This window comes from Pseudorasbora parva, chromosome 22 (assembly GCF_024679245.1).
Source record: "Pseudorasbora parva isolate DD20220531a chromosome 22, ASM2467924v1, whole genome shotgun sequence".
NCBI lineage: Eukaryota > Metazoa > Chordata > Actinopteri > Cypriniformes > Gobionidae > Pseudorasbora > Pseudorasbora parva.
In genome coordinates this window covers 11,632,115-11,704,203 of record NC_090193.1, presented here as the reverse complement: position 1 = coordinate 11,704,203, position 72,089 = coordinate 11,632,115, and the positions used below count along the sequence as shown (strand labels likewise).

General features: G+C 40.0%; 2 long non-coding RNA genes across 3 annotated transcripts; both read right to left on the bottom strand.

Annotated features, from left to right (window-relative positions):
• Nucleotides 1-48,071: 48,071 nt before the first annotated feature.
• LOC137058639 (uncharacterized) lies at nt 48,072-62,590 on the bottom strand. 2 transcript variants are annotated; one of them, XR_010900774.1, is made up of 5 exons: nt 62,549-62,590; nt 61,291-62,135; nt 61,100-61,199; nt 55,576-55,801; nt 48,072-48,399 (listed from the first exon to the last, which is right to left on the bottom strand). It is a non-coding gene; the product is annotated as an uncharacterized lncRNA (long non-coding RNA). The 2 variants fall into 2 exon arrangements; XR_010900773.1 differs by lacking the exon at nt 62,549-62,590 and having other exon boundaries at nt 61,291-62,531.
• A 5,673-nt stretch (nt 62,591-68,263) lies between these two features.
• On the bottom strand, nt 68,264-69,425 carry LOC137058563 (uncharacterized). The gene is made up of 3 exons (XR_010900746.1): nt 69,253-69,425; nt 69,116-69,171; nt 68,264-68,702 (listed from the first exon to the last, which is right to left on the bottom strand). It is a non-coding gene; the product is annotated as an uncharacterized lncRNA (long non-coding RNA).
• Between the last annotated feature and the right edge of the window lie 2,664 nt (nt 69,426-72,089).

Genomic DNA, 72,089 nt, shown 5'->3' with positions numbered 1-72,089 from the left:
CACCATTGATGCGTTCAAGAGTCCCAAGATTAAAAAAAAAAAAAAAAAAATAGCATCCCAACTGTGTGGATTTTAGATAAGAAACGGCAGTCAGTTTATGCTTCAGTAATTTGGTGTTTCACAATGCAAGGACGATGAATTTTGAAGATAATTTTGGTAAATGGTTCTGTTGCTTTTTCCCATCAATATTACATTAATACCACAATAATAATATTGTAGATGTTTAGGTCTGGTTCTTTTCTCAGAGGAACCAGTACCTACACGCGTTAAAGTAATATTTCAACCAACAATAAAACTTCTGTCATCATTTACCCTCATTCCAAACCCTTATCCGATTCTTTCTTCCGTGGAGAACACACGCACCGCGCACGCACGCACACATGCTCCCACGCATGCACGCACGCGCGCACGCATGCACGCACACACACTTTGTAACTTCAAAGATTCAGAACTGAAGCTTTAAAGGTTCAAAAGGGATCCAAAAGCAGGTTACGTATACTTATATTGTGTATAAGTCACTGTTGCTTTGTTTAAGAAAGTAAGACATTTAAGTTGTTAATTCTATACATTTTAACTCAAGAACCAAATTATTTGTGAACAAATCATATATAAATATTTGTTCACACACACACACACGCACGCACGCACGCACATACACACACACCCACACAAACACACACACACACAAACACACACACACACACACACACACACACACACACACACACACACACACACACACACACACATGAATCACGAATAAGTAAAGTAGATGGTAAGAAAAAGTAGACAATGGACAGTGCTAAATCATCAGATGAGCGTTGAACTTTCTTCTGCGTTTAGTTTGATGGCACATAATAAAACACAACTGTAGCTAAGATAGACCCACTAAAATCAAAAAGTGACTTTACAAAGAAAACACAATGACCCTTAAAGAGGTCAGCTACACATAAAATGACATCCCAAGAAAACTGACGAACCAACCAGAAAGGCTTTTGAAACTAATGTCCGCCCATGACTTACACACCTCCTGTTAGAGAAAGCTGGTCAGTCTGTCTCTAAAACTGTATTTACTGGCAGAGACAGCAGGAAAAGCGTAAACGGATGGACCTCAAGACATGGGGAATTAAAGCTTTCAGCTCAATTGGACATGCTAACAGATACATCAGGGTGACCATGCAGCTGTTTCTCAAACACTTTACAGCATCCTGCAGAAACAGAACTAACGCTGAACAAAACATACGGAAATATCAGCCCACACTGAACAGATTAACTGGCAATATGGTGTTTTTGTCTTTTACGAAGAAGAATGTTCCTCCTTCCCAATAGCGAGGGACGATTAAAGTGGGGCATATCTCAAAATCAAAAAGAAAGAAAGAAAAACTTAAACAGGACTATCATAGGGAGGACTGTCCGTTTTAGAAAGTAGCTACCAAATTTATCTGTGTATTCAATGAATGCCACATGTATTGCAATAATTATAAATGTTCCTAATTCACGTATACATCAAACATAAAAGGTAAATGTATAAACTATAAGTATTTTCTTTTTTGGATTTTGCAAAGGACACCGAGCTGTTTTACTTGAGGCAAATATTTGCAGTAGACTTCTAAGTATTTTGAACTCATCTCATTTGAGTTTGAGCAACTAGACTTTACATGTCTTCAACATGCACCCTTAAGTAATTTCAACTAAATTTTCTCCGTAAACACAACTCCGATACTTTGTGTAGCTGAAACGTAATTCAACTAAATGCCAATAAAATTAGATGTAAAAATAGTGAATAAACGTATACAACATGAATTAGTTATATTTCACTATTATGAAATGAGCAGTAGAGACACACTACAATACTGCTAGTTGTGAAAAAAAAATCATTTGAATATATAATATTGAACAAGCAGCAAACATCCTCAAAACAACAACAGTCACACCTGATGTAAACAACCCTGTTATAAAATTACCCTAAAATATGAAATAAGAAAAATGTCTTGCTTTATGTTGCAGTATGGAAAAATACGTCTCCAACATTTGAAAAGGGTTCATTGCATCAGCCACATCAAGCAGTAAATATTTTAAGTAAATGTAACTTAAATAGTATGTTGGGAATTCACGTCTACGAAGCCTTGTCTAAATTACTCAGGATAAGAAGTGCGATATACTATAATTATACAAAATTTGTTTTTGCCACAAATCTAAATTAAGTGAGCTACACAAATTATCCAAGTAAAGTAACAATGTTACACTTACACTTACAGCTTCACTGATTCATTTTCATCAGCTAGTAAATATTTTCCAACGTAAGACATTTGTCTGATGAGAGCAGGAAACGTGTTCTGTTAATATCATTATCTTTTTTTAAAAAGTAATTATTTCTGTGTTTGTATTTTTATTTTAAAAAAGACTAATGAATGAATGAATACATTTTAAACTGTACGTTTTTTTTCAACCACCCCCTTTTCAAATCTATTCTAACTAGTTATTTTTATAGTGATTTCATTAATTACTTTGTTAAATTCATAATTACATTTTAGTTCATAATTAATGAGTTAGTTCATTGTTCACTTTAATACTGTGAAATTAATCTGATTTTTTTAACTGTTGTTGGGCTCACTTTTTTCATGCAAACTTTGTAATTATCAGGGAAGTTATTTATTTTTTTAATGAAATGAATCATTTTGTCTCATGAACACATATGTAGTTTTATGCTCGTTCTCTTGGTTCAGTGTCGCTTTGAGTCCGGGGCCAGTGCTGCTTTGAGAGCTCGTGTCAACTGGCTGGTCTGTTTGCAGGAATAAATTGTAAGCATATGGTGTGCTGACAGAATCACTCAATCTTCTCAGTACATGAAGTGCACATTCATCATTCTGCCGCTTTCATCACACAGGAATTTCTGCTCCATTCTTTCAGGTGAAATTTTGTTTACACACAGACTGCTTTATTTCTGCTACCCATTCAAACTCAGAGAATCAATGCAGAAGTTTTGTTCTGCATTCAACAAAGTTAAGTTATGCGCGGCTATCTGAATGTGTAATTTTTTTATAATCAATATCACTGCTAGTGCCATTTTGCCCTGCAGACCTGAACAAATGTCATTTCCACAACATCTCCTATTGTGGTGAAAATTACATTTTAAATATTTTGTGCAACAAAATGAGAGATTCTTGCAGCTAATTTAGAATTGCTAAATCATATTTAAATAATAATTTAATAGTTTTTGACTATTCATTAAAACAATAATTTAAGTGTAAAATATTATATATAACACATTTCAAGAAAAAGTGGAAATGTTTTATAAAAAAAAAAAAAATCAAAACCTGTGACAAAAAAATAAATAAAAACAATTAAAAACTTAAAGAAACAACCTTGTGAACAAATTCATTTCAAAAGTGCATTTAGAGCAAAAATGTGACTTCTAAATAATTATTGTTTTTTAATCATAGAATCATTTATCACAAAAGGCACATTTTAAAATGTTCTGTGTGCGACGCACAGAGCAACGGTTAGAATGGCACAGTGGTATCATCTGTGTGTGTGTGTGTGTGTGTGTGTGAGAGAGAGAGAGAGAGAGAGAGAGAGAGAGAGAGAGAGAGAGAGAGAGAGAGAGAGAGAGAGAGAGAGAGAGAGAGAGAGAGAGAGAGAGAGAGAGAGAGAGAAATGGAGATGAAAACACTGAGCCTAATTATCCGTTTAATGAATCAGACACATTTAGACTGGCAATAATTTACTAAATATTTCCCATCTTAAAACAATGGTCGCACTCTGAGAGAATGTTTGGGTGAGGACTTGAGTTGGAGCATGTGTGAGAGTGAGTGCGCGGGAGTGTATAGGGTCACACACACACCAATACACACATGTAAGAGCAGTGTTGTAGCACCACCTTTATGCCAGAGATGTGATCTCGGGTCTGTGCTGCTTTGTTCAAAATCTTTTCATTTAATGCTCCTTTTCCCCTAATGTTCTTAAAATGTAAATTACAAAAAAAAAAATAATAATAATATTAATAATGTAAAAAAAGTCCACACTTTATATTAGTTGGCCTTAACTACTATGTATTTACACCAAAAAAAAAAAAAAAATGTACATTGTAATTATTGTATTCATATTGTATTGCAAATCACTTTTGCTAATTAGAGATGGGACACATGTAAAGTTAGGGACACATATGGTGGCGTGGGTAAGTTTTAGGATAGGGTTAGGTGTAAGGGAAGTGTCAACAGTGTAACTATTAATGTAATTACAGCAATTAATTACAGATGTAATTACATGTAGGTAAATTTAAAAATGTAAGTACAATGTAAAATTATGTATGTAGACAATAAGTATGGATTAAATTATTAATTAAGATATCAGTACATGTTAGTTAAAGCCACCAAATATGAAGTGGGGCCGTAAACTTTGATTTTACCAAAAATGTTAACACAGAAAATGACACAATACTATCTTTAAATTTTCTTTTAAAACTGTTTAAAAGATAAACAGAGTACATTTTGTCTAAAATTATTGTTTTAAGCAATCATATTAAGTATATCATATGCTCTACATACAAAGAAAAAATAAAAACGGCCAATAAAAAAGCTATCAAGAAAACTTCTGTATGAGAGTAGTGAAACGACATGGATTGCACATCTTAGTGCAGATAATGTGCTCCATCCATTTCCTCTTCTGAGAACATAGGAATTTATGTCTGTAGTTTCACCCAAAAGCACATCTGTAGTTTTATAGCTGTTGCCTGCTTGCTCTGAGGCATTACTTGAAAACCAGGTGAATGATGTGGTAGAAAAACCTTGTTCAGAAATACTCTCATGTCTAAAGTAAAAAGCTAGGGCAAGGGTACAGAGAAGCTCACTTTTTCAGTCTTTCCCCATATGAATGACAGACGGGACTGTATATCATAAAACATCAAATCTCCCCAAACTTTGATTCAATTCCCTAACATCGGCATTGTCATATTTGAAATTTCTATTCTTAAACGTGCTGAATTTCTGAGCGGGCTGCACCTAAAACAGAAGCTACCTTAATGTGTCCATACTTTACCTCCTCCCAAAAATCAGTGAAAGACAAGCATGTAATATAAATGAAAAATAACGCTATGGTATGAAAGAGGCATTTCATTTTTTCAGCCATAAACGTACAGGAGATTCACGGTGCCCAGCTCAGGTTCTGAATAAAACATAACTCTTGATAATTGGCTGGGGCAATGTTTTCTTTTCCCTCTCTCACTCTCATTGGTAATTTTTTTCCTGAAGCTTTCACCCGTTTCTCCGGCAGATCAAAGTTAGTGTCACATGACTCTAGCGGAGAGCAGCAGAATGACGTCTCTCCCGCTGAACGTTATCCCACAATTCATGATTAAAGCATGTGGGGTGGAAGGCAGAATTCAAGACAGAAATTTTTACATTTTTATACATGACCTGGATTCAGTTGAATGGCGAGGACCGTGGCTTTTGTAGGACGATGTAAATGAATACTAACCTAGCGTTTCAGTCGCCATGTGCATGCACACACAAATTGATGAGTCACCTAAGACTGCAAAAAAAACAAAAAATAAAAAAACCTACGGCTACTCTGAAACTAGTTCCAGACAATGGCCACGTTAAACTCTTATATTTTCATATTAAAGTCATAGTTCGTTCATTATTCTAATACTGATCAAGTTGTATAAGTAACAGGTAAACTGGCTTGTAAAACTAAAGTAACATAAATCAGTTTAAACTTTGTCAAATGTTATCAAAGTCGCCAAATTTACTTACAAATTAGTTCAACTTCCAAATCTACTTCTAAATTAGTACATTTTTACCCTTCTCCACCCCATTACGTTTTATGCATGTTCATTAAAAATAGTTAAAGTATGCATTTAACTAATAATAATAATAATTAAAAACAAAATTGTTGCTTACAATTTTGGTAACATTTTATTTTAAGGTTCAGTTATTAACTATTAATTAGTTGCTTATTAGCATGCATATTACTAGGATATTAGTTACTTATAGAGCACATATTAATGCCTTATTCTGCATGACCTTATTCTACATCTCTTAATCCTACGTAAAAACTTAAATGCTACAAAAACTACCTTACCAACTATTAATTAGCAGTAAATTAGGATTTTATTAAGGCAAAAGTCATAGTTAATATTGAATATGTGTTCCTTATACTAAAGTGTTTGTAGGTGAAATTTATGTTAAACAAATGGAATCTTCTGATTTAGATTATATCATTCTGTCATTTACAATTTATTAACCTGAAAATATTATATCCCAGGAGTGAAAACTTGTGCTCTCTCCTCAGGATGATAATGGTCATGTATGATAGCATTTTCAAGGTCTGCAAATGTATAAGAGGTTAACGTATTAAAACCGGTCTCCCCTACCGAAAACAGTCATATTTTTTGAGAATGATTGTGATCTCATTTTGATGTCTTAAATAATCTATGTGTCAATCCACTCATCATATTTACATATATAGCAACTCTGCTAGGAGCATCTTCACAGTCTCTGCATGCTCTGTTCTGAAACAGACGGTCCGCGGTTCGTAAACAGGCTCTCAGAAATGTTCAGCCGTCTCGTCCCAAGGGTTCTGCAGCAGTGGAGCAGAAGAACTGAACTAGAGAAGACCTCGCTGTTTAGCAAACATTCCTGCTTTGGAGAGCAATTAATAATTTACAACCGTGGACCAACGCAACCTCATTTTATTGTACCACCAAAGACTGGCCATCAGCACGACGCAAGCTTGTACAGTCTTGTCCTTCTCTTGCTCTACACGAATGTATTAATTTGTCATTGATTAAATTAGTCCACCTCAATGGTCCACTTTCCTGTTGAATTGTGAATTAGCCGTACATGTCACGGAACAGATGGTTTGGAGGGTACGTGGATGAGCTACTCTACGTGGATGTCAGTGTTTCCATATGCTTTTGAACACTTGGGAGCGGTTTCCCCAAAGAATCTGAATTTGGGATACAAAGACTGACCGTGCAATCACAGAATCTTGTTTTTCTACACGTGTTCTTTTTCATATGCGCTCTGTGGCAGACTACCCTGCCTAAAGGGGCATTCATAATGAATTTTTGCATTTAAAAACAGCCAGATTAAGTGCAAAAATAACCAAATAGCATAGCGGGAATGCAAGAATGCTTTCTGTGTGAATGACCCTTAAAAACAACCCTTATCTACGCTTAAATCAACTTCACAAGCAACGGAAAAGTAGAAGCAGAGTTTGCATGTCTAACTCAAGTTACTCAAGAAGAAAATGAACCAATAAAGGTGACACACACACATAGTGTGAACGTACTGTGCTGAATTGTGAACAATCTGTGGGCAGTTTGAAAACTCAGACAGGACCACTGGCCTCATTTCTGGACGTCAGACAGCACCATATGGCAGCAGCTCGCGCACGTCTTAGTTGTGATCTAAGTCTGTATTTGTATGCAAGTATAAGAGTGATCAGCGTTAATTAAAAACACTGAAGAAGTGGAGTGGAGACAAGTTCACACGTTGTTCACCATAGAAACAGTCCCACTGGCATTGTTGTTTAATGTACAGCAAGTCCTTGAAACCAACCGACTACCAAGGACAGCAAACTTTATGACTCGCTGTCAGGTGCTGCTTTAAATAGCCTAAAGTTATAGCTGGTTCATTCATGGTAGTTGACTGTTGGCTCAAGTAGTCACAGAAGAAACCTGGGTGATCCTTTTCATATAGGTACATAAAATGTAGATGTTCATGTACTTTTGGACGGGCAGTGGTCTGTGTACGTTTTGATGTCAGAACTCGAGAAATAAACCCTACACTGAATAAAATAGTGCGTTGGATTTACATTATTTAATTGTGTACATCGGTCACACATTAATCAATTGCGTTTTTAAAAACATACGTTGTTCATGTAACTTCAACATCATGGAATGAACACATGAGTACAATTTTAAGTGACTCAATTCAATAGTTTCCAAGTGAATTTTATATGGCTCCCTGACATGATTCAGACATTCAATCTCTTATATTCCTTCATCCGCTTCAATTTCATATACTTAAATGTTACACAACTCATTTATAATACTGAACTAGCTAGTTCACATTTTAGCTAGCAATTAGCATGATAAATGTTAAATGCTAAGAACTAATAGCTCCTTCAGCAAAGCTGTTATGACATTGGTTGTTTTAGTCCAAAGCCTAAGCAAATGCTCCACTCTTAAATTAAATTGTTCTAATAATTCCAACATAATTAAATATTAAACTCTATTAAACACAATCAAGTCTCCCCCTTTCTCGTTTTGCTCAAAAAAAACATTAAAAAAACACTTTTACATATAAAATAACAACATATACTCGTGCTTGATTTAGTCATATGCAAAGCATGCTGGGAACTAACAACCCCCCCCCCCCAGTTCCAGTTAATGCAACTCAAATCATTCATGTAACAACACAAACAAATTCAGTTTGACTTCAATTTGACTTATATTTAAGTGAATTGAACACAATCAAATTAAGTTTGGACAAAATGTATAACAATTGTGTTGCTTTAGCTCATTTTATTTAAGCTTTTTTATGAGGTGATTTTTCATATTTACATCATATCATTTACAGCTTTCTAAAAAGTTGGCGTATCTACAATGAACAGATCTAAACAGACAGGACAAATACAATTTAATTATCTTCATAGTTCAAGATGTATCTGAAACACTGTTGAAGTCACATGTAGGACCATCATTCTATTGATTGATTGATTGATTGATTGATTGATTGTGTGTGTGTGTGTGTGTGTGTGTGTGTGTGTGTGTGTGTGTGTGTGTGTGTGTGTGTGTGTGTGTGTGTGTGTGTGTGTATTCCTAGAATATTTCCTAGAACAACACTTTATGAACACATACCTAAGACTAATAAAAATGAATGCAAAAAAAAAGAATAATAATGACTTCATGATGGGGGATTCCATAACGTGCTAATAATAATAATATTAATACTAATCATTATACGTACTTATGATTATTTTATTTAATGGACCAGTTTACAGGTTTGCAATTATCATGATAAAATGTCTGGATATTTTACTCGTACCTGAGCTGAATCTAAAGCATGCCATCAGCTGCCACCACCAAACTGCAGAAACCACATCCCTCACATGGCTCAAATCACATGAACTCTGGCTGTTCGCGGCACAGGAAGAGCTCACACACTCATCACCTGCTGTTCCTGTTGACTGTCTGTGGAAATAGGACAGGAGATGGCACTTATAGGTTGTATGTCAGCACTGGGCTGTATGTCATGAATTCTGTGGTTTGAAGTCATACATGTGCTCTAGTTACAGCACAAAAACCATCCGTGCCATCTGAAAATGCTTTTCATATATATATCAGGTTGGAGCCTTCATAATCCCTGTTTATTTCCTATAGGAGATCTGCAGGAGCAGTTCGTAAATGCAAGACCTTTAATGCCTTTTTTCTTTTCTTTTTTTCTTTTTTGCATTTATGCAAATGTCACACATGGCACATGGATTTCAACATGCTATATGAAAAGCTTTTTACAATCTGAGATGGCAAAGTGAGTGTAAATCCTTCAATATGAATATTACTGCATGCGATATAAAGCTATTTATATGTTAATTAAGTATAAAACCAATCACTCTGCTCAGCTTTGATATTTGAATGCCACAGACGGCCATGCGTCATCTAAATTTTTTACCAAACCCTTTTGTACTCAAACAAAGTAAAATATTAATCATGTCTCCTTCACAGGGGGAAGGTTTTTTTTTTTTCTCTCTTGTTGTTCTTTTCCTTAGTTTTTTTTTTTTTTTTTTTTTTGTAAAACCATTGGGTAATCAATTGGGTAATCTCCATTGCCCAAGCGGTATCAATTTTATTTTGACTTCTTTCTCCATTTGCCAAGAGCTTCGATCATGTTTAAAGCATCTGCGTTAGAACCCCATGCGCCTAACAGGTTATCTGCCTAATTACAGTGTAGGAGAGGTTGCACGGTTAAAAATTTAAGAAGCTCCATAACCTCTATTTCACCCTGTGTGTGTACAGGACCCCTGAGACTGTGTTCGCTCGCTCCTTCTCCATTAGCTCATGTCTTCATGCCCAGAGGAACTCACCGTGGTGACAGGCAGCCCTGGATTGCTCTAGCTGCAGGGCGGAAGGGGTTGAGCTGCGCTTTCCGCACTACGCGCTCCTGCAGTCTCCAGCTGAACCAATATTAACGAATACTGTAAACCACAGGGCGCAGGGATGGACTCTGTACTTCAAGTGAGTGTCTTAACCTTAACCTTGCATTTTTTTTGCTCAGTTTAACAACGAAATCCGTTTTTTAAGCCTTTATTTTGTAGTTTTGTTCGTGATCTAAATTAACACCATGAAAAACATGAATCTAAACGATCTCCGTTATATATTTCTGAAGGCCACCTAACAAGAATCCTAATAAAAATGATTTCAAAAGTCTTTTTGCAGCAAAAATAGATAGGGCAAAAGAACATGAATATGAGTTTGCAATATAGACACCTCATTAATAAGGCAGTGGACTGTTCTCATACCGGCTTTACTGCTTCATCCGAGACAAATGTGTTGCTTCTAGGGATTAGTTTCAGCGTTATAGACAAGTTACAGATATATCCCTGATTTAAACGCCATTGAGACTGTCATATTCCCAACTTTATCTCAGTGGGTTGGAAATGAAAGATGACCTCTTGTACATACTGAAATCAATCATCCTGACAGACACGGCTCTAATTCTTTATAACCCCATATCAAAACCTCAAAATTATTCCTCTTCTTTTAATGTTGATGAGAAATATTTTCATTTTCATCCAGCTAATCGGACTTTTCATCTGTAGAGAGGGAAAATTATTATGAGTGTCCCAAATCTCACCTCTCTTTCCCTGAAAAAACATACAAGAGTGCCAAGAATTTTAAAAGGTCTTGGTAATGTCTCTAAAACATCACGCTTTTGAATACTTCTTAAGGTCTTCAGATCGTTAAACATTTTCCCACCGAAGAATCATTACTAAAGCATAAACAGCATGAATTAATACACGGGAGAGAAGATAAAGATACATCCTAAGAAGGTTAAAATCACCACTGGAGCAGGTAAGAGACTGAAGTGAAGACTTTTTTTCTTTTGGACTGTAAATACTTTCTCCTATTCCAGCTTGACATGGAGAGAAAACTCTAAGCAAGTCATTTGTAGGTTAATTCACGAAAAGCGTCAACCCTTTGGCTCTGTTGAAATATCGCTCTGTTTGTTTAAAAAGCCTGACCGGCTTGACATAGCAACAGGCTCAACCAATGGCGTGAGTTTGGGGCGGGCGTGTTCAAGAATTTCTGAAAACATTATTTTTGCAATTCTGTAGTGGTGCAAATATTCCACAGTTCAGCTTTAAAGTCAAGGTAAATACACACACATACACACACAAAATGTTTTATGAAATATGTTCATTTTTCTAACCTATTTCCAAGTGAAAAGGGGCAGATTCAAAAGAGTTTAAAGAGGTATCAGGCATACGTGATATTTAGATTAATGTAAGTTGTAAATGTGGTCCATTAAAGAGCACATGTATTGTAGTTCTCAGTTTGATTACTTTTTCTCTTCTAAATTTATAAAAGGACAATCTGCTGGTCCACACAGTAGTGGCATTTGGTACGTTGCTGTGAATGTGGATTTTGGCTGAACAGTATAAAATGAATATGTTCCTCCAGGGCTTTAGAGCAGCCATGGGCACCAAAATGAGAACAAAAGTGGTTTTGGATGTGGGTGAAAGCCTGTCAGCGAGAATGCACTCAAAGAACCGATATCATTCTCCAAATACGCTTAGACAAGGGTGCAACAGGCCATCTGAGGACTCTGCCAGTCAAACCCGGGATGCAACTTCTACAGGAGAGTTTTATTTTCCTGTCACACTCTGCATTCTGAAGAACATGTTTTCAACAGTAAAAGTGTTAGTAACTAGTTATGTGGTGGCCCAAAAAAAATGTAACTGTTCACAAAACTGGAGCCATGTTAAGATTCCATTGTCGTGGCTTTCGAAACGCTTCCAAATCTCCAACAATGTGAGGAAATTTTAATGGATGAACATAAAACTCTCAAAGACGACAAATTCTTTCCCCAAGGTGAGCGATTTCTAATGGTATTCTCAATAATTCAGAATCTCAATAATATCCCAGATTAGAGCCACTCACGATCTGAATAAGAAATATAATTGAATTAATAATAAATGATTGAACAAGACAAAGAAACACTGAATTTCAATGAGAGGCTGTCACTGCAATGACATTTCGTTGCTTCAAAGGAAACTTCTGTTAAAGGGTGACATTCAGAAATGTAAAACATTTAGGGCCAGATTTACTAACAGCATGCACCAGCCCAAACCCTCTTGAAGTTTTTTAAATACAGTCAGGATTTACTAAAGACAGGAAGTGAAAATTTGGCACTGAAAAGGCATAGACAGAGTTATTTTTTCTGCAGCCGACCTTATTGCATATGTATTTGTAGGAGTTTCCATTTTAGAAGCAACATTTATGGGAGGAGAATATTTAAATGAATTATGCAAGGCGATTTACTAAGGTTTGCGCTAGTCAGTTTACTGGTATTTGTGCTATTATTTACACTGGGGGAAAAAAAGTGAGTTGGATTTACTTTATTTAATTGTGTACATTGGCCCCACATGAATCAATTGCGTTTAACAAACATAATTTGTTCATGTAACTTCAACATCATGGAATCAATACATTTTTAGTGACTCAATTAAGTAGTTTCAAAGTGAATTTTAAATGGACCCGTGTCATGATTCAGACATTCAGTATCATATATTCATTCATTCACTTCTATTTTGTATAGTTTAATGTTACACAACTGAATTATAATACTCAACTAGCTAGTTGACAGACTTTTCGCTAGCAATAACACACATTAGCAATTTAAATGCTAAGCATTATTACCTCCTTCAGCAAAGCCAGTATGACTTTATATGTTGTATTAGTCCACAGCCTAAGCCAATTATCCAGTCTTCTCCACTATGGTAACGCACAATAATTTAAATTGTTCTAATAATTCCAATATAATGGAATATTAAACTCTATTAAATCAAGTCTCCCCCTTTCTTATTTTGCTCAAAAATACATAAAAACACTTTTATATATATAAAAAAAAAACATTTACTCGCTCTTGATTTAGTCATATGCAAAGCTTGCTGAGAACAAACACGCCCCGCCCTGTTTCAGTTAATGCAACTCAAATCAATCATGTAACAACACAAACTAATTAAGTTTGACTTCAATTTGATTTATATTTAAGTGGATTGAACACAGTCAAATTAAGTTTAGAAAAATGTATATCAATCGTGTAGTTTTAGCTCATTTTAATTAGGCAATTTGAACAAGCAGTAAAACATTTTGTGTGCGTGTGTGTACAGCACCCAAAAAGCATATCTTAAACCAGACGTAATTTGTGCTGCTCTTTGTAGATTGCTTTGGTCATTATGGAAATTATCCGGCTGTGTCCGTTAGTTAATTTGCACATTGTCAGTAGATCATGTGCTGAACTTTACACTACGCATTTTTTTTTTTTTTTTCATTTTTTTTGGGAATTGCGCACTTATGCTAATTTGCCCTGCTTTGTAAATCTAGCCCAAATCTGTTTTTATAAAAGCTAAATGATTATTTAACAAAAAAAGAAAGCAACATAAAAGAGATGCTAGAAGATCAAGATGCCCCATGGCCCTCTATTTAGGTTATTGATTTTGTAACTCAACTGGTACAGCATGGCGTTTGCAATGCCAAGGTCACAGATTCGATTCTCAGGAATTTCAATGTGATCTAATTAGTATTCTAGAGGAATTATTCCATACAGTGTAGTTCACTGCAGTTTGGAGATTTGTGAATTCTTCGAGGTTTGTAGAATATTCAATCCAAAGAATTAATGAGTTAATATTTTATTTGTATTAAATGGGATTACTAAAATAAAATAAGCACAATGTCTTATTTTTAAAAAAATGTAAAAAAAAAAAACAAAAGCACTTTTAAAAGACTTCTAAAAGACTTCACCTGACTTCTAAAGTTTCCTTTTAAAATGTTGTGTGATTACAAAAGACAGGCCATCGGAATCATTGAGACAGTACACACACACACACACACACACACACACACACACACACACACACACACACACACACACACACACACACACACACACACACAACACAACACAACACAACACAACACAACACAACACAACACAACACAACACAAACACACACTGAGTCAAATAATGCTGTACATGAAATCACAAATCTTGAGGTCAATGAAGAACATAATTCTTAACTGTTGATGACGTACGGTTCGTAGCAGTATGTAGTTGTGTATTTGGCTATTAATACATTCCTGGACTTATTACATCTACCATGTTGGAATTGTCCCTTGAGCCATATGCTCCTTGATCTTTGACAATGTATTAACAACAACCTCGAAATTATTATTTTATTTTTCTGGTGTTATTGAAAAAGTACACTTTAACAATGTAAAAATGCTTAGCACGTGCCACAATCAGATTTATTCTATTTTTAAAGGGTGTATGCATATCTGGACGCAAACTCAGAATCCAGCCATGTGGGATTTCAATTCTAATCTGTCATCTTACACTTACACATAATATTGTTGGTTTAATTAAAGAAAGTAAGTAACCTGGTTGCCTTAAAATTTTGATTTTATTTAGATCAAAAAATTTAGTTGATACAATGAAGGAAATTGGTTTAAGAAATAGAAACTACAAATATTATTGTATCTGAACCACATAAACAAAAATTATGAATCAGTTTCACTGTGTCATCACAAATAAAACATACACAATTACCCAGTATGCTTACAAAATCTTTTAATAATATTTGAAAATAGGTTTATTCTAAAAAAAAAAAAATCATTGTATTAACTCAAATTTTTTATGTCAATGCTTTTATTTTGTACATTTGAGTAATGTAATGTACTGGATGAAATTGATTCAGGCTTTGACGTTTTACTGGGTGAAAGTATGAATCTGCCATGAGGAGAGGGGAGGGCAGGAAGCGGCCGATCACATGAAGCATTACGTGAGGTTGAAGATCCATCATTAATAAAGGAACTGCTGAGGAACATTAAAGCGATCTGCTTTGCTTGCGATCCTGTGACTTAAAGTGAGTTTCGTTGGCGTCTTGCTGTGCAGGCATGTCTGATTACATGAATGGAGGCAGGTAGTTTCCTTTAACATATGTGGCCTGGACTGTAACATTAACCTCCTGCAGCTCAAGCCTGCTGCTCTAGACGGGGCACGGACGGAACGGGGAGAAATGAAACTCTGTCCACATGTTTATAAATAATCAAGAACCTTTCTTTACAACTCATGTTCGTAGGACTTTAGATAAACAAAAGTGCCATTATCTTACGTGTCTCGAAGGGTCTGGTGTCTAATCAAAGACTTCAGGTATTAGTTTGGCATTTAGAAGGTGTTTCTCAAGCAGAATGGCAACTAATGGCATTCGATTATACAGTTATTTTCACATTTTAAATTGGACTGAAAAAAAAAGCCAATCAGTGACATTGCATTCACATATGATTAATGTCCTGTGAACAAAGTTAAATGGCGGTTTAAGCGGATCATGCGTAGCCTCATCTATTTTCTACATCTCATTATTTCTGCCGTGTTGCCAAAGTTTGTGTCGACTCTCTGGTCTGTGCTCCTGTCTTAATCCAGGAATTTATTTAACAAACAATGTGATGTTTAGGATTTATTACTGAGGATTTGTACTGAATTTTGTGCACATTTTGTGTTCTCCTTTTCACCTAACACAAACCCTGGCTTTCACTACTAACCTATTTCTCATCAGAGCATGTCGAGTGAATGAGGCTGGTAAATGATGGTGTAGTGCCCTCTACTGTTACATGTTCAAATTTATTTACTACATGAGTATAACAGGAATCATATCTTTAAAAAGATATGATGTTTATGGTTTTATGAGGGTTTCATTTGCTATATTCCTGCTGCTTCATACTTTCTTGATTTAACTTTTGTATTATTGCAGGCTTCTTCTCTTTCTGTAAATGTGTTTGGTTATATTCTGACTGTCTTGCTGTCTTTTGGTGTTGAGTTTTACCCTGGAGACCATGGCACGCGCTCAAAGAGCAAAGCGGTCTAGAGTTTTGGCCTTTTAACATTCACCATTCAGATAAGCGACTGTCTCTTTGACAGCTTGTTTATATGTCAGCTAAATATAGATCATGCCATGGACCTGCCAGAGGTTAAAGGTAGTAAAGAACGTCAAGAGTCGCAACTGTGCAGGATAAAATACAGACGGATCACTGTTCTCTGTATGCGTGCATTCTTCCATGGCATCTGTCTCCATATGCATATGTAGCATCAGTCTTATGCTGTATTGTAGATTCAAATGCTCATCTGCATGTCATTTTCACAGATTATCATACATTAACATACATTTCTGATTTTCTCCATTGAAAGAGTACAGAGCTGAAATTCTCCATGCTTACATCTCTGTTGTGGGCCTGGGAATCAGGGTGGCAGCTCCGGCTACAAATTGCACCATCACCATTCTCAGAAATCACTGCTAACAGTGGCATTTTGTATTTCATTTATTGTTCGGAATTTTTGTTCAGTTACACTTCTGCTCATAAGTTTAATTTGTGGTATTGCATGATTCTTTTTTAAATTAAAATCCTGGTCAAACATTTGCATATTTATTTATTTATTTATTTATTTATTTATTTATTTATTTATTTATTTATTTATTTATTTATTTATTTATTTATTTATTTATTTATTTATTTATTTATTTATTTATTTATTTATTTATTTATTTATTTATTTATTTATTTAATAAAACATAGTATACTACTATAATAATAATAATAATAATAATAATAATAATAATAATAATAATAATAATAAGGCTGAGCACTGATTATATATATATATATATATATATATATATATATATATATATATATATTATGATTATTATTATTATTATATTAATTTATTTTATAAAAAGCTAAACACAGTTTTAAAACTATACTGAAGACTGAACATTCTGGTTTAAGAATAAAACTATATTTGCATTAAAAATGCATATAATGGAATTAATGTTTAAATGCATTAAATCATTAAAAATCTGTAATATATAGATATAATCATTTTTAAAGACAGTTAAAACTAAGTTTGTATGAGCTGCCATATTGTTACACGTTTTTTGAAATGTATTTATTAAAAAAATTTACAGAGTGTGTGTGTCATTTTTATCCTACAGAAATTATTTTAATATGCTAATTTGGTCAATAAACATTTCTTTTTATCACACTAGAAAACTGTATATTTCTGACATACTGACATAACTAAAACACAGTCACTTTTGATAACAGGTTACTCTTAATTGTAATGCAGAAAGATGCATTTTGATGTCTCTAGATGTCTTTACTGACACTTTTTGATTTGAGTCTTTTCTGAATTAAAATATAATTTGTCTTCAGAAAAAGGTCTTACTTCCCCCAAGCTTTTGAACAGTAGTGTATATAATCCTGAAGAGAGGAAATACAGTCCAGTGGTAAAATAATAAAATATTATTTTAAATATGTTCTTAAAATAGTGCCAAACTGAAAGAAAATGATCTACTATGTAACTACAAGTAATTAGCATGTTATTAGCCAATATTTCTAAGTTAACTGTGTTTTGTTTTCAGAACTCTTTAAATTGTGTAATTGATTTTGGGGATCTAATTTTATGGTGTCTGTCTATCTATTATCCTCAGCCTCTGGGGTAACCAATTTATAGTTTTCTACAGATTCTTTGAAACATACTCAGGAGTTCACCTCATTCTCCCCTGAAGGGTCCTGCAGTGTTGAACCCGTCTTTGAACAGAACAGTTTGCCTGAGGCTCATTTACACTGTATGCTCTGAAATGCATTGAGACTTTATGACATGAATGGTATGAGCTGGTTTTGGCCAACCTCTGCAGTATGTTTAAAACCAATTATGGGCCTCTATGTGTGTCCTTAAAACCGTAAAAGTAGATCAGAAAAAACTACTTCAGCTATGACCTCCGCATGTTTAGGGATATATTGGTAAATACATTTTTTTTAGCTACACTTCTTGTAAGCGAAAATACTTTGACATGAGTTTTTAAACTGAAGTATAATCTATTCGATTGCAGCATTGAATTAAAACGTAGAAATTTGCATAAATCCTTGCAATATCCCTTTAACTAAAACAGTTGCTTAATGACATCATCCAGGACCTTTTTGTTGGATGGTAAATGCACAAAATATTTGATTTCTGTAGTGTATCATGATATTACCTGGCATGCCACAAATTGGTATGATGATCAAAATGTGACACCCTAGCTAACATTCAATCCCTCACTGATTTAATTGGAGCTCATTATTTCCATCCTGCTAATTTTATTGCCATTGTGCAGATTATCAAGTTAATAAAGTTTCATGCTATGCATATTTAAGAAACCAAAATTATAATCATAGAAATGCCTCTTTAAAGCAGAAACAGCAGTTTTTAAATGTTACAGAGTTAAAATCTGAAATTATTAAAAACTTGTAAGCCAATGATTTTTGTTAGTATATGTGACCCTGGACCACAAAACAAGTCGTAAGGGTTTTTTTTTTTTTTTTTTTTTTTGTATATATATATATTTATATATATTTATAAGATTTATACATCATCTGAAAGCTGAATAAATATGCTTTCTGTTGATGTATGGTTTGTTAGGAAAATATACTTGTAATTGGCTGAGATACAACTATTTGAAAATCTGGACTCTAAAGGTGCAAAATAAATACATAAATAAATAAATAAAAAAATTTAAAAAATCTAAATATTGAGAAAATTACCTGTAAAGTTGTCCAAATGAAGTCCTGAGTAATGCATATTACATTTACGGCACAGAATTTACAAAATGTCTTCATGGAACATGATCTTTACTTAATATCCTATTTGAAAATGAGAAATGAGAAAAAATGATAATTTTTGACCCATACAGTGTATTGTTGGCTTTTGCCACAAATGTACCCGTGCGACTTATGACTTGTTTTGTTGTCCAGGGTCACAAATGCCTGTTAGTATATACTGTTACATTTTAAGTATACATGTTTATTTTAAGGTGTATTTGTTACACTGTAATTATATATTTAAGTATTGAGTATTATTAAGTAACCACATGTACCTACTATATGGTAAGGATTAGGGTCTGGTTTGGTTTAGTTGCATGTAATTATGCATAATTTATAGTTATTACTTACAGTAGCTACATGCAATGTGTAACAATGACACTGTAAAATAAAGCTTTACCATATATATTGTAATATATTATATTATACAGATTGTTGTCTAAGTTCTACTTTCAGAAATTCTTAGTGATTAGACCATGTTTTAAAAGTATATTGCAGCATATACAGATTCTTTATTAGGTTTGCAGTAGTTTGGACACCTGGCTTGTTTTCCCTCTGAAACTTTCCAACTCAAGCTACTAACTGCAGCAACACCTGCACAGATATTATATAAAGTCATACACTGCAAGTTTTGAAGTTCAGAATTTCTGTTTTGTTGACGTCTCATGAAAATATGCAATGCAGACGCAAAAGAAATGGACAAAAACAAAGAGGCTTGTTCTGTATATGGACTTTGTATTTGTTTCTGTTCTTTTTTTTAAGCGTTTTACTAGTATGCCTTAATTAAAGGGGCCAGTATGAGAAGTAAGAGCAACTGTGCACATCCAGCTGATGAAATTCTCCTGACATAACTGAATTGGCTAATGATGGTCTGATTCATATGCATGGATAATGTGCTGTATCTGGGTCACCTCATTAGCCTAGTTTTGATCGCTTTAGAATGCAGGATGAATATGCATCCCACCTGTGAGTCTCTATAAACATGAACATTGCACTAAACAACTCTTTCACCTGAGCACAGAGGCTCGAGCTGAAATCACATCTGTCATAATAAGATACTTTAACCCTGAGGAATAAATCTAATGGAGACCCTTAGAAGATAAAACACACCATGAAACTGTGACAAGCTTTCAACAGGCATCTCACGTCACTAAAGTATCACATAGAGACATAGTGTGCCATAACTCACTGACCACATACCAAGAAAAAACTCTGAATATTACCTATCGGCCCGGAAGATCACATATCAAGCGTGTCCTACATGCAGCACTTTGGTTTCCTCAAGTTGCCATTCAAAGTGACAGCTGTGCTTTAATTAATCACGCTGCAGTGATTGATTTAAATAAAAACTACTAACTCATTAGCATACAAAGAGAGGAGTGTACCTTCAGCGAACGACTCTCTTCAGAGAGGTAGGACTGCTTCGCACATGCTACATTAACCCCTGTAAATGATTTGGCTGCAGTGAGGTTGCGATTAATCTTCACAGTTTCTCTGAATCATTAAAGATGGATGGGAATGATCAAAAAACACTTTCACTTTATTTACATATTTCATCATCATCAGTGGCTTGGATTCTAATCAGACGCATCCCTCAGTACCTTTGACTAAACAAATTGATTTCGGTTCAATGAAAGCAAGAAAATCTGACCTGTTGTACAAAGACGTTAACATGGTCAATGTCACATTTGCTTTTTTGACTGGTGAGAATAGTCTTAAATATCTTAAAATATGCTAAATTGTTTTAAAGAATTCATTTTAATTTCCATTTCCATTTCCAAATTTAAAATAACATTTATACCATATTACATTATAATATAATGTAACGTACAGTACAGGCCAAAAGTTTGGACATTACTATCTATAATGTTTTTTAAATACGTTTCTTCTGCTCATGAAGCCTGCATTTATTTGATCAAAACGACAGGAAAAAAATGTAATATTGTGATATATTATTACAATTTAAAAAAATTGGTTTTCAATTTGTTATACTTTAAATTATCATTTATTTCTGTGATGCAATGCTGAATTTTCAAGATCATTCCTCCAGTCTTCATTGTCACATGATCCTTCAGAAATTATTCTAATATGATGATTTGTTTTTGCAAAGTTCGAAACAGTTCTGCTGCTTAATATTTTTTTTCATAACCTGTGACACTTTTTTATAATACTTTGATGAATAAAAAGTAAAATAATAATAATAATAATAATAATAATAATAATAATAATAATAATAATAATAATAATAATAATAATAAAAGAACCAAATGTTTTAAAAATAGAAATCTTTTGTAACAACAATATACACTACTTGTCAGTAATTTGGGGTCAGTCTTTTTTTTCTTTCTTTTTTTTGAAATAAATCAATAATTTTATTCAGCAAGGATGTGTTAAATTGATAAAAAATTGATAGTAAAGGAGATTTATATTATTTGAAAATATGTTTTTATTTTGAATAAATGCAGTTCTTTTAAATCTTTTATTCATGAAATATATTAGGCAGTAGAACTGTTTCCAACACTCAAAATAAATCAGAATATTAGAATGATAATATTCTGAAGGATCATGTGATAGACTGGATGTCACATGTGAACTGAAGACTGGAGTAACGATCTTGAAAATTCAGCTTTGCGTCACATAAATAAATTATAATTATAAAAGTATAATAAATTGAAAAACAAGTATTTTAAATTGTATTATCACAATATAAAAAAAAAAAAAATCTGTATTTTTGATCAAATAAATGCAGGCTTGATGAGTAGAAGAATCTTCTTTCAAAAACAAATAGTAATGTGTCCAAACTTTTGTCCTTTATTGTATGTTATATGTGACTGTGGACCACACAACCAGTCACAAAGGAATTTTATTTTTTATTTTTTTATATTAAGAATTGTACATAATAAGAAAGCTGAATAAATAAGGTTTCTATTGATGTATGGTTAGGATAGGACAATATTAGGACAATCTGGATTCTGAGGGTGCAAAAATTCAGAATATTGAGAAAATCAGCTTTAAAGTTGTTCAAATTACTTCTTTAGTAAGGCATATTACTACTATTAATACATTTTTGAAAATTTACAAAATATTGTTACGGAACAAAATCTTTATTTAATATCCTAATGATTTGTATTAGCATCAAATAGAAATTGATTATTTTGACCAATACAATTTTTTTTTTTTTGTTTAGTTTATTGGTTTATTATAACGTGGACAGTCCTTTAAAAAAAAAAAAAAAGCTAATTTCCAGCTGTAGTCCCCGGCCCATTGTTAATAGGCATACTATGTGTTGTTGGCTATTGTCACAAATATACCCGTGTGACTTATGACTGGTTTTGTGGTCCATGGACACACACACACTCACATATATATATATATATATATATATATATATATATATATATATATATATATATATATATATATATATATATATATATATATATATATATATACACACTTTTTAAGGCACTTTTTTTGTAGTGCCTTCTATCCCCCTTATATTAAGATTAGTTCTATATGTTTTTTTTTTAAACATGAAATTCTTTAACTTTTAAATTTGGTCCCCAACATCTGGACATTCATTATATCTCCAACAAGGACAGAAACCGGACAAGAAATGATGAGTGCATGGGGGTGCACATTTGGGAATGGCACAGTATATTGAATTCAGACTTCCACATAAGCATCCCACCTCAATGTGTTTGTCACAGACAATTGGAAGACAAACTGAACATTATGGGCTCTATTTTAACAATCTGAGCGCATGGTCTGAAGCGCATGGTGCAAAAGAGCGAATGAGTCATGGGTGTGTTTTGGGCGTAATGTGCTATAAACCAATCAGAGTCTCATCTCCCATTCCTACCCTGGCGGATTCGCTAATCGCATGGCTAAAATTGTGAGAAAAAAGACTGAACGCTTCTCCAGAGAGGAATCCTTTTATTTTTAATATTCCCTTAGTGTGTAAAAAGCAAAGTGTACTGTATGTGCGCGTGCACTTGTCTATATAGGAACACATTCATTATATATTAGCGTTATTGACTTTAGACCAGGTTTTTGTTGGTCAATTTTGTTGGTCAAAGTCGTTTTCAGTTGCCTCAAGCAAGCAACATGCCAACAATGCACCTGAACACACCTCATCTTCAGACCAGCACGCCCATTTCCAAACAGATGGACGAAAGGGCATTTCCTATTAAAAATAAATAAACAGGATAAAACTAGCAACAACAACAACAACAACAAAAAAAACTTGCATGCCGCCGCATTGCGCCATTTGTATGATATGGCCCTTTGATACACTTCAGCATATAAACCTGCATTTGACATAAGAGCAGAATCCATAATGCAATACATCTTATTGATATTAAGTGACTTAGACCATGAAGATAGCGTGCAAGACTCCCAGAATGTCTAAACGATAAGTACATATATAAATCGTTTTGTGGATTTTTTACATTTAAAGTTACACTATGTAACTTTTGTCCCTCTTGTGGGTAAAAAGCCCAAACTGAATTCATTTTGCGTAAGAACTTTGTTTTGGTTTCGTTTCTCCTTTGCATGACTGTGTGAATGAATATGGTTCTTTCTCATAACTAAAAAGAGAGATTATCCCACTTGTCATTAAACATTCACTATAGGCTTAAGATATATAACCTGTTTAGGAAAGGATCTCAAGCTGACCAGCTGAAGAAGTTACTGTAGCTATATCCATATAGACACTCTACTTTGAAAATAAATCCAGCACAGTGCTACAACAACCCATAATGAAATGACCCTTCACAAGAGATAATGCTGTACAATGAACTCCGTTAAAGATGCCATATGGCAATTCAATAAAATAACTTACCCATTAAGAAAATTGCCATCTCCGTGACACTTTTACAAATTTGAAATCCCTCCATTCTAGCCATCTCTGAAAGGCCAAGCCAATGTTGACTCTCATTTTATTACGAGCTCTGTCACATTCTCTTTTTGCCAGCAAACTCTCCTCTTTAAAAAAAACAACAACAAAAAAACTGAGTGATTCCACAGAAGTTTGAGATGTAGCTTCTTCCTGTCAACCTTTCTCTTGACAACACACCACACATCAAAGATCAAAGTAGCCAGAGCAACATTTCTCTATTTATAGATATTATGAAACAAGCACGGGTGAGCGACGTTTGACTACACAATTTCCCGTGAAATAACATCCATCTCTGTCTAAAACAAATACACAGTTATGTGTTTAGTAATAATTAATTAGTAAGAATGTAGTAATAGTTATTATCAACATGTACTTAGTAATTACATGTAACACGCAACAATGACACTGTAAAATAATGCATTACATAAACACTTATTCAGATTCACTATGGTGAGCCATTTATTAGACAAAAACACATTTTGGAAAAAGGATTGATGATATGTTGAGTCATTAATTGTATTTAGTTGTATTTAGCCTTTAAAGGGTTAGTTCACCCAAAAATAACATTTAAGTCATTAATGACTCACTCTAATGTCGTTCCACACCCGTAAGACCTCCGTTCATCTTTGGAACACATATTAAGATAATTTATATTTAGTCCGGCAGCATATCCAAGTCTATGCACACTATACTATCCATGTCCAGAAAGGGAATAAAAACATCATCAAAGTAGTTCATATGTGACATTAGTTTGTTGATTACAATCTATTGAAGCATCAAAAATACATTTTGGTCCAAAAATAACAAAAAGGACAACTTTATTCAGCATTGTCTTCGCTTCTGGGTTTGTTTTCAATCCTCAAACAAATATTCGATCAGCAATGAATCAGCTTATTGATTCATGATTCCGATCGCGTGTCAAACTGCCAAACTGCATAAAACACTTGACATTGGCGATCCGAATCATTAATCAATAAACTGATTCATACCGGTTCAAATCTTTATTTGAAGATTGAAAACAAACCTGGAAGAGAAGAAAATGCTGAATAAAGTCGTAGTTTTTGTTATTTTTGGACCAAAATGTATTTTCAATGCTTCAAGAGATTCTAATTAACTAACTGAGGTCACATATTGACTTCTTTGATGATGTTTTATTCCCTTTCTGGACATGGACAGTATAATGTCCATACGCTTGCATATACGCTCTTGGTCTAAATATAACATATCTTAAACTGTGTTACGAAGATGAACAGAGGTCTTACGGGTGTGGAACGACATTAGGGTGAGTCATTAATGACATCCATTTCAATTTTGAGTGAACTAACCCTTTAAGTAACCACAAATATCTATTATGTACAAATGTGTACTAAAGAAAAAAGTTTAATGTTAAGGACTCTTAGGGTGACCGTAAACAAAAATAAGTTATCACCCTTTGCAAGAACTCATGACTCCTCTGAACTAAACTGAGCTGAAGTAAGAGCTAAACTTCCCCCCAAGACAGTTGAGTATGTGAGTCAGCAGAGTTTCATGTGTTGGAAAGATCCTCACTGTAAATCTCTTCATCCCTGAACCAATAGCAGCAGCTGGTCTGAGGGTTCATCTGATCCCATTTAAATCATCTGCCCTGATAAAATCTCATACATTATATACTGTATCCACAAACCCCTGGCAGAACATAGAATTTCATTGTATTTTCTGTTTTATTATAAAATATGAAGTAATCGCAGCTGTCTGAGAGGTATAAACAGTTCTGACTGGATTTCCCCAAATTAAAAATCACTGATATTTGTGAGAATAACCAGATCAAACAAATAAAGTATTTTTGGAGTTTAAAAAGGGCTCATGTCACACCTCTCTACATCTCTCTGCACTGGCTACCACTCCCTTTTTGCATCAAGTTCAAGGCGTTGAAGCTTGCTTACAGATCCGCCACAAGCTCAGCACCTGCATACTTCGGCTTACTCCTACGAGTCTACATCCCCACCAGAAGCCTTTGCTTGGCAAAGGAGCGACCACCACATAGAGGCATGGAAGAACTTTCCAGAAAATTTTCATTCACTGTTCCTTGCTGGTGGAACGATCTTCCCTCCTCCATCCGGAATTCAGAATTACTTACAACATTCAAAAGACAGCTGAAAGCTCATCTCTTCCATAAGCACTTAAAAAAAAAAAAAAAAAAAAAAAATCTCAATTCACCTTTTATGATTTCCGCCTCTTCATGACGGGTCGCTTTTCCTGCATTCCTCAGTTGTAAGTCGCATTGGATAAAAGCATCTGCTAAATTAATAAATGTTAAAGTAAAAAAATAAAAATATAGAAACAATTTTTTTTTTAGATGACAACAATGATATCGTAACTTTAGGCCGTAAATGGCCATCAGATATTCCGTGATCATTTATTCAGAAATAATGTATTAAGTGCATTTTTTCTCACTCTTCTCTTCCTCATTTAATAAATATAGACACCAGACAACGGTAAAATGGTCGGCGCACCGCTGGCAGCCAGGCGAGTCTTTGTTTTCACATTGATGACCGCAAAGTATTCATGAGAGAGTGCATTCAATACCTCTCAGGTTACAATTACATAAGACACAAGACATCCATTATGGCCACTGTCCTGCCTCACCACAAATTATCTCCATACAAGCAGTCTCTAATGGCCTGCTGTCAGAGAGGAGTTTCAAACCATTAAGCAATTTAAAAGGAATCCGAGCAAACAGAGATAAATCACATTCAGTCCTCTAACAGGGCCGTGTGTTCACAATCAGGAGGAATAGGTAGAGCCCAAATGCCTTCAAGACGATAAAGCAGAAAAAGCATGAACCGAAAAGTCATGAAATTAAGATATGCTTACAGCATATCAGACATGTGGATGAATGTCTATATCTACACATACAGTTTAGGCCCAAATGAGCCAAAATAAAAATAGTGTTAACATGATGAAAGTAAGAGCTAAGTTAGTTTTTGCCAGGTGTTGTTAGGAGTTATCTTACATGAGGGTGTCATATAATTGCTGATATATATATATATATATATATATATATATATATATATATATATATATATATATATATATATATATATATATATATATATATATTGAGTGTATGGATTTCTGTAAATTCAACAAAACATTTTTTTTTTTTTTTTGATTTATTTGTTTTATGGAGACATTACATAGGTGTAATGATTTTTATACAGTGAAAACTTTATATTCTACCCCCCTACAACAGCCCTACCCATAGAGCTTCCCATCACAGAAAATGTTGTGCTATTTTAGATTTTAAAAAAATGATAATTCTGTATGATTCATAAGCTTGTTTCCTCATGGGGACCAAATTGGACATGTGGGCCCAGTGGTGTAGGGAATAAGCCGCGCACACACACACACACACACACACACACACACACACACACACACACACACACAGACACACACACACACACACACACACACACACACACACACGCACACTGTTTGAAATATTTAGCTAGAAATCGATTAATAAAATGGCATGTTTTCATGTTAGAAGTGCATATGGAAATAGCAAAGATGTTCATAATATCCACTCAAATCAAAATAGAGAAATTATTGAAATTCACTTAATTGTAGTGTTTTTGTTTTTACCATTTAGTGTTGTGAAAAACAAAACAAAAAACAACAAAAAAAAAGATTTAATATTTAAAACATATACAATATGTATAAAAAATAATCAGAATATGGATTAAAAAAAGTAGTTTTTACCTTGATCTTTAAAAATATTATTTTATGAGTCTAACCAAATACAGTCTGGTTGACTTGGCCATAATAATTAATATTTTTCACTTGAAAGAGCTCAGTTCTTTTTGTGGTACCACATGACTTATCTGCTTTAAAAAAAAATACATTTCTCCTGAAATATCTATAAGTAATAACAATCTTTTAACAATTACACTTCTAGACAAATCCCTACGCAGTGTCCATAAATTCTTTAAACTGGGTTATATTCTCCAGTTGTTGAAGACAATTGCCCTCCCTCTGAGCACTCAACAGTTATTGAATCATGCATTGACAAACATCCAGGGAAATAATCATGTAGTCAGTCTTGATTAAAGATTTTCGTATTGTTTAAATTGTAGCAGCAGGACCGGGTCATTGAATATTTGATTTAGGAATTTGAGATAATACACCATATTAATGCCATACGTGGAATTTCAGAAGGGTACGTCTGAAGTGAGCATGTCCGCACCCCATGAGGCTGGATTTCTTCAATCGGTCGCAAAGTGGATTATCCCCTGCACTCCTAACACAGAGTTTAGAAGTTTCACACATAATTTGTTGTAATAAGCATTAACTCAGTGGTGGCTACAAGGAAGAGAAAAGAAGGAAAACGCAAAGGAAGGAGAGAGAGAGGGGAAAGAATAATGAATAAATTAGACACGCAGCAGGCTTGCCTTTCGCCAGAAAATTCTGTTCTCCTCAAGGAACCGCAGGGACACCAAATCATTTTTCTCGCACCAGCACAGGGGCTGATCAGAAACTACATGCTTGACATGCTAACACTGCTACACCTTATGAGCAAAGGCCTCCACATCGTTCACTGTCAAAAGTGTCACAGTGTTCAGGGTTTCATAATATCTTTGCTTCATTAACTCACAATTTGCTGCTAGTTCCTGTTTTAAAACCAAGCTATGGCAGGAAGTAACTTCATAACGTTACCACAATTCCAAACATGGCAGTGTCAGTAAACTGAAGTAATTACGCTATAGTAACTTTTTAAATAATATATCTGTTTTTTGTTTTTTTATATATATACAATTTACAATATACAATACAGGCAGTTTGGCAGAAAATCAACAGAAAAAAAAAACATGATTTGGTTGACACATTAAACTTTTTTTTTTTTTTTTTTAAACACTAAAAACAAATCAAGCATGGGATTTATTTAACTGTCAAAACCAGTGACAAACAAAGCACTGAACTGTTTTCTCGTAAAATATTACGAAAATAACATTTTGGTGCAAAATACGCGTATTTAACAAATCGTTCCAATTTTTTTAATTTTTTTATTTTTGTTAATTAGCCTAGTTCACGTTAATTAAAATGAACTTCCAAGAGAAACATTTTAGGAGACCCATTTTGTGTCAGGTGTAAAGCTTTAAACTGCTGTGTGTGCAATGCAATGCAAATGCATTGAGTCACCCTTATTTGTAATTGCTTGGAAAAAGCTGCGTTTTTTTCTGTAAAAGCTACAAACTATCTCAGCTAGAGTCATGCAACTAAAAAATGTAGCTAGTGTCACTAATTTGAATTACTTAATCCCCAACACTGAAGCAACAAAGGGTTGTGACCTCTAAAAATGCAACAGATCAACTACTTTTCTGAACCATGTAGCAAAATAATCCACAAATATATATATCTAATGAATATCCGCTTTCTTACCTGCACTGGGGTGCTGTGCATTGTGGCCAAGAGCTGGTTATGTTAGTGTGTTTTTGTCAGTGGGCTAGTTTGCTATGTGGCTTGCTCTGACACACTCTTTAAGGTCCATTGTGAATAGAAGGCCTGTGCATAATAGACACTCCACGATAACAAAGACTGATAATCCCGTCTGCCCAACAGCTCCCATGTTGCGGGCCGACATTTTAAGGGCAGTTAAGTTGCTGTGTGGCGACACTGAATGAACTGTGGGTAGAGAGAGTCACCGAAGAAGCCATTATCTATGGCAAGCAGCGTCAATTCACATCAATTAGGGTCCATCCAAAGTGTTGGTGGTGAGGCTTCAAATTAATAATTAAATAAATAAAGCTGACCGCAAGTGGCTGCTACACAGCCCTTCAGTCATTTGAGTGAGTCCTCTGAGGTTTAGCACACAGAAAGCCAAAAGTGGCGGCCGGAAAAAAAGGCTTTGTTACTCTTTCCTTCCTTTTAGTTCTGTAGATGTGTGCAGATAACTGATCGCTATCACTTTCATCAAGTAACTGGCCAATCTTTTTTTATTTATTATTATTCATACTCATGCAAGCAATCAAGTAATATATATATATATATATATATATATATATATATATATATATATATATATATATATATATATATATATATATAAATTCCAGGGAAATTTACACTTATAAGGTAAAAAATATATATAATAGTTACCAGAAATGCTGGCATACATACACTGTAAAAAATTACCTGGTTGCCTTAAATTAAATTTGTAGTTCACTTAAACTGAATCATTTCATTTTTGAGAATCAACAAACTTAATTAAAATATTATTCAAAAATTTTGTATATGCATATTGGGTAATTGTGTGTGTGTGTGTTTTGTCCCATTTTCATTATTTATCGCAATTTTTATGTGGTTTAGATACAGTAATATTTTGAGTTTCTATTTATTATACCAATTTCCTTCATTTTATCAACTCAACAACAATTTTTAATTTCAATAAACTCAACATTTTAAGGCAACCAGGTTATTTACTTTTTTTTAAGTAGTTTGATGACGCAAAGTTTGAGCACAGCATCTTGGGACATGTGGTCTTCACCTCACAGCCGGTGGAAAATAGGACTCGGGCAGAAATCACGTTCATGGATAGGGTTATTAACATTACTGTAGTGTAAAGCAGAGCAGGACCGAGTGTTGTGGAGCTGAGCACAGCTGCTGGAGCAATTGTTAAACAAATACCCGCCTCGCAAACACCGGGACTTTTATTATGACGGGACGGGACACATGATCCGCTGCACTGATCCGCTCTTCCGGTTATGATTATGAGGTAATGCAGCTTTGTTTATCATATTAGATACATTTAAGTGTGTTGAAAATTATGTTATGACGTTACTCTGTGCGTTCACTTGTTCACACTGCTAAGAGTAAAGTGCTCATGCCAAATAAAACCCGAGATCGAGGGTAGCGCAGATACTTCGCAATTGAAAGAAGACTTCCTCAAACGCTATGCTGAAACGTCCCGGTCCTTAGTTAAAATAGCAATTTTCTCACAATTTACAAATAGTTGGAAACATTTGGGATATTGTAGGTACTCAACTGAACAAAATATATAACACCTGTCACAGGGTGTTTTGGTGTAGGTTTCATGTTTCATGTTTTAGGTTTTCATGTTCACTGTCATGTTGTCATGCACTTCCTGGTTTTGTCATGTGGTCTTTTGTCATGTGATTCCATGCCCTCATGTGTTCCTGCCTCGTGTTCCTGTGTCTTGTTTTCATTGGTTTATGAGTTACTCATTGTTCACAGGTGTCCCTCGTTTTGTCACTTGCCCTTGTGTATTTAAGCCCTCATGTTTGCCATAGTCTTGGTCAGTTATTGTTTGATGTTGTAACCCACGTTTGGTGAGTGTTTGTTTGAAGTCTAAGTCAAGTCAAGTCAAGTCATGTCATGTCATGTCATGTCAAGTCAAGTCAAGTCAAGTCAAGTCAAGTCAAGTCAAGTCAAGTCAAGTCAAGTCAAGTCTATTGTTAATGTTTGGATTTATGTTAAGTGTTCAAATAAACTGCACTTGGGTTCTAAACCTTGCCTCTTCAGTGGATCCGTGTTACAGAATAACTGACCTCCCAAATGAACCCAGCGGTTGCCCTGTTTAGTCTTCGCCAGGGCCACCGATGCCTCGAGGACTATGTGGTGGAATTTTGTGGACTATGTCATGCGGTGGATTTTAATGATGTGGCGCTGAAAGACATTTTTAGATTTGGGTTAAATGAACCTCTGCGCTCCCATCTCCCAGGAGGGAAAATCCACTTGTCCCTAGAGGGATACATTGACCATGCCCTCCTGGTTAGTGGCTCCTCATTTACTGTGGGGACTGTGGAGGAAGAGCCCCCTAGTCCCACAGCAGTCCATGCTCCAGGCCACGTCCATGCTCCAGGCCACGTCCATGCTCTAGGCCATGTCCATGCTCCAGGCCACATCCATGCTCCAGGCCACGTCCATGCTCCAGCCCAAGCCCATGCTCCAGCCCATGAGCCCGCTCCGGCTCCAGCTCCAGCCCAAGCCCATGCTCCAGCCCATGAGCCCGCTCCGGCTCCAGCCCCAGTCCAGGTTCCAGCCCATGAGCCCGCTCCGGCTCCAGCCCCAGTCCAGGCTCCAGCCCATGAGCCCGCTCCGGCTCCAGCCCCAGTCCAGGCTCCAGCCCATGAGCCCGCTCCGGCTCCAGCCCCAGTCCAGGCTCCAGCCCTTGAGCCCGCTCCGACATCAGCCCCAGTCCAGGCTTCAGCCCACGAGCCCGTAGCTTCCCCCAAGAATTTTTTTTTTTGGGGGGGCAAGGGGCACATCGAGGCCACGCCACCGGGGCCCCTTGAACTGCCTCTACCGCCATGGCCCCTTGAACTGCCTGAACCGCCATGGCCCCTTGAACTGCCTGAACCACCATGGCCCCTTGAACTGCCTGAACCGCCATGGCCCCTTGAACTGCCTGAACCACCATAGCCCCTTGAACTGCCTGAACCGCCATGGCCCCTTGAACTGCCTGAACCGCCATGGCCCCTTGAACTGCCTCTACCGCCGTGGCCCCTTGAACTGCCTGAACCGCCATGGCCCCTTGAACTGCCTCTACCGCCATGGCCGTCCACGCCCGAGGGTCCAAGTCTGTCCACGCCCGAGGGTCCAAGTCTGTCCACGCCCGAGGGTCCAAGTCTGTCCACGCCTCACGGTCCGGGTCCGCCCATGCCTCACGGTCCGGGTCCGCCCATGCCTCACGGTCCGGGTCCGCCCACGCCTCACGGTCCGGGTCCGCCCACGCCTCACGGTCCAAGTCCACCCACGCCACAGGGTCCAGGTCCGCCCACGCTCCCAGGCCCATCCCAGCTACGCCAGGGTCCTGGTCCGGTGCCTTGGCATGGGCCTGGTCCACCATCCCTCCCCCAAGTCCGCCCCCCAAGACTTTGTTGATTGTTTGGTTTATTTATGGGCGTCAGGGGCCGCCCATAGAGGGGGGGATCTGTCACAGGGTGTTTTGGTGTAGGTTTCATGTTTCATGTTTCATGTTTTCATGTTTCATGTTTATGTTCACTGTCATGTTGTCATGCACTTCCTGGTTTTGTCATGTGGTCTTTTGTCATGTGATTCCATGCCCTCATGTGTTCCTGCCTCGTGTTCCTGTGTCTTGTTTTCATTGGTTTATGAGTTACTCATTGTTCACAGGTGTCCCTCGTTTTGTCATGTTTTCCATAGTCTTGGTCAGTTATTGTTTGATGTTGTAACCCACGTTTGGTGAGTGTTTGTTTGAAGTCTAAGTCAAGTCAAGTCTATTGTTAATGTTTGGATTTATGTTAAGTGTTCAAATAAACTGCACTTGGGTTCTAAACCTCGCCTCTTCAGTGGATCTGTGTTACAACACCGGCCTAGTGGTTTTTGTATATTTTACTGCAAAAATACTACATAGTGCACCTTTAAACCAAACATATTTGTTTACAGTGTAGGGGAGAGCCACCTAACACTGGGTTAGTTGTGACCAAGCCTGCAGCATTCCTCTCAGAAACTGAAGCCTCCGCGCCTTGATTGCCCCCAGGTGATCGGTCCCAGTATAGCCGCATCTCTGTGTGTTCTAATGGACGAGAGGCAAAATAAACAATCAAGTTACACTTCAAATATTTTTTCCCCAAAGTTAGTTTATGTCATTGTAGGCAGTTATCATCACAGTGATTTCCTTTCAATTGTTTTTTTTTTTTTTTTTTTTTTTAAGTTTAAGTTTTAAGTTTTAAAATAAGTTTAGTTTTAGTTTAATAATTTGATGCTATAAAAACGGGGGTGTGACGTCATGATTGAGTGAAGTTCTCACTGAGGCAATAACATTTTTTTCGGGATTTTTGGAAATAGATTGGAGCTTTAGCTTTAATTTCTAAATTTCCATAACTGTTTATTTCACACCAACATAATTAATTGTTCTGCATCTATGAGAGTGTGGGCAGGCTTTTGATATCGCGGCTGTACTTCCTGCTCTCTACTGTGCAGCTCCGGTCCCGAAATCACTACTGCGCAGACTTCAGTCCCAAGATGCCAGTCCCATGCAAGCCATCTGAAAGCTTCAACTCTGGCAAGCGGAAACGGATGAAGTCATGTTGTCCATATTTTTTTTTTTTTTTTTACATTCTATGGTTGTGACACACATGGTTTAAAACTTTCCACACATGCCAGCATGATGGAAATTAGTGTATTAACTAGTTGTGTCTGTTTATTAAAAAATGTACAAATATGATATTATTTTAATCTTATATTAGTTATTTAAGAGTTGAGATAGCAGACAGTATGATATTACATTAATGAATCAAGAATGAATCATGGATAAACACACTAATGTGAGTTTAAAAAAAAATTTTTTGGTAACACTTTATTTTAGGGTTCAGTTATTAACTATTAACTAGTAGCTTATTAGCATGCATATAAATAGGATATTGACTGTTTATTAGTACTTATAAGGCACATAGTAATGCCTTATTCTGCATGACCTTATTCTAAATTCCTACCCAATACCTAAACTTAAACGCTACAAAAACTACCTTACTAACTATTAATAAGTAGTAAATTAGGAGTTTATTGAGGCAAAAGTCATAGTTAATAGTGAATATGTGTTCCCTAAACTAAAGTGTTACCAAAGTTTTATATGTGATAATGTTGCTTTGTTACAGAGCATTTGATAACTATTGATTGTGTGTATGTGTCTAACTGAACATAACTTAGCACGCTGTCACAAACTGGAGAATTTGAGGTGTTGTCGGTTCATTGTGCTGTGATTCATGATCAGACTCCCGGGAGTATGTGTTTTCCATACGGGTTACTAAAACGTAAGCCCATTAGCAGGCCGGTGAATCTTGAGTAGTGAAATAATATTCCTTTCTTGATGTGCTTTGTTCACTCTCTTGAATTGATATTCGAAGGAAAAATACAATCACAGAAGTTTTGATCATGCTGATTTGTCTGACTCTGTAGTATGTGTATGTGTGTGTGTGTGTGTGTGTGTGTGTGTGTGTGTGTGTGTGTGTGTGTGTGTGTGTGTGTGTGTGTGTGTGTTAGTGACGGTTTGCGGTTATATCCACTGATCAGGCGGGCCAAGTAATAAAAAATAACATTCCAATGAATTGCGGGTGGATGAGAGGTAAATTATTTGATTATAAATCATCATTCCGTTTCACACAAGATTTTAAAACCACTCACATGTACTCACGGGGGAGCTGGAGCATATAATATGCAAAACGTATCCAATCACAGCAGTAGGTGTTTACTTCCAAGTCTTTCAGTCTTCAGTCTTGACCAATCCATGAGAGAGGTTCAAAACCAGGGTAGAAAATAGGTTATTATTCATTATGATGTTTTGAATGTAAAAACCATGCGAATGTGATAAGTTGACCTCAGACAGCAGGATAAAATATATATAAGAAATAAGTATAAGAAACAAAACCACAAAATTCTACTAAACGTGTGAAATAAATGTGGAAAATAATAAATAATCTGAACCACAAGTGGATACACAAACTGAGAAAGTCAAAAAGCATTAGGTTGTGCCCCGTTCTCCTTGTCTGGCTATCACCAGACCAAGCTCAATATAAAATTGAACATGGGTCTGTGGAGTCTGCTGTATTCTCTACTGCACAGGAGGCGTGATAAACAAGCATTATTCAAATGACTCTACATGCAATTGGATATTCCTTCAACCAATCAGACAACAAGGCATGATCAATAAGCATTGTTCCCTTTCAATCAGTACACTACGAGTTACATCAGTACTGACGAAATGGGGGTTTCGCATAGACAGCCAGCTGCCTTCAATCTCAATCAAAACGATCCAATGACATGAAAATGTCTGCGAAATTTGCCCAATGCAACCCGTCCCACTGCGTGGGTATAAACGGCGTTGCATAGCAGTCACGCATTTATGTTTCTGCTTTGGAGCCGAGTACTACTTGCCTTCCTAAGCGTTATATCTCTTCAAAAGGAGTGTCTCCCCAGAGTGTTGGTGATACAGCGCATTCCAGTGAATCCCGCATTCCTGTCGATCTGTGCAGTGGTCTATATAGGTCTGTGTGTTCTCCCTGGGCATCTCAGCACTCTGCCTGAGTAAAACCCCTCTCTAAAAGAGCTGCACGCCGCACTTCTTTTTAAAGGTGTTTCGCCCTGTTCTCCGTTGCTGGGTGCAGTCGATATATTAGTCCATCTGACGGGCAAGAGCGCTGTTTGGCGTGCTTGGGCCTTCATGGATGTGTCATGTTCTCACTGCTGGAACATGACCATCGCAGTGCTGTGATCAAGACTCAATGATATCCATTCTGGAGCGAGAGTCCCCTCTACCACACCCCGATCTACTGTCTCCTCGCAAGGCAGTACTTTGGCTGGTGGTCAGGGTGATCTGATGGTGTCGGTGTGGGCCAACCCGATGAGTATTAGTCGGGCCACACCACCCTCTTCCGTACTGCAAACCGTGGTGCTCCCAGATGTTAGCGCTGGTGTTTTCTGTCCTGGGCCCCGTGTTTCATTTGGGGCACTGGCAGATGACGCCATTTCGATCGCTGCATCACAAGGCGGGCTAGATTCCTCCAGAGAGGAGGATTCGGCTGTGCCGCCTCCCAATACTGAGTGTCGGCATTGTCAGAGTCTGTTCCGGATCTGACAGCCATTCTAATCCGAGTGGCCAAGAACCTCGGGCTCAAGTGGAATCCTCCACCGGGTCTCGAGTGCTCGAAGCTGGACGATGGGTATATGGGGCGGCCCGCACCGAGCGCGCCCGCCGGGCGTCAGTGCCTTTAATCCCGGAGGTGCATGAAGAGGTCTCCAAGGCGTGGAAGTCCCCTTGTCTTTCCGTGATCATTTGGCGGGCGCTTCCGCCTTCACAACGCTCAAAAGCAGCGTGGTTACAGGGTACACTGGGGTTCCCCCAGTGGAGGCTTCTGTTGTGATGTAACTGCGTCCCCGCGTGGTGCGACTCCTCAAAGCACCCATCCGAGGCCTGTAGGTTCTCATCCTCGCTAGTGGGCGGGGCATATAGGGCTGCGGGCCAGGCCACATCTGCAGGTTTATCAGGCCAGGATGCTCAGAGACATGCACGAGCAAAGTACTGACCCTGCCTTTGTGCATGAGCTGCGCAAGGCCACTGACCTCGTCCTACAGGCGACAAAAGTGACCGCGCAGGCTCTCGTCAGGTGATGTTCACTTGCAGCAGCCTTCACCTGAACTGAAGTGCGAAGGTGCCCGCAGGAGAGCCGCCCAGCCTGTCTCCACCCCAAAGCCGGCTAAACAGCAGGCTAAGCAGCGGCCCAAAGACAGGCCACTCGGAGGTCAACTCGGTTCTCTCCAGGAGACGGTGACAGGACCGTTCCTTCCCCCGGAGGAGGGCCGGGGGATAATCTTTTGTTTTAAAAAACTCTCAACCCGCTGCTGGCCCCCAAAAAAGGGGCTGGCGGCACCTTATTGTTGGGTAAAAAAAGAACCGAATCATTCACCTCCGGGCGTAACTGACACTATGTGCCGCCTCAGTGCCTCGCCACTCTCAGTGCCCTTTGTCGCCAGCCCTATCCCAGTCGAGACCCCTGTGGGACGCTCCACCTATGACCAACCATGAGGCTCGGCTATGCGACTCAGTTCACAAGATCTCCTCCCCGCTTACGGGGAGTCCACTATACAATGGTGGGTGGCAATGCCCTACGTGTGGAGATTGACACCCTACTGGCGAAGGGTGCCATCGAGATCATCCTTCCAGCCGTGTTGAAGTCCGGCTTCTACAGCTCTTACTTCATTGTAGCCAGGAAAGGCGGTGGGTTACGACCAATTCTGGACCTGCACATCTTAAACCGAACCCTACCCAGGATTCCTTTCAAGATGTTGACAGCCAAACACATTTTTGAATGCAGGGCCTGGCCCTGTCTGTTCGCATCCTGAACTATCTCGACGACTGGCTGATCCTGAGCCACTCACGACAGCAGGTTTGCGAACACAGGGACTTAGTTCTCCACTATCTTGCCCGCCTGGGCCTTTGGGTCAACTGGGAAAAGAGCAAACTCTGCCCAGTGCAGAGGATCTCTTTTCTCAGTATGGAGATCGACTCGGTCACCATGTCCTCGCAGCTTACGAGTGAGCGTGCTCAGTCTCTGCTGACCTGTCTTCGCCAGATCGAACGCAGGAAAGTGGTCCCACTGAAATTATTTTCAGAGGCTCCTGGGGCATATGGCATCCGCAGCTGCAGTAATGCCACTCGGGTTGCTTCATATGAGACTGCTTGAGCACTGGCTTCATGACCAAGTTCCGAGGTGGGCATGGCAACGCAGCACGTTCTGGGTCCACGTGACCTCGACATGTCGACAATCCATCACACCGTGGAGGAACCCTCCCGATGGATGTCACAACTCGCCCGCAACTTCTTGTTATGGAGACAGAAGCATCTGAGGTCGCTTTTTGCCATTTATGTCCCCGGGGAACTGAACCATGCAGCCGATGAGCTGTCGCAGTTTCAGTCTCTCCCAGGGGAATGAGACTCTCACGATTTGGTTTGCCTCCCACAAGTCCTCCCATTGCTGCTGGTACTATTCTCTGACCGAGGGGACCCTCAGCACGGATTCATTAGCCCACAGCTGGCCGCAGGGCTTAACACAGCTCCTGTGCAAGATCAGGGAGGACAGGGAGCAGGTCCTCATGGTCGCCCCGTATTGGCCCGGCCAGACCTCGTTCTCTGAACTCATACTCTTTGCAACAGCACCTCCCTGGCCTATTCCTCTGAGGCAGGACCTCTTTTCTCATAGAGGGAGCACTGTGTGGCCCCCGTGTCCTGACCTCTGGAACTTCCATGTGTGGCTCCTGGACAGGATGCGGCAGGTTTGAGTAGCTTACCACCACTGGGGGTCGCTACCATCACTTCAGCGAGAGCCGCGTCTATGAGACAGGCCTACACTTTGAAGTGAAACCTCTTTGTCACCTGGTGTGCTTCTCAAGGAGAATGGCTCTGTGCTCTCCTTCCTCCAGGAAGGGTTGTGGGGTAAGGGGACCTGCAGGCATTTTCGGTTGATGAAGCGTGCTTGGAATTCGGGCCGGCCAACTCACACGTTATCCAGAGACCCTGGCCTGGATATGTGCCCAAGGTTCCTACCACTCCCTCGAGGGACCAGGTGGTTAACCTGCAAGCGCTGCCCTTGGAGGAGGAAGACCCAGCCTCGGCACTGCTCTGTCCAGTACGTGCCTTTTAGACTTACGTATACAAGACACAGTGCTTTAAGACCTCAGACCAGCTCCTTGCCTGTTATGTAGAGGGAAGCAAAAAGGGAAGGCTCTCTCCAAGCAGAGGTGGATAGTGGATAGTCTCACTGGATAGTGGACGACATTGTCCTGGCTTACCAGGTTCAGGGCTTGCCTGGGCCCCCTTGGGGTCAAAGCACATTCGACTAGGAGCATAGCTGCCTCTTGGGCTTTAGCGCCTCGCTGACAGACATTGTAGAGCTGCAGGCTGGGTGAAACCCAATATATTCACCAGGTTTTATAATCTGTGAGTGGAGACTGTGTCCTCTCGTATACTCGCCCCAGATGGCTAGTGACTGGACACACACTGGTGTCTTCACTTGCTGCGCCATTCCACTCCGCAGCCAGGATACGTGCACTTATTCGCTCAGGTGAGTCTCCCCGAAGGCCCTGAGTTCCTCCAATGTTGATGCCGGCACCAGAGTGTATACCCGAATGGTCCCAGCCCTCATGTCAGGCCAGGTGTCCGTATGCACGGTTCTCCCGCAGACCAACCGTCTCATGTGTATTCTCCACGGTAAGTCTCCTTGAGTGCATGTTCTCTTGTGTACCCTTGCCACCCCTGGGGTTGAAAAACTTTTCCACCTGCAGCTGGATACTCCAGGTTCATCCGTATGCAGCCCATACGTGGGTCAGACGTGTATTCCTAAGTCCTCCCTATGGGTAGGCACTGTGATTGCATTTTTCCAAGTGGGATATGCCTCCCAGTGTACCTTGGTAGCTGAGCAGGCCCCTCGTCATGTTAAACTCTGAGGCAGGGTGCTCAGGTCAGCCCAGGATGCTGGAAGACAGCCACTGTGGCATGATTAGACTGGGACCCCTATTTCATCACTAATGATGTAACTCGTAGTGTACTGACTGAAAGGGAATGTCTTGGTTACATATGGAACCCCCGTTCCCTGAAGGAAGGGAACACAGACATTACGTCCCCATGCCATATCCGCTGTACTGCTGGTATGGCCGGGGCGGTCAGCCTCGGCTCCTCAGCAGGTAACATAAATGCGTGACTTCTATGCAATGCCGTTTATACCCACGCAGTGGGGCGGGGTTGCATTAGGCAAATTCAGCAGACCCATGACATTTTCATGTTATTGGATCGTTTTGATTGAGATTTAAGGCAGCTGGCTTTCTAAGCGAAACCTCCATTTCGTCAGTACTGACGTAGCTAGAAGAAAAAAAAAAAGATGGCATCCGAAAGTCTTTTTTTTTAGATTAAATTTTAAGTTATAGCTTTTTTGTAAATGTACATTTTTTGTACTTCAGGTGTACTTCTGTTGCTTACTCTCATCACACATAGCAACACAGCTAAAGTTTTACTAATATGTTTGACCTGATGTCATTTCTAGCAAAAAATGACAAATTAAGTAATTAAATATTTGTTTTGTTCTCACCAAAGCTCGCTCTATTTTGCTGTGCATCATTAACCGCGTAACGGTACGATGTACTGCTGGCGGAACATTGGATCGTTATCTGCTTAAACTGTTACATTGTAGTCTAGAAGTCCGAAATTAGTTTTTTAGCCACGCGGGTCATTGTCTGAAAAGGCACTCTGGCAACAAGTCAGCTGCCTAGGTTTTCAGAAACAGCCAGTTGTCATTCAAAACTAAATAGACTAAATCAAGTGAAATTGAAGTCATAATTGAAACTATTTTCTGTGACTTCAGTGATTTACAATGATACAACATATTTCTGTCTTTTTTTGCATAGCACCTGACTCAACTCATACACAATTCAACAGTTTTTATGGGTGATTGTGAAGGCATCAAGAGGTAAATGTAGGCTACTTTCAATAACAGGTCAAACATATTAGTAAAACTTAAGCTGTGTTGCTATGTGTCATGAGAGTAAGCAACTACGCAGCTAACACTGTCTAGAATGAACGTGAAACCCATCCAGCGTATCTGCACATGCATTTTTGACACACACACCCAGCATACATGGTAAAAAACACGGTCACTGTTTGTCACATATGCTTAGTTAATGAACATTAATGTAAATATAATGAATTAAAATAATTTCATATTATGATGTTAAAAATAATTGGACATTGTGACAGGTCTTAAATTACTGGATCTTCATCAAGGACATTTAAGGCGTACTAATAGTAAAATTAAACATGAAAGCGCAATCCCAAAAAAGTGCAGATGGGAGTTAAAAGTTCTGTGCATGTTATACTGACGATGCAGAAAGGAAAGAAAACAGATGCAGCCAGATTATTTCCATAATGACCAAAAAATCTACCAAATTAGTGTCTGGTTTAACACATGCTTTTCTTTTTCTTTTTTCTTGGCCGGTAAATAATGATGTAAATACCAGTAAATATACTACCGCAAACTTTAGTAAATCACCTTCCATGATTAATTTAAATAGCCTTTTGCATTGGCCCTTAGTACAGATGTATCCTTCAGGCCACAGAGAATATTGATGACATTCAAACTGGGAGAATCCATTAAAGTCACATCCATTTAGTATTTAGACACACACCTGCTTTTGGGAGTATGGGAAGACATTCCTGTTAATTACAGCATTGTTTCTAAAAATTTAATTTGCCAACTTTCCTCAAATGTTATTTCACCAGTGTTTGTTAAATCATCTCATCTTGCATCAGGAACAGAAAACCATTAGGTCAGGACAAAATCCATTAGAAAGAAACAGTATGTTATGTTAAATATAGGACTAAACTCAGTAATGTTCCCCTTACTCAAAACATTTGACACAAAGAAATGGATAGAACTTTTGAAAAATGCTTTTAACATGATTTACAAATATGTTTAAGTTTGTTTTCTCTTTCTTTAAAGGAGCTACAGCATATTAAATCACATCTGCATTTTTTGCAACTCATTAAATTAATCCACACTGGGAAGTTAATGAGGGGAACACTGCATATTTATTAAACTTTGCATAGCACTACATATGCTGCCCTCATTTTTTTTTTTTTTTTTGGGAAATGGATTGTCTTTCTATAAAAAGATAATTAGATATGTTTTTTTTTTTTGTTTTTTTTCCAGAACTAACTAGTTTTCTGACCTAGGCTAGCTAGCTATCTATCTATCTATCTATCTATCTATCTATCTATCTATCTATCTATCTATCTATCTATCTATCTATCTATCTATCTATCTATCTATCTATCTATCTATCGTATTGATATTTTTATACAATTTAGAGATGTATTGTTTAGAGATGAGAGATTGTGAAACATGATAATTCAGCAATATAAAAAATAGAGACAAAAAGCAATACATTCAATGTAAAATTGTGTAACTACAATAATTTCATAAGTACCAAAAGCATAATAAAACTGATTATCTCTTCATCACGGCACCCGCTAGTGGGTGGGATATATTAGGCAGCAAGTGAACATTTTGTCCTCAATCTTGATGAATGGAAAATGTAAAAATGGGCAAGCATAATGATTTGAGCGAGTTTGACAAGTGCAAAATTGTGATGGCTAGACGACTGGGTCAGACTGCAGCTCTTGACTAAACAAACTTGTGGGGTGTTCCAGTGGTCAGTATCTATCAAAAGTGGTCCAAAAAAAGAAACAGTGGTGAATGGGGTCAGGGTCATGGGCGGCTCAGGCCCCTTGATGCACGTGGGGAGTGAAGGCTGGCCTGTGTGGTCCAATCAAACAGGTGAGCTACTGCTAGCTCAGATTGCTAAATAAATTAATGCTGGTTCTTATAGAAAGGTGTCCTAATACACAATGCATCACAGTCTGATGCGTATGGGGCTGCATAGCCACAGACCAGTTGGATTCCCATGCTGACCCCTGTCCACCATCTAAAGCTCCAACAGAACACAACGTTTGAGGTGTTGACTTGGCAAACAAATTCCCCAGATCTCAACCCAATCAAGCATCTGTGGGATGTGATGAAATAAGTCCGATCCATGAAGGTCCCACCTTACAACTTACAGGACTTAAAGGATATGCTGCTAACTTATTGGTACCAGATACCACAGCACACCTTAATGGGTCTAGTGGAGTCATTTAATAGATGGTCAGGGCTGTTTTGGCAGCAAAAGGGGGACCAACACAATATTAGGTCATTGCAGCAGGGATGAAAGTATTGCAGCAGTTTTTATTTGTTACTAAACCAAAAATAACAACAAATCTCAGAGACTGATAATCTTAAAAAACACAAACAGAACAACCACATTACCACAGGTGTGACACCAATGAACACTGCCAAATGAAATGGATCTACAAAGTGAAAACCAACACAAAGTCTAAATCAAGCAAACAAACAGAGCAAACAAGACATAACCCTGACTATATACAGGCCCAACAGAGCTGTATGTTATTATTATAGATTTTATTATAGCTTTTTATTAATAAAAGAGTGATGTCGGTGTAAGGCAGATAAAATGCAGCTTTGATCTTTGAAGCATAGAGACATGTGGACGATGTGGACTCAGTGGAGACAATGATTTGTCCAATCAGGTGTCATCTTTCATTAAGAATTCTGTGTGCGTTAGGCAAGGCGCCCAGTCAGAGGCAGTTTTTGGGGCTTTCAAAAGATGAAGCCTGTCTTTTTAATGTTTAAATACATGCTGAACATCCTCTGAGCTAACTTCAAGTTGACCCACACAGGGAGAAAACGCATATGAATCATTTAAAAGCGATGAAAAAAAGAGTAGGAGAAAGGAAAATAGAAAACGAAAGCTTGGCATCTGAGGAGTGTGTTTATATAAAATAAAATGTGCATGTTATGCAATAAAGACAACATAACAGCACTGGGAATGTGTTACAGTTTGTGAATGAGGGGAAAAAAGGCAAATATCGTCTTCTGGGATTAGCAGAAGGAGAAGCCTAAGCACTAAGGAATTCAACTATTTTCTACAGTACACCAGAGTTCCTTGGATCCAGTAAGAGCTGCTTTTTCTTTTAAAAGGGTTAGAGCCTCCTCTACTGGAACTTAGCTCACTCAACACAACCAATAAAAATCATAATCACACGTGCTACACTGTACATATTTATTATATCAAATTAATACAAATATATATATTCTAAGATTGTTCAATCTAAAAATGGACATTCTGTCATTATCATTACAGTTTTCCCACAAACTCCTTTTTCTTATTCTGGTTGAAATCACATCTCTTCACATCCTGATAACAATAAATAAAGTGGTCTAAATAAATGGTCTAAAAAAGTAGTCTTCTAAGAAAATCTCAGGATCCAAAAAATCCAATCATTGCATTCGAAACAACTTGGTTCTACTAAATGAAGCAATTCATTTTTCATGTGTTAAAGTGTCTATCAGTAAACTCAGCAGGTACATGATACAGACTTCTTTTTTTTTGGGTTGAAAATGAAAATCGAGTTGATGTCTAAGTCCAACATTTGTTTGAGATAAAGCTCCAACATCAGGCAGACACCGAATTTTGGTTGAAATAAATACAAAATAAACAATACAACAATTGGCGGATTACACTTTATTTTAAGGTGTCCTTGTTACAGTGTAATTACACATTTACTGTAAGTACTGTGTAATAATAATTAGCTACATACTATAGGGTTACGATTTAGGGTTAGTTCCATGTAATTATGCACAATTTATAGTAATTACTACAGTAACTACATGTAACAAGTGTATCAAAGACACGTTAAAATTAAGTGTAACCAAATGAATGGTGAAATGCATGGCAGTGCAGGGTGTCAAACATTAACCATTAATGGAAAAAGAGTTGAAGACTGTTACAACTGACTTTAGCCACAGCCTTATATGAAATCAACTGAAAATAAAACAAGACATTAAATAGAATAATATTTCAGCAGAGGATGATTAAACAATTTCACAAACTCCATTTCCAGCTTCACGTATTACTAACCAAATTGACATTATTTCTGTCAGATGTCTACAGAAGTTATTTATCAAGAAGTAACAGAAGTTTAGTTGTAATGTTTGGTTTGAAAATAGTTAGATTGAAGTCACAATCACTGTGATCAGTGTTTGCTTTAGTTGGGCAGTTTGACTCAAAGACTTTTCTCTGTCTCCTGTAACTGTGTTTGTAATGGCAGGTCGACCAAGAGAAACTGTGTTCAGATGACGTTGGCTGCTTGATGATAATAATAAATAATAGTAGATTTTATTTATAATGCACTTTTCATTCTGAAGAAACTCAAAGTGCAACAATGGTAAAAGGAAAATTAACAAAAATGTATAAAAATTAAAAATATAGAATAATACAAGCAATCAACACATAAAAGCCTTTCTGATTAGAAAAGTCTTCAGTTCAGCTTTAAACTGGTTATGGCTCTGTACTGTTCTTAGCTCACTGGGAAGGCAGTTTCCAAGCAGTGGTGCAGCCGAGCAGAAAGCTTGATCTCCCATGGTACGGAGCCTGGTGGTGGGAACTTGAAGAAGCAGGTGGCCTGAAGATCTGAGGGTGCAGGTGGAGGATTTCAGACTGATGAGTTCCTGTAGATATGGCTACACATGTCCGGTGATGCGTTTATGTGTGAGAAGGAGGATTTTGTTGTCGATCCGGGATGAAACAGGGAGCCAGTGCAATGAGTGTAGAATGAGCGTTATGTGATCATATTTACAGACTCTCATAAGGGCTCTGGCAGCACTGTTCTGGATGTATTGAAGCATCTGGATATTTCTGCCAGAAATCCCACAGAAGAGTCTGTTGCAGTAGTCCAGCCTGGTGGAGACAAAGGCATGGACAATTTTCTCTACATCTGGAAAGGTTAAAAGGCGACGGAGTTTGGAGATGTTTCAGTGGTGGAACAAAGTTTTTCAAATGTGCTTACATGTGGTCATTGAAGGTCAGCTGTGGATCAAACTGAACCCCTAGATTTGTGACTGAGGAGGAGAAAGTGATGACCTGGCCGTCAAAGATGAGCTTGTAACAAAGACAGGCTCTGGATGCAAGTGCAAAAGACGCATTAATACTCAAGTTCACGGTAACACTGATAAGTACACACAAACACAACACAGGCAGGTCAGATGGATCAACAAGCATGATGGTGGTGACACAGGGACCTCGGTGGGCAGACGGTGATGGTGCAGATCTAGGTGCAGTCATTCCTCGTGAAGTTGCCCGTGATCCCAGTGCTGAGTGGATAATCCAGATGAATACACACGACGAAGAACAGGGAACAATCCAGGAACCAGACAACAGCAACGGATACCAGGGCAGGAACACACACTGGGGAAACTACAATGATCTGACAACATGAGACACCAGTTACTGCACATACAAAGACTCTGCTGATCAGTACTGATCAGTGACCACGCCCACAGACACAACACAAGACAAGAGAGAGAGACAGCGGATTCATAAACCATGACAGAGCTGGGATAAGGGAGAGGATGATCTGATGAGGATAAGAGATCTGATGAGGGGTGCCAACCAGTAGTGCCTCAGTTTTACTGGAGTTCATCTGGAGGAAGTTAGTTCCCATCCATGCCTTAATCTCCTCAAGACATGTGGTGAGTTGTGACAGAGCTGTGGAGGGGCTCGGGGCAGTCTTGATATAAAGTTGCATGTCATCAGCATAACAATGAAATTATAGTCAATTTCTGACGATGACAGGACCAAGGGGAAGCAAGTAGAGGATGAATAAGAAAAACTGAACCCTGCGGAACACCACATGTAACAGGGAGCAGCCTGGACTCGAATTGACTCAATATAATACGCTTAGTTCTGTCAGAAAGGTAGGACTGAAACCACTGCAGTGCTGCTCCCGATAGTCCAACTGTATTGTGGAGGCGGTCCAGGAGGATGGTATGGTCCACGGTGTCGAATGCCAATGATAGGTCAAGGAGAATGAGCAGTGATGGTAACTCCTGAATCAGCTGTCATTAGAAGTTAATTTGACACCCTAAGCAGAGCTCTTTTTATGTGCTATGGGCCGAGCGAAAGCCTGATTGAAATATCTCAAATAAGTTGTTCTTTTTTGATGGTTGTGGAGCTGAGAGGCAGCCTTCTTCTCTAGGACCTTTGACAGGAAAGTGAGGTTGGAGATCGGCCTATAATTAGCAAGGAGCTCCGGGTCTAGAGTTGGTTTCTTAAGTATAGGACAGAGGACAGCAGCTTTAAGGGCAAGATTGACGTGACCAGTTTTGAGAGAGAGATTAACAAACTAGGTGATGATTGGGCTGACAATGGGGATAAACGATGATCAAGATATAATCATCATGTAGTGTTTGATTCAGTGATCATATTCAGAGTCTCTTCTTTGATATTATAGATGTCAAGTATTATTTTCACATAGTTCATTGTAACAGTCCTGTTTGACCAACAGTGTTTAATCTGTGGGATTGTGCACCAACACATTTTAAAGATACATGCAAATGGATACATTGAAGAATCAGCATATGAATCGCAATGATGGTGACATGCCTAATGCCAAAATGCATTATGGGTGCATCATACAAAACTAATTAATGGCTCCCAGAATGCATTATGTCATTAGGGATGTGTCCAAAGTCGACCCCCTATACCCTTAATAGATCACTACTTGAGAGGAAATCCATTTCTAGTGGTGTCCAAAAACATAGTGGACATTATAAAGTGTGTTACTTTAATCCCACAGTCCACCACAATATCTAGTGTACAAATGATGTACGCTCAGTGGTTAGAGAATATACATAATGCACTTTTAGAGTAATATATAATGCATATACTGAATAATGCACATGCTCAATGCATTCTCAAATCTCACCAGGAGATGGCACCTGCAGCTGAATCAGTCACCTATCAGTTTTGCAAACCACCGGTCAACCGTAATATACTATATTGTCATAAGTATTGGGAGAATATGTATGCGTAGATTCCTCATTCGACCACTCCAGGCACATCGACGTGTCAACATTTTAGAACGATCAACACACGTCAACACTTCAGATACTTCTGTCATTACTCACATAAAAAAATAAAACCTACACAACCTCTGTAAAACCTGGGAACTTAAAATACGGATTGATTATATTGGATTGGATACAATTTCAAAGGTGAGAATGTGTTGGTTTGTGTTTTAATAGTCTATATGTTTGAACTCAATATCTGTGAGGACAGAAACGGAGGGAATCTTATGCAAGTAAAAGTTTATTAAAATAAACAGCGAGAAAGAGAGAAAGAGTCAAAATCCACAACGGGTCTCAGGAACTGTAATGTTGATGATCAATCCAGACGGATCTCAGGAACTCAGATGTTGATGCTCAATCCAGAACGGATCTCAGATGTTGATGCTCAGTCAGAACGAATCTCAGGAACTCAGATGTAGATGCTCAGTCAGAACGAATCTCAGGAACTCAGATGTTGATACATAATCCAGAACAGGTCTCAGGAATTCAGATGTTGATGCACAGTCCAGAACGGTGAGGAGCACCGTAATCGCCCAAACGGATCTAGTCTAAAAACGAGACACACCAAAGAGCAGAGGAAAAACATCAATAGTTCACAGATGTGTACAGTACCAAGTTCAAGGTGTAGTCAGCCCCAGTCTAAAAACGAGACTCGTTGACAGTAGAAGAATCCGACTAGTCCACAAGAAAATAATCCACAAGAAAGCGTTGCACAGTGTACTCACAAAAACGCATTCGTCGTGTATTGTGTTAGTTAAGCATAATGTATTATATAATGTTTGGATATACAGAAAAACATGTAACATTTTTTAGGTAATAACAGGCTTCATGGTTCTTGAATTTCAGAGAATTTAAAGTAACCTGTAACCCTGTTCCTTGATAAAGCAAAACGAGATGCTGCACTTGGCGCATTTGGGAAAATCTTTATCATGACCAGCTGTGAATAGGGTGTTTAGCACGTCAATTACATTTTTGGGACAGCAGCAATGCAGTGTAGCATCTTATTCCGCTTTATCAGTGAACAGGGTTGGAGTCAAGTAACCTAACCATTGCCTTTCAAAAGCTACACTCAATGCTGCACATGCCGCATTTGGGAAATAGAATACCCACGCTGCTGTGCTTGGTGGTGTCTGGACCCTTTACGGTTGTCAGGATATGAGAGCCCGGATTGGCCTGCACATTCAAACTATAAAATCTTATGAATGTGTGCGGAGAGGACCAACCTGCCACATCACAAACATTTTGTAAGGGGGCACCCCTTGCTAATGCAGTAGGGGAGGCAAGAGTTTTTTGGATTCTTGCTGTTTACTTTGGCTTTCAACATCATCTTAAATGAAAGAGTGACAACTGTAACAAAGGAAAAAAGTTTGAATGTTTTAACAAATCTTGTCTAAGGAAATATGTCTGTATCTGCATGTAAATAAACACTGTAACTATGTTTGGTATTTTCTTTTAAACATCATTGTAACATCAACTTATTAACATAATGAATTTTTTACTTACGACATTGCTTCTAGCGCTAACAACAGATGGATTGCATGTACACGCATACTGTCAACTTCCTTCTTTCCTTACAGGAAATAATCTCTAACCCCGAAATCCAGATCTACATCATATCAAAATATAAGTCCTTAACATTTTGCCTTAATGGCAACACACAGGCCTTCCCAAAAGGCCCACATTCTTGGGAGAAGCATGAGACCTCCCTCACTGGTTGAAGGTGTGGTCATGGACAGCCGCTTTGCCCAGGGTCTGGGGAAGGACCATCATCATTCCTGGCACATACATTGCCTGGAGATGTTGGCTGTGTTCCTCATAGATTTCAGGGGTTACCATGTTCTGGTGCAATCTTACAGTATGTCAGTAGTCGCATACCTGAATTAGCAGTACCATACTCAGTTCCAGGGCTGTGTTTTTTACTTGGTGCAGGGAGCGTGAGGTGGACCCAGTGACTTCAGTGCTGGAGTTCCTCCAAGACTTTTTTTCTCGGCGCTTACCCCATCCACACTTAAAGGCCGTGCCTTGAAGCGTGCAGCATTATTCAATGTGTTGACGTCATTTCCCCTGAAACGGCTTCAGCTGTTAGCAGCTGCTCCCCTTTTTTGAAACAGCCAATAGCATTTTGTTAATATACAGTTTGACTAGAGCGCAAGAGCGGACCTTTCTCTGTTTGGTAAAGCCAGTTTCCTCTAACACTGTTTACCATCATAATCTCCTCCATATTGCTTTGAAATGCAGCATTCTGTGCAGAATTCAAATGGGTCGATATAATGTGTTGTCTAACAAAACTAATGTGTTGTCTGCGCGGACGCGAGCATATGATCTGCGCTGTGCTCTCGTGTCTGTAGTCTAAATTTAAACCAGAGCCGTTATGGTGTGTGCGCTGCTGCGGTGCGTGAAACTAATGTTAAAACAGACTTTATTCGCCTCAAATGAAAGCATATATACACTGAATCATTTCCTATAACATATATAGTGTGCTATGTGCCTTTCACCATGTAGAAATTAGTAAATGTGTGTTAACAACTGACCGATTTCAGCCGCAGTGTAGGGGGCGGGCTTTAGATTCTAGAGAGCATTTTGATTGGACAGAAGATTTGACGAGAAAGTGAAGTCTGCGATGATCTCACCAAAATCTTAGATTCGTTTTAACGGAAGTGGGAGACTGTAAATTTTGACATCTCCTAAATGCAAATTTTGTCATAGTTTTGGAACATACCAGCTTATCATAACTTATTCATAAGGCTAACACAGTCATACTAAAAGCTAAAAAACTTAAATTTTCGAGGCGGCCATTTCGGCTTTCCATGCTCCTGTGATGAAGCCTCTGGGGAGGCACCTTTTGGTTGTATGTTTTCTCCATAATACTTGGAGGATGAGGTCTGTGACTCGCTCCAGTGTTCCTACATGGGATCTGGTGGTGGTCCTCGAGGGACTGGTTTTGGCCCCCTTTGAACTGCTCGAGTCGGCGATAAATAGAGTTCTGTTGCTCAAGATGGCGTTGCTCCTAGCTATCACCTCTGGGACCTCCAGGCCTCAGATATACTGCCAATTGGCCTGGAGTTTGCTCCCTGGTCAGAGTTAAGACCATCCTTCATCCGAGGTCAGGATCCGAGGTCATCCTTCATCTGAGGTCAGGATATGCCCGAGGTCAGGGTGTGCACAAGGTGCCATCGAGTGGTAATGCAGTCATTTCATACTTCACCTCATGTGTCGGTAGAAGAGGGAAGACTTCATCTGCTCTGCCTGGTCAGAACACTGGAAATTTACTTGCAAAAATCTTCACAGTGGAGAAGGTTAAACCAATTGTTAGTGTTTTGCATCTCCTTGGAAGGGCTGCCCAAGTCCAAGACTTGGCCTATCAGGTGTGCGGATTGCCTTCAACTTTGTCCTTGACAGTGCATTCCACTAGGGGCATGGGCTCTTCTAGGGCCCTTCATATGGTGGTCCCACTTCAGGAGATGTGTTAGGCAGCCAACTACTTCACACTTTGGCAGGCATGGTTTGTGGTGGCATTTGTGGCCAGTTCGTTACCCAAAGTATCACTCCGATGCAGTGCGAGAGAGGAAACATCTCCGGTTTTGACTGTAAACTTTGTTCCTTGAGAAGGACTCAAGACACTGCATCGCCACAGTCATAACCCAAGACATTTCCTAATATCCATATATATTTTTTTTCTAATGTCTCAACTAATAATCTCAAGGTTTACTGGGTTTAATTTTTTGTATTGCCTTTATTGCCTTTACAAAAAATTACAAAAAATTACAAAAAAATATTCTGTTAGCGCTGCACAAGCTTGCAGTGCCATCTGCTGGAAACACTTAATTTAGCTTGATTGTGTGGCAAGCTTCAAAGGGAATTAGGCATGAACTGATCAGCAACATTTTTGTACCTTACATCGATTTCGTTTAGCATGTAAATACATTAAGGTGTGGTTATGAGTACATCAGATGACCACCTTCCCCCTCTCTTAGTTTGGGATGCTAGTCAAGGTATTTTACCATGGCTGTATGAGAACATTCCATACAGGAGGCTGTCCAGTTATTTAGAATGAATGTAAAGTGGGGAGAGTTGGTCAGCTGATTTACTGTATCTGAAAGATTGGTGAATTCCCTTTATCGAGGGAACTCGCACTGCGTCGTCGAGTGACGACACTCTGGGGAATGCCCTTGGCGTGACGTATCTGAAGCATGAATGAAATCTGCCACCAATCTGATTGGTGCTACGTCATGACGTAGTAAGTAACGGCATATGCGGAAGCTATAAGAAGGCGCCGTCACATAGTACAGACAGCTTTTGCTCTTCAACGGAGGCACTCTGTGTACATATTGTTTTTCTATTTACTGTTGTCTGTCACCATTAGAAAGAACAAGCATGGCAAGCGAGCAGTTTAGGAGGTGTGTGCACCAGCTGTGTGTGCAGTGTCTCGGGGTGCAGCACGCTCAGGTGGCGCTTGAGGGTGACGCCTGCAGCGAGTGTGAAAAGCTGCCGCTCCGGGTGCTGCACTCACGGCTGGCCGTATTTAATGAGAGCAGCCAGGCTCGCGAGCCCCAGGGATCTGGTCCCGCGTCTGTTGAGGCAGCAGCGTTCATGGGACTCACAACTGGATCTCGCGACGGGAGGCGGACATGCTGAGGCATCTTCCCAATCCTCGTCCGATGATTCAGACGCTCTTCCGTCTCGTGAGGAAGCCCGCGGTGCGGCATCTTCCCGCGAGGTTGATAACCTAGTGCTGATGCTGTCTGATTCCGAGGGATCAGATCAGTTCAGCCTGGAGGCGGGCGGTGTGCAGGTGGATTCATCTCTTCACTCCCCCGCTCAAGAAGAGCTTGTGGATGTGTTGACACGCGCTGTGGCCAAACTCAACATCGAATGGCCACAGGAAAAAGTCGAAGTCCAGCCTGCGAGCAAGCTGGATGGACGCTTTTTCAAAAAGCGTGCTCAACCGCCACGAAGGGGCTTGGCATTTTTCCCAGATTTGCACAACAAATTGTGCAAATCGTGGGAAAAACCATACTCGACGCGCCTATCGAACCACCCGGTTTTAGATTTCGGGTGTGTCGTGGGTGCGTCAGAGGTTGGTTATGGGACGCTGCCTGAAAGCCCCAGTTCTGCCCACCAAGCCATGCAGGGACATCTCGTCCCTGGTGGGCAGGGCCTATAGAGCAGCCGGGCGCACTGGTAGCTGCCTGCACACCATGGCGGTTCTGCAGGCCTACCAAGCGGAGCTCTTAAAGGAGTTCGATGAGGGAGAGGGTCTGTCCCCGGACGATATAACCGAGCTGAGAAAGGCCACCAACTTGTCTCTTAACGTCACCAAAGAGACGGCCCGTGCAATCGGCCGCTCTATGGCTGGTTTGGTGTGCGTGGAGAGACACCTCTGGTTGAACCTATCGGGGATGAAAGACAAGGAGAAATCCTTTCTCTTAGATTCCCCGATAGGCCCTGCGGGTCTCTTCGGCGATGCAGTCATTAGCGTCGTCGAGAGATTCCAGGAGGTGAGGAAGCGGTCGGCGTCTTTTCGGCAGTACCTTCCTCGCCGCTCGGGGCCTTCTGAGACCAGCAGGGAGGCCTCGGGTGGCCAGTCCCGGCCGTCTGCCAGCACCGGGGCCTCAACGCTTCCGGCCTCAATGGTTTCCCACGTACGTACGCCACTCCAGCCGCCTCGAAATCGACCTGCGGCAGGGCAGCAAACGCGTGCGCACACCGAAAATCCTCCGATCAATTTCTGCCAGGCGGCCACTTCAGGGGGTCGGGCAGAAGGTACGTTGGGTACCAGAGACCTAGTAGAATAGTAGAATATATCGCCGCATGGTCATGCTTCCCGAATATTTCTGCTTGGGCCCTGTGTACAGTGGGAAGGGGCTACAGATTGCAGTTCAGGGTTCCAACACCAAAATTCAACAGTGTGGTCTGGACCATGGTCCCCCTGGCCCAGAGGCAGGTTATGGAACAGGAGGTACGCTTCCTACTGGTCAAGGAGGCTATAGAACGCATTCCTTCGCCAGACAGGGAGTCAGGGTTTTACAGCCGGTACTTCATTGTTCCCAAGAAGGATGGGGGCTTGGGTCCAATAATAGATCTGAGGTACTTGAACCGATCTCTGAGGAGATTTAGGTTCAAGATGCTCACCATTCCAGCTATCTTGAGTCAGATCCATTTCGAGGACTGGTACTCAATCTGAAGGACGCATATTTTCATTTCTCCATCCTCCCTGCCCACAGGATGTTCCTTAGGTTCGCTTTCGTGGGCGAAGCATACCAGTATCGGGTTCTTCCTTTTGATCTAGCTCTTTTCCCTCGCACCTTCACCAAGTGCATGGATGCATCTCTTGCCACAATGAGGCTCCAGGGCATCCGTGTACTCAATTATATCGACGACTGGCTCATATTGTCGCAGTCGCGAGAGATGGCAATTCGGCATTGAGATGTTGTTTTGTCCCATCTCAGGTGCTTGGGGCTGAGACTAAACAAAGTGTGTTAACGGTGGTATGGGACTCGACTACGATACGAGCTCGCATGTCCCCCGCACGGGCCGAGACCATACGGGCGGAAGTCTCAGCTATGAAGCTAGGCCACAGCCGCACTGTGAAGCAGTTCCAGAGACTGCTAGGCCTCATGGCAGCAGCGTCCAACGTGATTCCGTTCGGCCTGCTATACATGAGGCCCCTCCAGTGGTGGCTGCGGACCAGGGGGTTCTCCCCGAGGGGAAAACCTTTCCGTATGATCAGGATAACGTGCAAATGTCTTCGTTCCCTCGTCAAATGGAAAAATCCCAGGTTCATGTCCCAAAGGCCAGTGTTAGGAGCATCATGTTGCAGGAAGATCCTTTCAACAGACGCCTCCCTCACGGGCTGGGGCGCGGTCATGGAAGGCCGGTTTGCGAGAGGTCGGTCATGGACTTTCCTCCCAGAGCTCCACGGCCACCATGTCCTGATATGGTCCGACAATATGTCTGTGGTATCGTATCTGAATCTTCAGGGGGTTCTGAGGTCACACTGAGGCCCACTATGCAGGTTGCCGCACCAGATCCTTCTGTGGTCCCAGGGGAAACTGTCGTCTCTCAGAGCAATGTACGTCCTAGGGGACCAGAACCAGGGAGCAGACGTCCTGTCGAGGCAGGGGCTGAGGCTTCAACTGGTGTCGAGAACGGGGCTAAGGCTCCAACTGGTGTCGAGAACAGAGGGTGGACCCAGTCAACTGCGCTGTGGCTTCAATGCTGGAGTTCCTCCAGGACCGTTTCTCCGCCGATCTGACCCCATCCACTCTGAAGGTGTATGTGGCTCCCATAAGATGCCATGAAAGCTATCTTACACCCCAGGCCGGGCTACGTGCCCAAGGTTCCATCTGTGGGGATGAGGTCAGTGTTTCTTCAGGCTTTTCATCCTCCGTCTCACGGGGACGGCAAAGGAAGCTAGGCTGCACCTGCTCTGCCCAGTCAGGGCTCTGAGAATTTATGTTGAGAGGTCAGCACAATGAGAGATCGGACCAGCTGTTGGTGTGTTTTGGCCCTCCTAAGAAAGGGTTGCCATACTTCAGATGCGTTTATGCTTAGGGAGTACCCCCCAAATTTGTTGTTTCGTCGCAGTGCTCGTACCCTCTCAGGGAACAAGGGTTATATACATAACCCGAGACGTTTTGAGAAGCACTACCACGTCACCACAGTCCACCACACCATTTTTCTGTCAACAGCAGGTGAGGGAAGCAAAAGGTTAAGGTCCTTACCTAAGACAATGTTCACTCTAATAAGAGGGGACCCAGTCAACTAATGAACTTTTCCCATCAGATGAAGATTCCCTCATTGTGCAGGATCTTCTACAGTATCCCACCGATCTGTCCAGTCGTGCTGCCTTCCATTCCCCGAGACGCCTAGGCTTGACCTTTCCTCCTCCATCAAGACATCCACTACCATCTCCAGCATCCTCCTACACCTCAGCACACCCCATGATTCCTGCATTAGGAAAAAGGACAGTGTTGGGGTTAAGACAAGCACTAATCAGCGCTGACATTTTCTAGGAGGACGAATAAAGCATAACTGTACAACATGTATGTGTCACTCCAAGCAGGTTTTCCATATCAAAAGCCACAAACAAGGCACAAGGACCTGAATTCTCACTTCCATTGAACACCTTCTACCTTCCTCTCAGGAACGGTTCTTCCATAAGCGTCAGGCCGCAGTAGCAGGCCCAACTCTTCTCTACAGACCACAAATTTCTCCAGCACTGAGCCCCACGTCACAATGCCTGCTTCCATTGTTCCATTGCTGCCTCCGCCAGCAGTGCAGGCTCTGTTATCATAGCTTTTTTCTGCCACTTTCTCTAACCCCCACCATCAAACTCTAGCAGAAGGCTGCCTCCGTAAGCGGCACAGGCCCAGTTGCCTTTTTGTTCTCCCCAACTTTCCTCCTTTCCCATCTTTCCCGTTCCTTCTCTGTTGGGGTTGCTGACCCAAATGTAAGGTTGCCTCCGAAAGCTGTCTCGGCTCCTGCTTTCTCTCCCCCTAACACTGTTTCCCAAACTCGTTCTCCTTTCACTTTGTTTTCTGCGACACCGATGCCCATCCCGCCGAATGCTACAGCCTTGGAACCGCTCCCTGTCACTAGCAATGTCAGAGCACATATAAATATTCAGGCTGTTGGCGCCCTAGGTGGACTCATTCCCAACCCCAGTAACTTACTATTCAGATCGAATATTCCCATAAACCACCATGACGACTCATGGGGTGACATACTTTATTTTGTCTAGCAGGGGTCTCTGGGGGTAATGTTGTTTGTGTTCTCAGGTTGAGCACTGTGATACAGGTGTGAAGGATTGACGGTGATTAACCATGCTGCTTATAAGAAGCTTGAGAGTTGACAAGAGTGGGCTATTATGTGTTGGGACAAAAGCCTGTGAGGGTAATCTCTCCGTTCCTGGAAGCTTGGTTTATCCTGTTGGCTCTCTCATCCTCTTGATGTGCTCATCTTGTAACTTTGTTATTTTAATAATTTAAATGTAGTTATGTCCTTTTGATTAAAAACGGATGACAAAGTGTTTGTTATTGTGTTTTTTATAAATAAACAAAAAGCTTCTCAGTTTTTGCTTTCTGCTGAGACAGAGTTAGAATGAGAACTGTTTAAACTAAAAATAAATACATAAATTGCCAGCTGCTAACCTACATGTATTAACAAAAATAAAATTATTGTTGCAGCTGCTGATCTTTATAGCTATATTTAAACAACCATTGGTTCACAATAGAAATATATTTGTCAACAGAACATGGGCATGTCAAAACCTGAACATGTTTTTTTTTTTTTTTTTTATCATTCTTTTTCTGGCTAATTTCCAGGCCAGTTATTTGGAATATTTCCAGGTTCTTAGCCAGAAATAAAACAAGAGTGTCAATGTGCTCCACAGTCAATCTAATGAGTCTAAGACTGCAGGTAAAGCCTGATGTGCTAAACACACGTTCTGAAGCACAGCTTGAGGCTGGAATGCACAGTTACTGTCTGGCTAAATGTGCAAGACTTGTCGGGGTGGCTGCATGGTCCATCCACCAGGTGACTGGGTCTTCAGAAGCACCTATCTCTGCCATTTGTTTGTACAACAAGAATTCACTTGCAAATTGGTCAGCATGGGAGGCAGACTGACCCCCCTCAGCATCACCTGCTGCTAGCTTTACTGACTTCTCCATTTTTTCAAACTTAATGGTGGAGAGCAGACTTTTCAAGTCTGTTTTTCTTTTCTTTCTTTTTTTGCCCCCTCTTGATCTTCTTGTTTTGTTTCCTCTGGTGCTGCTTGGACCTCATTCTTTTGCTCTGGTGAAGTTACAACCGATTTCTGTAAAAGTACTGCTTTTACCTCTTCCTCCATGTGAACGAAACTATCCTAAAATCTTGAGTCAAGGAATGTTGCAGTGTTCAGAGCAGTGTCCAGAAGTTTGTTTTCATATCTTGCTGTGAAGTTTGTTCTTATTTTTTTCTTTCATTTAACATGAAAGAGGGCTTTCTCCTTCCTTTAATGTCAGAAAGGAAAGTAGTTTCCATTTGAGAGGCAACACAGAAGATAATGTGGGGTCGTTCTCTCCACTTAACACATAACTCCACTTAGTGGGCCAAGAATTTCTCTAACAATATCTAGTGTTGCCATATCTGAGTCTTTAGACATCAGATGCCACTTCTTTCGATTTTCAGCCAAAACGGCACAGACGGATTGTTTCTGTATACAGAATCTTTCCACCATCTCAAAGGTGGAGTTCCAGCGTGTAGGCTCATCATTATTGAGCTTTTGCATAGGTAGATTTAAGGCCTTCTGTTTGTCCTTTCTCATCATTTTGTTTGACCTGGAAAAGGCAGATACAGTTACCCGGAGCCGGGACAAGACACTTGAGACACGGAACAAGCCTAATGCCTTGCCTACAGCCAGATGAAGGTTATGTCCAAAACTAAAGTCTAGGTGTAATTTTCAAATGCCTTTTTGTTGTTAGTGGCATTGTCAGTGGTTATGCCAGCCATTTTAACAGGTCCAGTCCCCATTTTTCCGACACTATCTCCTCCAGGGCTTCATTGAGACTGTCTGCTGTATGATCTGTATATAAAGCTGAACATCCTAAACACCAGGACTGTGTTTCCCAGGAATCAGTTATATAGTGGATTGTGACTGCCATGTTAGTGGTACATGCGAAGAAAGACCGGTATGTGAGTTGTGACTGAATAACATTCCTGGTCTCAGTGTAGAGCTTTGGGATTTCATTATACATTAAATTATTTCTTCCAGGCATATCATATTTTCTGTCCAGCTGCTGCACAAGGTTTCGGTATCCACTTTTCTCAACTGTGAATATAGGCACCTGATCAAGACAGATAAACTCAGCTACTGCTTTGTTTAATCTTTTTGCATCTTTTGAGTCTGTGTCATATTTGCGGTATACTTCTAACACAGCAGGAAGGGAGGGCTGCCTCATTTTTGTGGTGGCTGGTTCTGCTGGTAGCTGTTTGCTTACCTGTTGGGGTGGGGGAGATGGAAAATGATGCTAATGCTTCAACCCTTTTATATTTCACTTTCTTAGCGCAGGCATCAACCAATGAGATGTAATGAGTCTTTTGTGTTCGGTCTACTTTAGCACACCAGTGTGCAGGCTGATAATTCTAGAACTGAGCTTCATTACAATTAAGTTACAGACTTAGATTTTTTTTGTTTATTTTTTTCATGCTAAAAAATGTAAATTATTTGCAGTTAAGCTTTTTTTTCAATACATGTAGGTGCGCTTTTGATAATGAGTTAATGCATTTATAATAGTAATGATTAGATTATTGTAAATAATTTGATTAAGGTAGATAATCACAATCACACAATGTTATTAAAGCATAAATTAGTTTAAAATAATTTTATATCCCCTTCACTTGATTATTTATGTATTTATTTTAAATGAATAAAATACAATTACTACTTTCTCTGCCATTAACGAGTAACCTTGTCTTTTATATGTTCAAGAGCATTCACTAACCTGTCGCTCTTTGCGAAAAACACACATTCAATGTGTCGTAGAAGCAGCGCGCTGTAAACACACTGCCCTCTGCTGCCGCACACCAGGAAATACAGCAGTCACTCTTAAAGTACCGTTACTTATCAAATGTAGAATCGTACCGTTTTTAAAAACAGGGTATCGCGGTACATTTCTAGTACCGGTATACCGTGCAAAACTAATTTGGATGATTCTTTAATAAAAATTATTATTTGGATTATTCTTTAATCAGATTTATAGTTTGGATAATTCTTTAATTGGAATTATAATATGGATGATTCTTTAATTGGAATTATAATTTTGATGATTCTTTTATTGGAATTATAATTTAGATGACTCTTTAAAGGGTTACTTCAGCAATTAGCATATGGCTTTGTATCAGTAGAAACCCTGGAGTATAATCAAATGATTGTGCTTTCCCCCCTCATATCCCCCTGAGACAAGAGATTTATGCATTTTATTTCTGGAAAATTCCTCATACGATGCAAATTGACGATATTTGCATCATAGGAGGAATGTTTGGCGAAAGGCTAAAGACTACAGCCAGCAGAGGGAGCCATTTCCGCATGTTTTGAACCCACGCATGGGGGATGGGAGATCACACTGACAGCTCACCTCGCAGCTACAGGCACTCATTTAAACGGAGCTATGGTGAGCAGTGTAAGTATTTTAACTTCTCAAATTATTTTTTTATGAAAGTTAAGCTTGCAAAGGCATGAACTGAAACGCGCCAGACTGAACTCCCGTTGTGAATGTATGCCGCGAGTGTAGTCACGATTACCTCAGCTCTCATCATGAGAGCTCATCAGCTCATTTATCTCACTCCTGCAGTTAGTGCTCAGTGCTGTGATACTCGCGCGGTGACTCACTCATTAGATTGAACAGACACCTTCAGTTTTTAATTGTAGTGTCTTCTCCAACTCAGTCACAGTAATCAAGTTGGTGGCTTTGGGAATGGCCTCACAGGGCAGCAAAGCAATCTGGGAATTGTAGTATTTCATCCCCATGAGACTAAAGTACATTTTCTTTCTTTTCTTTTGTCAGTCTAGAAGGCACCAAATTAAAATATAATTTCACATTTCTACAAACATTGATGGCCCAGTTTAAATACAGTTTCATCCTCCCAGCACTGAAGTACCCCTTTAATTAGAATTAGAATTTGGGAAAAGTCTTGGAGTAAGATTATTGGTTTGGAAATTGGATTATTATTTGGAGAAACTAAGTTTTAGGGAGTGTCATACAAAAAGGTTTTATTTTTGGTTTGGATTGGTGGTTTTTGACTGAAGAGAGAGAGAGATAATTGGCCGACAGTTGCACTTAAACTGCTCAGATGCTGCGATTTAAACTGCATAAGCCATGAGAAAGCCGTGTTAGGCTGAAGAAGAAGCGCTTAAAGGGTGGCTGCATGGTGGCTTTACAAAGAGTTGTGGCAGTGGACGTGTGACCAGTTGGTTTGGAAGAGTATAACTTTTGGTTTATTTTTAGTAGTTATGGCGGGAAAATAAAAGCCGAAATGGATTTGTTACAGGACTTTTTGGTTGTCACAGACACGCCAGGCTCCCACACAGACTCACAGCACACGCTCTCACCTGAGTATTGATCATCTACACCTGCAGCACATCATCACCACAATCACCAGGAGCACAAAAGTCACACACACAGTGACTGTCCGGTCTCATGTGCAATAGGTACATTCCCTGCTGAATTCTACTATTCTTACCTTAAGGACTCCCTTGATGATACTTACCCTTCTCCAGCGTCTTCCTCAAGTCTTCAGCGATCTCCTGTGTCCAGTGTGTGTGTTCCGTGTTTTCCAGTAGTCTCCATCATTGATCTCTAAGTGCACCCTGAAAAATCAAACCAAGACCAGTCACCGGCACATCTCCATTCAGTCAAGTTGCATATCTACTGGTTTCTCAATAAACTTGATTCCCTTACCATCTTGTCTCCGTAGCTCTGTACCGTAACAGGTTACTCCTATAAAGGGAAAATCTAGGTCTTTCGAAATAATCATTATTCAAAGTAGCTGAACATTTCGATTTTGAATTAGTTGTAATAAAAAGTTAAGAAAATAAAAATAAAAAGTGTCAGTAACACTTTACGGTAAGGGTACATGAATTATCATGAATTCATGCATTAATTCATGCATGACTTATGCATTACTACATGGACTGAAAAAGAAATGATAACAATCTTTTATTGCGCAACAGTATTATAATATGAAAGACTTCAATATAGAGCAGCACAAAGCACACATGCGCTAATGCTCATCCCATGTGCAGAATGATATGCTCGAAGCAACACGGAGTCATAGTGTAACACGTATGATTACTGCAATAATAGATTAAAATAGTGGACCAGTATCAGAAAGACTAAGTTCAGCTCAGGGAGGAAAATGGCGTGTTCAATGAGACACAGACACGTGGTTGCGATACCCAAAAGTGTAGTATATTATAGTGACATAAGCTGACAGACAGTTTCAATATTTACATGTACACAAAGATGGTAATGAGTTCATAACTGTTAATAAACAAATCTAAGTGTTGTTTTCTCAAGTCATACACAATCATTCAAATGATTAAAAGCTGCAACCGTCCTTGCACAATGCACACTGGGTCAATCAGTTCATTAAATTCAAAGAACCATAATGTAGGAATGTGTGTATTGGTGTGCGGGGATGTGTAAGGGGAGCAGCTGCAGCGCCTCCTACCACACCGGCAAATGCTTGCACTCAATCTTCGGTTCAGGGCCTAGTAGCTCGCCATCCATACAAGAAACCTGGCCTGTATAAACAGGACCAAGCAATGAGCAACACTGATTAAGCATTACAATAAGTAACAATTATATAATGTCACATCATATCATAATCATCATCACCATGTACATGATTCAATTTTATCCTGCATATAGCAGTCAACAAGAGTACTCTATAAATAGACAATATCATCAATAATTCCAAAACACATCTCAGCATTAATTAGAACCAGTTCACAATCAAACATCAATATTGCTATAAATGTCATTAAATATTTAGTGCATCAGTTATATAAAATTAATACAATTAAGCACATAATATATTCTGATTAAGTAATAAATTGATACAGCCAGCGCCAGCACCGGCTAATAAATCTATATACCATACACAAGTACTAACATTAGCTCTTTAACACTATATGATACAAACAATGACACTCACCAGTTCTCGTATGATTAAGTCACTCAATACAGCAGTCTCAACACAAGGCAAAAGCAAATCACGATGGAGTGTGCGAGTAGGTCCTTCCTTAGTTTCTGGCCTCACAGTGTAAACTGGAAGATCCCCAGCCCGTTTCACAACCACATATACCTCTTGTTCCCACTTGTCTTCAAGCTTGTGCTTGCCTCGGATTCTAACATTACGGACAAGAACTCGGTCGCCCACCTCCAAACTTGCAGGTGTAACACGTTGATCGAACCGGTCTTTGTTCCTTTTGGCTGACTTCTGAGCATTCTGGGTTGAAAGCTTATAACTCTCCTCAAGACGAGATCTTAAATGCTTCACATACTGAGAATGTGAGGAAGATGGAGATTCACGGACAGGCAAGCCAAAAGCTAAATCAACTGGAAGCCGCGGTGATCGTCCAAACAGGAGTTCATAGGGCGTGAACCCTGTTACCTCATTTCGCGTACAGTTATACGCATGGACAAGAGGTTTAACGTATTCCCTCCACTTAGCCTTCTGCTTGCTCTCAAGGGTGCCCAGCATGTTTAACAATGTCCGGTTGAAGCGTTCAACGGGGTTGCCCCTGGGGTGGTAAGGGGTCGTTCGAGTTTTCTCAATGCCAGCCACATCACAGAGCTCCTTAATCAGCTTAGATTCAAAATCTGGGCCCTGGTCAGAATGTAGACGCTCAGGGATGCCATAACAACTCATAAAGTCATTCCACAGACATTTCGCCACAGTCTTGGCCTTCTGGTTTGCAGTTGGAATAGCGACAGAAAATTTGGTGAAGTGATCCGTAAGCACCAAGATGTTCTTTGTGTTACTGCTATCTGGCTCAATGGTAAGAAAATCCATACATAACAACTCCAAAGGACGACTAGTTTGGATATTTACTAAAGGAGCTGCCCTTTCTGGAAGACTCTTGCGTCGTACGCACCGACCACAAGTTTTAATGAAGTTCTCAACATTAACCGCCATCTTAGGCCAGAAGAACCGCTGCCGTACCAAATCCAGGGTACGCTCTATGCCCATGTGCCCCATGTCACTGTGGAGACTCTTCAAGACAACTGTACGCAAGACTGAGGGCAAAACAAGCTGTAGAACAGGTTTATCTTCATCCTGCCTTCTCCTATACAAAATACCATCTTCCAGCTTTAACCGATTACACTCCCGTAACAACAATGCAATTTCAGGAAGTTCCTCTCGGGCATTGGGGGGAACTTTTTCTCCTGTCTCGAGTTGATGGATAACTTCACGGATTACTGGATCAGCACGTTGTTCTTCCCTCAGGTCAGTGTGGGTCAGCGGGGATATGACAGGAAGGCCATGTGATTCCTCCTTAGCGAAACTGTCAGGGATGATATTAGCATGAACAGAAAGTGACTCAACTAGGGTCATATCACTTTGGGAGTACTCAGCAAGACAGCATGATCTAACAAGACTGCTCTGGCAAATAGCAACCACACTATCAGGGGATATTTCTGAAATTTCACCCGGGTCACACCGTTGATTCACTAAACGAGTCACAAGCTCACACTCTTCACAACCTGCACTTTTATCTAACACTTCTCCGTGACAGCGCCGGGATAGAGCATCAGCATCAAAGTTGTGTTTGCCAGCACGATACTGCATCTTAAAGGAATATGTCGACAAGGCAGCTAACCATCGATGGCTTGTGGCATCCAGTTTCGCTGAGGTCAAGACATATGTAAGAGGATTGTTATCTGTGACGACCGTGAAGTTAGCACCATAAAGATAATCATGGAATTTCTCTGTGACACTCCATTTTAAAGCCAGAAACTCAAGTTTGTGTGCTGGGTATCGAGACTCACTCTTAGACAGGCCTCGGCTGGCATAAGCAATGACCCGCAGCTGACCATCCTGTTCTTGGTATAAAACGGCTCCCAATCCAATTATGCTAGCATCTGTGTGCAAAATGTAAGGCAATTGTGGATTGGCGAACCCAAGGACAGGAGCAGATGTTAACTTTGAGATTACGGTGTTAAAAGCAGCATGACAGTCGGCCGTCCATCTCTCCCCAAAGGACTGCTTCGGATCCCGGAACTTCCCTGCAGGACTTTTATCTTTATTAGACTGACGAAGAGGTGCATAGCCTTGAGTAAGAACATTAAGGGGTTTTACCAGGGTGGCATAATCCTTAATGAAACGCCGGTAATACCCTGCGAACCCCAGGAAAGACCGCAACTCTTTGAGATTTCGGGGTACTGGCCAGGATTTGAGAGTGGATATTTTCTCAGGGTCCGTTTCAACACCCTTTTCAGACACGATATGTCCCAGATAACGTACACTGGACTGGAAGAATTTACATTTTTCAGGAGACAACTTCAAGCCAAATCCAGCCAAGCGGGTAAGTACTTTGAGTAACCGGTTCTCATGTTCCTCTAAAGTGTCAGAAAAGATAATAATGTCATCTAGGAACACAAGGACCTCCTTAAGGTTTAAATCACCCATACACTTTTCCATCAGTCTCTGGAATGTACTTGGAGCATTAGTGACCCCTTGTGGCATCCGATTCCATTCCCAGAACCCTAACGGTGTAACGAATGCAGTTTTAGCCTTGTCGACTTCATCCATTTGAATCTAATAATATCCAGACTTTAGATCCAGAACTGTAAACCATTTGGAACCCGTTAATGCTGAAAATGACTCCTCAAGATTCGGCAAGGCATATGCATCTTTCACTGTTTGCAAGTTTAATTTACGATAATCGATACATAACCGTACGTCACCATTCCGTTTCCGGACCACCACAATTGGGGAAGCAAAGGGTGACTCTGACTCACGGATGACACCAGCGTTGAGCAAATCTTGCAAATGGCTCCGCACAGCTTCAATGTCACGAGGATGGATCGGCCTAGCCCGCTGCTTAAAAGGGGTTTCATCATGGAGCTTAATGCGATGCTTTACCTGCTCCGTGCAGCCGAAATCAAGATCATGGTGAGAAAATACTTCAGGCATTTGACTGAGCTTGAGGGTTATTCGCTCCTTCCATTCCGGCGGAATAGGAGATTCTCCAAATGTTAACTCCAAGGCGCCTCTCTGAGAACCTCCTGAATCTGAAGGGGTTTTTACAGTCTGCTGGGCCAAGATAGTGAGTGATGTGCCAATATCAGCAATTACTGTCATAGGCGGAATTAAAACATTTTGTTCAGACTCATTCATAACAAGAACAGGAACCTTGTAGGGAGCATGATTTGGAAGTGTGATGAGACAGCTCTGGACACACAGCCCACCAGGAAGTGATGATGTTGGATGTTCAATTACAGCCCATTGAACTTTTGAAGAACTGTCTACTCTAGCAGAACCTTCAAGGACAATGGTCTGACCAGCAGGAATCAAAACTGGCATCTGACTCAACAACCTCACAACTCCTGTTCTGCCCACCTGATTCTGTTGGTACTTCACTTGCAGGAGCTTTAAGACTGCACAATACCCTTGGGCCATAGGTTGAAAACTGGAAAAGTCACTGCTGATATATCGTTCATATAAAGGCTCTAGAGTATTCATACCGATCAGCACAGGTGAAGAATCCCCTGGATGTACATCGGGTACAACAAGAGCAAGAGTCGGTATATCAACTTCTTTCCCCAAAAACTCTTTGGGAAAAGCAATATTCACCTCTACATAACCCAGGTATGGCACTGACTGACCGGCGGCACCCTCAACCTGAAGTAAGTTGTAAAGTGGCTTCACAGGGCAATGGCTGAGGCTCTGGTTATAGAAAGAGACAGGAATCGTAGTGACCTGCGAGCCTGTATCTAAAAGACAGTGGGAACTTTGTTCAGCAATCTGAACCACAGCAAAACACTTTGAGCCCACAAGCCCTTTTGGAAATTTTATGGGTGCATTCTTCATCTTAGACAGTGACATTTCTGCACAATTAACGGTCTTGGCTTTGGGACAATTTTGGTCCCCACTGGCCCCTGTCTGCCCCACAACAGGAACCGGACTCAGTTTAAATGAACAAAGTTAGAGGCGTTCTGTTGATTGCTGGTGAACTGTTTCTTCTTACGAGCAACCAGAGTAGGGTTAGGCTCATTTTCACATTGGGGACGGATGTGGCCATCCTCACCACATCGAAAACAATAACCAGGTTTGGGCTGAGTCAGTGTAGGTGGACGGGACTGCTGATTAGCTGCTCTGACATGTGGCTTACTGTAAGACGAAGTCTTTGAAATGGAACTGACCTTTGATTGACTGGCCGTAAGCATGGCTAACTGTCGCTGGACTTCAGCTAGTTGTTGTGCTAGTTGCTGGGTAATGTTAATCAAAGATGTCACTGCCCTTCCATCTTCACTGTCAGAACGAACAACCTGAGCATGAGATGTGACCTTCTGCCGTGTAGACCCCAGGTGCTGCTTCATTCGAAGTGCTTTAGCTGCCTCCCGATCCTCTTCGGTACGCAAGAGTAGCAGCAGCTCAGAAAAGTTAGGTGGACAAGTCTTCTTTTGCTTAAGCTGAAGTTCAGCAATAAGTGAATTATCCCAGCACCCCCGACAGAACTGATTCAACAAATGACGATTAACCTCAGACTCTATGACACCTCCTCTTTTCTTAGCTGAGTTCAGGGCAACCTGGAGCCGTTGGAGGAAGGCAGATGGTTTCTCACCTCCGTCCTGAAATGTGTCCATAAATTTAGCAAATAGTTCATCCCCATCTTGCACAGTAGCATAGGCTGAATCAAGAGTATTTAAATACACCACAGGCAATGTACTGGAACTCAATTGCTTGACCATATCTGCTGCTGGAGGAAGAAGACTCTCAACTATCCTCCTAGAACGATGGAGATCAGACGCCGATGGATCTTGCAACAGCAGTTCTACCCCTGACCGCCAGGTGTCATAATCAGCTTCATGTGCAGGTCTTGGGAGCCGACCCGAAAACACCCTAAGCCGTTGGTGATGTACTGCATTCTCCTCATTCTTTACAATGTGCTCCACTACGTAACGTTGTACCTCAGGTGGATGGACATCAATGCTGGCAGATGACTGCCTAAACTCTGGCAGCGTAGGGTCATTCGGATCATTGTGGGGCTCGGTGGCTGACCTGGCCGGTATTGACCTGGGGGCATCTGTGGCTGATGGAGACTGAGTCAATAACTTCACAGATGGCACAGCTAACTCTGTGATGGATAGCTCTTTCACCTGAGTCGCCGAACGGAGCTCAGGAACCGAAAGTCCAATCTGAGTCATCGTCGTTCTGAGCACTTCTTTGTAATCCACCCCTGTTAATTTGGCTAAATTCTGCAAATCAGATAAATACAACGCAGTTTTAGCTTTAGCAAAATGTTCAGTACAAACAGTAGATAACTCTGAAATGCAACATGTATATTTCCTTTCAGCAGAAACAAATGTATAAGGTAAAGTGGGACGCAACACATCCAAAGCGGCACCACTACTGAACTCAATGACAAGTGTACCATCAAATTCAGATTTCTTTTCAGAGATGGTCTCAGTCTTACTAATTAACCCATATTGGCTTAAAAATTCAATGACCTCCTTACCTCCCGGTTCTGTTATGCCTTCCACCAGTACAGCATTTGGTAATTTAATACCACATTTCAAAAACACATCCATGATTTTCACAGAACTGAAATAACTCAATTTAACAACTCAATGTACATTAAACACCCCAATTCCTCCTGGCTGGCTCGCCAAATCTAACACGTATGATTACTGCAATAATAGATTAAAATAGTGGACCAGTATCAGAAAGACTAAGTTCAGCTCAGGGAGGAAAATGGCGTGTTCAATGAGACACAGACACGTGGTTGCGATACCCAAAAGTGTAGTATATTATAGTGACATAAGCTGACAGACAGTTTCAATATTTACATGTACACAAAGATGGTAATGAGTTCATAACTGTTAATAAACAAATCTAAGTGTTGTTTTCTCAAGTCATACACAATCATTCAAATGATTAAAAGCTGCAACCGTCCTTGCACAATGCACACTGGGTCAATCAGTTCATTAAATTCAAAGAACCATAATGTAGGAATGTGTGTATTGGTGTGCGGGGATGTGTAAGGGGAGCAGCTGCAGCGCCTCCTACCACACCGGCAAATGCTTGCACTCAATCTTCGGTTCAGGGCCTAGTAGCTCGCCATCCATACAAGAAACCTGGCCTGTATAAACAGGACCAAGCAATGAGCAACACTGATTAAGCATTACAATAAGTAACAATTATATAATGTCACATCATATCATAATCATCATCACCATGTACATGATTCAATTTTATCCTGCATATAGCAGTCAACAAGAGTACTCTATAAATAGACAATATCATCAATAATTCCAAAACACATCTCAGCATTAATTAGAACCAGTTCACAATCAAACATCAATATTGCTATAAATGTCATTAAATATTTAGTGCATCAGTTATATAAAATTAATACAATTAAGCACATAATATATTCTGATTAAGTAATAAATTGATACAGCCAGCGCCAGCACCGGCTAATAAATCTATATACCATACACAAGTACTAACATTAGCTCTTTAACACTATATGATACAAACAATGACACTCACCAGTTCTCGTATGATTAAGTCACTCAATACAGCAGTCTCAACATAAATGGAGGCATCTAAAGAGGTTGGCAGGCATAACAGTTCAAAACCGGCAGTATAATGATTAATAGAATACGTTTACATAGTTAAACGCCTACCTGCAGCAGCTCAACACGTCGACTCCCACACACACACAAACTAACAGCGCGCGGCCATATTTAAAGGGAAATGACGCGATCTCCGTGCCAAATCTCGCGATACTTGTACAAATCTCGCGATAACGTGAAAGAGTGGAGAGTCGTGAGAACAGAGCATATAACAGTAAACCAGGGTTACAATAGCGCACACATGCAGAGGCAACGCTTCACAACAAGCACAAAGGAAAGAGATATTGATGCATACTGTAGTCCTAATATAGCCTATGCAATAGTTTGTAAAGCCTTTTCTGTAAACTATTTTAAGTATAATAACAGGAATATTGAATCATCATCGTGTTGACTGTCATAACGCGACGCCACAGCAAAGGGAGGGAAGAGTTTATGTGAACTTGAATTTATCGACTTTAATATTCATCTGTACCTCACATTAAACTATGAAAAAGCTTACGATAACTGTGTGTAAAGTCTTGAACTTTCATGGACATATCCATGTCATTTCACAATGCCATCATTAATAACACATTATAATTGTTTCAAAGGACAATGTCACCACTTTAGTTGAGGGGCCACAAACATGATGAAGTCATGAGAAGCTAATGCTTAGTTAATGATGACTACTGTATTATAATGTCACCAGAATTCATGTGCTATGTGCTGAGCCTGTGGTCGTTTTGGGGTCTAACCATTTACCTGCAGGCTATTATGAAAAAGACATGAACATGTTTAACTCAGAGATCACAATTAATAAAACACTTTAGTTAATCACATTAATTGATATAATGTTACTGGTCTAGCCTGTGCATAAGGTAACATTGATTTCTGATTGTCTGAATGTGCTCCTCCCGATAAATATAAAACATAATTTAAAGTAGTCTTACATGCATGAATTAGATCAATGTTTGTTTTTTGTTAACACTGAAAACATCATGATCATGTGTAATAAACCATAATGTATGATGATTTCCTCACCTTAGTTAATGTTTTAATTAAGGCATTGTTCATGCATGAAGTCATGAGTCATGAATGAAGGACTTTGAATTCCTGTTAGTTCCTGATGATTCATGAGATATTAATGCATGTAGTAATGCATAAGTCATGCATGAATTAATGCATGAATTCGAGATAAATCATATACCGTTACCGTAAAGTGTTACCAAAATGTCTTTATACTCCTTAGTATTGTAAGGGTGGATCGCCTACAGTGGTTCTGACTGCAGGGTTGCCGAACGACTAAAGAAACGTTATCAGCGTGATGGTAGAAAACGGCTCGGGTTATGTATATAACCCTTGTTCCCTGAGAGGGAACGAGCACTGCGTCGGAACGACGAAATGGGGATGCTCCCTAAGCATCAGCAGCTCTGAAGTCTGAATAGAAACTAGACCAATCCGATTGGCGTGCGTGATGACGTCATTGTGACGGCGTACCCGGAAGTATAAAAGGGGAGCCGGCGCATAATGGCGGCAGTTTTTTGCTCTGAAGCATGCGCTCCAGGCGTGCCGAGGTGTGGCGGCGCGACGCAGTGCTCGTTCCCTCTCAGGGAACAAGGGTTATATACATAACCCGAGCCGTTCCCTTTATCGAGGGAACTTCACACTGCGTCGGAACGACGAAATGGGGATGAGTACCCACTAGGCCACACCGAGGGTAGCGCCTGGCCTAGTGTGAAGCCAGAGACCGGGCACAACTAGGACTGGAGCACCCTAGCGCCATGCGTCGCAGGGAGATCTAGGCTGTAAAATCTGATAAAAGTGTGCGGGGTGGCCCACCCAGCCGCCTCACAGATATCCTGCAAGGGGACCCCAGAAAGGAGGGCCACTGAAGAGGCCATGCCTCTGGTGGAATGAGCCCTCACGGCCAAGGGTGAAGGCAAACTGCGCACCCGATAGGCCATGGTTATTGCCTGGACAATCCAATTACTGATTGTCTGAGTAGAAGCAGGCAACCCTTTCTTAGGTGAACCGAAGCACACTAACAGCTGCTGAGATCTCCTCCATTGTGCAGACTTCTCCAAATAAACTCTAAGTGCCCGAACCAGGCAGAGTAGGTGAAGTCTCCCTTCTTCCGCCGTCACATTAGGCGGAGGATGAAATGCCTGTAGAACCAGTGACCTGACCACCCTTGATGGGACCTTAGGTACCAAAATTAACATTAAAGAGGTGTGTAAACTCGCAAGTACGATGTCAAAAGCTGTATATTTCTCTGGTCCTCTCCCCGCGAAAAGGAGTGATGAAATAGTTAGCAGATTATCATCACTCAATGGCTGGTTGTCTAAGTGGTGTCTGCAAAATAACATAGGGTTCATAGACAATTGGAAAGGTTTTTGGGGCAGACCTGACCTGTTGAAGATGGACGGCATTCATCCCTCCTGGGCTGGTGCTGCTCTTCTCTCTAGTAATTTGGCACATAGTCTTAGAGCTAAACCTTGACTCACTGGGGCCCAGGTCAGGAAGCAGACAAACTGGCTAAACCAACCGTCTGCTAGCTGTCTCACGTCACCAAAGTCAGCTAAATCCCAGCACATAGAGACTCTTTCACCTAGATATTATCACATAGAGACTGTGTCCGTTCCCCGAATTAGTAAATACAAAAAAACATCAAAACCATTCAACAGTAAAAATTTAATTGATGTCCAACAAATAAACAACAGATATAATACGGATGAACAATTGATAAAGCTTGGGTTGCTGAATATTCGATCCCTTTCGCCAAAAACGCTTGTTGTCAATGATATGATTATAGATCATAACTTAGATGTGCTGTGTTTGACAGAAACCTGGCTAAAACCTGATGATTACATTACTTTAAATGAGTGCACCCCCCGAGATTATTGTTACAA